General features: G+C 36.0%; 1 protein-coding gene across 1 annotated transcript; it reads right to left on the reverse strand.

The window, feature by feature from the left end:
* Positions 1 to 3,025: 3,025 nt before the first annotated feature.
* Positions 3,026 to 39,900, reverse strand: Ssb-c31a (single stranded-binding protein c31A). The gene is made up of 5 exons (XM_085810515.1): positions 39,820 to 39,900; positions 38,230 to 38,303; positions 25,602 to 25,676; positions 15,535 to 15,640; positions 3,026 to 3,451 (listed from the first exon to the last, which is right to left on the reverse strand). Exons 2-5 carry the CDS (start codon positions 38,293 to 38,295, stop codon positions 3,372 to 3,374), a joined length of 327 nt encoding a protein of 108 aa, XP_085666641.1. The 5' UTR covers positions 38,296 to 38,303; positions 39,820 to 39,900; the 3' UTR covers positions 3,026 to 3,371.
* Between the last annotated feature and the right edge of the window lie 32,189 nt (positions 39,901 to 72,089).

Genomic DNA, 72,089 nt, shown 5'->3' on the forward strand with positions numbered 1-72,089 from the left:
ATATTCAATTAACAATGAGGAGCTAAAATTTTGAGAGCATATTTTTTTAAAACCTACTTGTGCGATTTTTACAAAACTTGGCACTTTGGCATAATTTGAGTCATAGAATCGAAATATGGGAAAAAAATAGGTATGTCATTTCATACAAAGTCAGAATTTGTGCCAAAATACCTGTGTTAGAAAAATGCTATATATAAATCTTAAATATATCCCAAGCTGAGCTTTCAAGACATGAAATTCTTGTTCATGGCTGTCATCGTGATAACATTTGATGGCAACAATTTGAAAAGAAACATTTTGCGATTCTTAAGTCAAAGATTTTTGAATCTAAAACGTTATGTGAATAGAGGATATACTATAAATGATGCAATGTTTTTAAATTAAAGCATGAGAACATATAAATATAATTTTTCATTGAATGGGAGAACAGAATGAAAAAAATGAGTTCATCAGGAAGTTGAATGAACTGCGATTTCAGGGAGACCATTAAAAACTTGAAAAACAGCTTTCTGTTCAATGTTAAAATATAAGCCTTTTCAATTTTTTCAAAAATTTTTGTCTTTGTTTATTGAATGTGATTGTTCGCTTCAGAGGTTTTATCTTTGAGCGTTTAGTTTTTAGTACATATTTTATGCATTATTTGATAACTTCATTTACATACAAATAGTGAAATTTGTCTTTATCATAAAATAATGGATGCTTCAGAACGTATGGAGCTAATTTCTTGTGATTCGGAATCAGAATCCAAACTATCTGCAAATGAGTCTGGAAGTAGTGGAAGTTTTCTAGATGACTGCGACACTAGTGACTCTGATAGTAGTACAGATAGTTTCAACTAAGCAAGGCAATTTTTTAAAACTAATTCTAATAATCCAACTCCTAGATTTGCTTTCATTGGAACGCCAAAAAATAACTTGAATATTGATATAGCTAATGGTAAACTTCGTTTTTAAGAAGCTTTCATGAATGATTATTTGCTAGACCTGACTGTTTTGGAAATAAACAGACATGCTGAGCAGTACATGCAAAATAGTGCATTTAGTAGGCGTTCTAGAAAAAAGAAAGAAAGAAAGAAAGAAAAAAAAAAATGGGAACCAACATCGAAAGGTGAAATACAGTTATTTTTTGCTTTGATTATTCTTCAAGGTATTATAAAAAAGCCAGTAGTTGAGCAGTATTGGAGCAAGAGCCATTCTCCATCACTGTTTCCTCCCCCCCCAAAATAATGGCACATCGTCATTTCCAGTTAATTGATAGTTATTTACATTTTTCAGATAATGAAAAATTTGACATAAATTTTCATAAGTGCCCAAAATTAGTTAAAATCTGGTCCATGCTAAAGCATTTGAAAACTTGCTTCCAAGAAGTCGTTACCCCTGAACGAGATGTCGCCACAGACGTGAGTCTTATGTTATACAAAGGAAGACTAAGTTTAAAACAATATATCCCACTAAAACCCAGGTTTGGAATAAAAACATACATGCTTTGTGAATAAAAGACTGGATATGTATGGTCTATGTTAATTTCACTGAAGAAAGAACTATGTTTGATGACAGTTACAAACATTTGAGCAAATCTTTGCAGGTTGTAATGACACTAATGCAACCACTTTTATATATAGGATACTGTCTGTCATCAGATACCTTTTATTAATCGCCTGAAATAGCAAATGTCCTCATCAGTTGCTGCACAGATATATGTCCTCAACTGTTGCTGTATGGAACATTAAAACTTCAGAGAAAGAAAGTTCCTAAAGCACTGCTGAAAGAAAAACTTCAAAATTGGCAAATAGCTTACCAGAGAGAAAAAGTGTGTATTATGAAATGGATGGACAAAAAAGCTGTCTCGCATATCTACAGTACATAATCCAGAAATGGTTGAAGTATCCACATCCAAGAATGATATAAAACGAAAACCGAGAATAGTTATGGAATACAACACAATGGGTGGTGTAAATCGAATGGACTAGAACCTAAATCCTTATCTTGTGATAAAAAGTTGGGGGGGGGAAAGAAATACTACAATTTTTTTCCCTCCATCTTCTAGTATCTTCTAGACATCAGTTTATGGAAAAAGTATGTGCTGAACAAAAACATGTTGGTAAAGATAAAAATTTACAGTTTCGATTAGATATCGACCAACTAACTGAAAGACATGCAGTGGTAGAAGAAAGAAAAGTTTAACATGGAAATTTACCAACTCCACTAAAACTGAGAGAGAGAGACTTTTTAGGTGATTCTACCTACAGACAAAAAGCTAAGACCCACAAGACAGTGCTATGTGTGTTCACTGAAAAAAACTGAGAATGGCAAAAGAATTAGAAAAGAGACTAGGTATTTTTGTCAGGACTGTAACATTGATCAGATCTCTAATAAACAGAGTAAGTAAATGTACTTGTAGTATTTGCAATCAAAAATAATTATATAGTGATCGTAATCAGAAATAATTGCATAGTAATCGTACTTTTTTATATGCAAAACTGTAATTGTAACTTTCCTGTCAGGCATACATGAGAAAGAAAAGACAACTTCCAGGGAAAAAAACTATTATTTTATGTCCAGAAAAAAAGTTGTTATAAATGCTTTAAATAATTAGAAATATTACTTTTAATACCATTTTTCAACTTATAAAATAAAAAAAAATATGCAGTAAAATGTGTGACTTTTTTTGGATCGAATTTAAAAAAAAAAAAAAAAAAAAAAAAAAAAAAAAAAAAGCTGTTAAGGTGTTAGAGAGCTGATTTCTGCAGTAATTCTAAGAGCTTAAAACAATGTGTAAAACTTTGTATTAAAAGATTATCTAGAACAAATAATTTGTAATGGTAAAGCTTTCTTTTAAGACTGTATGTAAACATAGTTGACAGAATTAGACTGGATGGTTTCAAAACGAGTTATCAACTAAACAGAAGGCAACTGATATCTGCATTTCATATGAATCAATATTATTTTCTATATGGTTCTTTGTTTTGTATGTAGCTTAATATTACAACTATTTGGTTTTCTAATTTTTTTCATATAACTGAAAAGAGAAGTCTCATAAAAGTTTAATATATCAGAATTCTTTATAGTACATATTACTCTGAAAATTACATAATACACATACACCATACTGGTAATTTAAGAAATCTAATGTATAAATGTTTGTAATGAAACACAAATTGAGTTTTGTTTTATAAATTTTCGTTACAACTAATGTCCCCCCTTGTTTACAACAGAAATATTGAATATAAAAGAAGTTCAAGATTTAGTTCAAGATTTTTAAGATTTAGTATTAAACCAGACATTTGAAATTTAACAAATTGAAAAAATACACAATGGCTAAGGGTTACAATATATTCTGAGATATGCCTTTTCTTTTTTTGGCTCCCAAAGTTAAAACTTCTTTACAGCTGCATCAATATCATCAATATGTTCCTTCAGTGCATTCCACTGTTCCATATTTAGGCATATACCTGAAAAAAAATTTTTTTTTTCATGAATAAATAATAAAGTATTAGATTGTAAACTAGCCATGCATTAAAACTTAATTCAAATACGGCAGTCTTAACAGAGGTCCTGCAGGTTTCAGCCGGACAAGCATTAAGTAGTTTAATTCAGAAGACAAAGCTTTAATCATTTCAGCTAAAATGCTGAAAATATCCTTATATTTTTACACTTCTCATAAAAGCATACTAAGTTCCTAAACTTAATCTCCCCCCCCCAATTAAATCTAGTGAAGATGCAGAATAATAATTTATGGCAATGCTAACACACCTTAACTTCTTTTTCTTCTGAGGCACTACAGTTTACTGCTGGCGAATGCCATCTCAATCAGTCTACACTATCTAGACCTATTCATGGCAATACCCCTTCAGTTTCTCTATGAATGTAAATGTCATCCTCAACAGTATTAAGCCACCTAATTGGTGGTTTTCCTCGCTTTCTATCTCCCATAGGTTTAGTAAATGTGAGTTTTTAACTGGATTTGTGTCTTCAGTTTTGTATAAATGACCTAACCATTGAATCCTGTGGCTTTTTATGACCTTGGCAATATAAGGCTGTTTAAATTTTTAGTAAATTTCATGATTATACATTGATCTCCAAACACCATTTTCACAAACAGTGCCAAATATTATTTAGTATTTTACATTCAAAGATCAGTAGTTTACTTTCAATTATTTTAGTCATTGCCCAGCACTCACAGCCACATACTATGATGAGACATAACAGAGTTTTATATATATATTAATTTTATATTACGGCAAATAAATCGAAATTTGAACCGATTTTAAAGACTATGGTAGCATCTATTTGCAATAAGGAGCATGTTATTAATTTCCATAGATAAATCATTATTATTAGAGACAAGATTTCCAAGATATTTGAATTGTGCTACATTTTCAAAAGTGTAGTCGTTCACAGTCAGTGGTGATGGATTAGTTGATTTACGGGCAATTCTAAAAATTTTATCTTTATTTATGGTTAGGCTTAATTTTCTTGCCTTCAGCTTCTAATAGATTGAATGATTTTGTGACTACTTTTTGGATCTACCCACTAAAGCAATGTCGTTGGCAAATGCCAAGATTTGTATCGTCTTGGTCAATGATTCCTCTATTCATATGACCAGAAGCTCTGATAGCCTTCTAAAGGGCGAGGTTAAAAAGTAAACAGGACAAAGCATCACCCTGCCATAGACCTCTGTCAGTATAGAAAACTTCAGATAAAGCATTGCCAAGTTTAACTCTACATTTCACCCTTTTAGTGTAGCTTTTGTCAGTTAGTTGGAATTTCAAATTCCTCCATTGCATCGTATAGTTTCTGCCGATTAATCCTGTCATACAGGGAGTCAGCTTTGAAGTCGATACAAATACGATACGATAGCAGGTGCCAATATTGTACTCTCTTGTTTTCTTCAAAATCTGCTTAAGGAATTTGATCAGTAGTCGACCTTTCTCTAATAAATCCACACTGGTACCATCCAATGACTTTTTCAACGTGTGGTAACAACCTCTTGCAAAGAACATTTGAGAAAGTTTTAAATATAGTATTCAAGAAAGTAATTCTGCGGTAGTTGCAAGTCTTGTCTGTCACTTTTTTTTAAAGACGGGACAGATGGAGCCATCATCCCATTTAATAAGCATCTGCTCTGATGTCCAAAACCCTCCAAACAATAGCATGTATAGCCTTAATCAACCTTCAAACAAATCAGCATTAACCCCATCAGGGCACGCTGATCTGTTTCAATTAAGTTTTTTTGGCTGCAGATTCATTCCAAAAAAGACTTGGTAAATCAAGTTCTTGTCCATCAGTATGAAAAGGAAATATAATTCTACTGCCTAAATCCATAGTGTCTTTACCATGGAATAAATCCTTAAAGTATTGCCTCGATTTTGCTAAGATCTCTTTTCATTCAGTTGCACACCATCTTTTTTTGTACAGCATATTCCATTTGGCATTAAATCTTTCCTAATATTGTTTATCAGCTGATATTATTTTACCGATTCTTTTCGGACCTGAGCTTTTTAATTTCCTTGTACTGCTCCTCTAGAAAACTCTCTTTTTCTTCCTATGTAGAATCTTTTCCTGCCTTCTTAACTCCCTGTATTACTCCTCAGCTCTTCTGGTATAATGCTTTTGAATTATTAATTTGTAGCCAGTATTTTTCTTTGATGTAGCCATTGCACATTCTAAAACAACTTGCTTCCTAAAATTATTGTCCTTTTGTGGAAAAAAATTTTAGTGTAATTCCTTGTTTGATTTTATGCAGCTGACACTTATTGTAATGGATTTTTTGACTGAACAGAGAATACTACAAAGGCTTTCCTAGTATAATGTAATTTTTGGTAAGAAAGTTATTGCTTCCCGATAGTCTAGCCCTGAAAAGGTCTGTTTTTAGAACATAAAAAATTCAGGAATTCCAAGACGTATTATGACAATAATGAGCAAGAGCTCTCCAACTATAACTATAACATAGTTTACGCTCTTCATTTCCAAGGAGATAATCTTTATTAATAATTTAACATTGAACACACATGCACACGTATGTATATTTTAGTATCATTTATATACTCTATTATTTACATAAATATGTGTATATTATGTACACTGCTCAAAAAAAAAAAAAAAAAAAAAAAAAAAAAAAAAAAAAAAAAAAAGGGGGACAGTGCTATATCTCCCGTTCTACTGGGCCGATTGACAAAATTCAAACTGCGTTTTTCATGTCTCGAAAGCGCGACTTAGGATATATATTAGATTTATATATAGCACTATTCTAACATAGGTATTTTGACACAAAATCGGACTTTTTCTGAAATAATATACCAATTTTTTTACATATTTCGATTCTACGACTCAAATTATGCCAGAATACCAAGTTTTGTAAAAATCGTACGAATAGTTTTTAAAATATTAGCTCTCAAAATTTTAGCTCCTCAATGTTAATTGAATTTACCAAATATTTATTAATATCTCTTTTTTTATTAAACTTTTTTGATTTTTTCTCTCACATTTCGAAATTTTGGTTCATTCCAAATAAAATTTACCCCTTTTTTGCGTTTTATTTTTTAAATTTCTATTTTTAAATAATTTCTATAGATTTTTTGAAAAAAATTTTGAATTATAACCTATAAAATTTTTACCATCGTCTTAAAGTAGGTGTATTTTTAAGCATATCTGCAAAAAATTAGACTTTTTTATTCAAAATTTTCTAAGATATACACGAATTTACATAATTTCGCGTTTTGAAATTTGGCACTTTTTTTTTGAGCGATAATAACGCCAAATGTGGTCTATGGATTTTTGTTACACTGAATTGCCACAGCTATTCTTAACCTTAAACTTCAAGTAAAATTTTACGGAGAATTAATTATATGACATTTTTTCCCTCAATGATGCGTAATAAATATTTATTAATACTATATGAAAGGCTATTTTTTAAATTATAGATGATATTATTCAAATTTTTAACTATTTTTTTTTTTAATTTCTCTCGTATCTTTTCTTTTTTTTAAAAAAATTTAAGAGTAAGTTTTTGTAAGAGTAAATTTTTACCTTCGGCGTTTTATCGTCTGCTACTTTACTTCGTTTAAATCGAATTGTCTAAAACTGAGAATTTTCGTTTGATATTTATTTGAATTTTATGACATTAACTGCATAATTTATTTATAAACAAACTGTTGCTTTTGAAGTTACTGAAAGAGCGGCTGATACTATTATCCATATTTTTAAAGCACAATATATTTTTATAGAAACATTATATTTAGAATAATCATTTTTTATAAAAGTCAAATTATGATATAAACATACAACCCTCTAGAGACTGAATTAATGGAAGTTCAATGGTTATGTAGAAATGATCTGCAGCTACTTAATGGCTGGATAAGTCAGCAGATTCTATGGACAACTAAGAATAATTATATAAACGACACCAACATTCTGGATTCAATAAACAACGAGGATACGATGTATACTAAATGAATTTAAGAAGTTTTAAAACATAAAAAATCAACTCATTTTTTTCCCTAAAATGTATTTTTGTGCGTAGCGTATTTTCATTATATCCTTAAAATTCTAATTTGGAATGTAATTGACAAGAACTGAATCCTAATCATCAGTAATATAATAAGTAATTATTACGGTTATTAATAAATCCTTCTTATAAAGTAATTGCAAATATTTCAAAAAACTTTCTGTCTGAATGCAAACATTTTTCTATGCAAATATTTTTAATTTTATATTAATCAAGATTGCACACCATATTACTTATTTCCACTTCAATTCTTACCGTCAGTTCTAGTAGAATTTACAAATCAATTATATTTAATTAAGGATTGGATTATTTAATTATGGCAAAGCACACGAGGGCTATCTGCCTAAAGGGAGGGATGCCTTCGTGGAGGACTTTCTAAGGGAAACTGGCTCGTATACACGTTACACATGGGGAAAACCACGAAACCGCCCATGCGGCCAGCCCGTTCGCGGGATTCGAACCTCGGACTGAACTACCAGTGTTCAGCGTCTTTACCGCTCGGCCGTTGGTGGGCTACTTAATTAAGGAATGACCATCTAAGTTAAGAAACAGCGTACCGTAACAACATTTCAATTATTGGCGCCGTATCTTTCATGTTACTCCCGATTACTACATGATTTTTAATGAGTATTCGGATTTTACTAGTAACTTCACTTGGAAATCGCGCTTAAACTAGGTTAGTTGGTTATTTGAACATAGAAAGAACATGGGAGCTATTTGATTAAGATGCTTTCATAAAGAATCTTTGTAAAGAGAACCTAAAAAACTACGAAAACCAACCATGCAGCCTGGGTTAGACTGAGCAGCAAACAATTAGTATTTAACAATCTTTTCTTTTTCAAATGCTAGGCAACTGATGAGGCTCCAATTTAATATTTTATTTGTAAATATTTAAAATATTGTTGTATTCTTTGACACAAAAAGCAGAATTTAAGTTTTGTTAACTCGTTAGTATACTACAAAGCCGTAGTGCAAATGAATATTCAATTTCTTTGGCAATAATTGTATTCACTTAATATTCTTGGAATATGAACTAAAGAAGGAACGTTCTCGGAAGATTAAAGAAGTGTTTAAATCCAGTGATATTAGGTTTGTCTTACAAGCTCAGGATCAAAACGACTCTGCAATTGCCCGAGTAGTTGACTAGTAAATGGATGTGAATTAAGCAGATGACTTTTAATCTTACGTTATTCAGCCAGAAAACGTATTCCAAATGTTTTGTATTGCATGACAATGCATCTTTTCATTATTCAATAACCAGTCGGAGAATCGCTTGTGTTCGGAAAATAAGTATGTATATTCAATCGTCCTGCATGTTCTTCAAATTTGTCTTCTTGTGATTTTTTTTTTCTTTCTCAAAAACTAAAGTTGCCTCTCAAAGGAAAGTTTTTTGACATTGAAGAGACAAAATTAATATGACATCTACTTTTAGAGGCATGTCAAAAACAGATCTCTACAAACCTTCTCTTCCATTACATGTTGTGCAGTCAGACAAAAAGTTACATCAGCGTAAATTCTATAATCTATTTTTATTACACTCTGATTACTTTATTAACATTCAGTGAATATATACTAAATCTTTTCCTTTAGCTTAAGTAATTCGAAATTTTTGACGGAATTGTTGTCGGAACTAGGACTTAGAAGATAAGTCAAATTAAATATTTCGATAACCCAATAAATTCAAGTTCGAAATTTCAATATTTTATTTTCGGAGGGAGGGGAAATGTTTTCAGTTTTGGTCCATTATACTAAGTATATTTGCTTCGATTTTTTATTTTTTCATAAAAGCGAAAATTTTACGCATGGTATACATATAACACATAGCTTCAAATTAAAATTTAACAATATACAGAGTGGTTATAATTAAAGTTCCACATTGAAACGGTCATAAAATGAAAACTGCTGGATCAAATGCTATCAAACTTGGAAATCGTGAAAAGGAGGTCATGGGAATTTATTTTCCGCGAAAAAAAGGAAGTTCGAAACCTCACCACCAGGGGGGGAATGGCGCTGTATGCAATATTGTTAAACGAAATATGGGTCGGAATCTAACTTAAACTTTTGTTAAACGGGTTTAATATGTTGTATACACTTAAGAAACTTTGAAGTAGGCAAATTACCATTTAAAGACGTTAAATTCGATAAATGTCGAGTGCGCCATCCCTGTAAGTGAGAATTTCGTCCGTGAAAATCACGAATTAGCGATTAGAAAATGTGAGATCGCAAATCACTCTCACAAGTGCATACAATCTGGAAATAGTTTTCTGACAGATCGCTAATTTGTAATGTTTTAAGCCTGAATTCGGCACTAAAACATGAAGATACTGATTCAAAACGCTTTTAATCGATTTGGGCCAAAGAAATCGCTCATGTTATCTATCTAGTTCCATTGCATTCTCCTACTGCATTCGATTGCATAACAGTCATTTCACACCGTTTACTGTTGAATGACAGCTAGTTTTATAACTGAACCATTTTTTTTTCTGAAGAGCAGTCGACAGCTGGACCACTGCGATTGCAGCTCACTTAGAGCCAATATTAAAATGTTTCGTGATACATGAACTGCAGTAACGTGGCATTTTAGATACTACGATTTTTATGCAGGGCTGGGCACCACCTCAAGAGTGTCGCGTAGTTACTTAGGCAACATTTCACGAATGAACGTCTTATAGGCCAACACTTCCCCTCTTCCCATCAGACCTCAACCTCTGTGACTTTTGTCTATGAGGTTATCTCAAAAGCACTGTTTATGGTGATAATCTAAACAATTTGGCAGAAATGAAAAATGTGATACACTGATAACATTCCTCCTGATATGCTATGTGTAACGTGTATACGAGCCAGTTTCCCTTAAAAAGTCCTCCACGAAGGCATCCCTCCCTTAAGGCAGATAGCCCTTGAGTGCTTTGCTGTAATCTAATAAGCCAAACCAAAACCAAACCTGATATGCTAAGAGCTGCTGTTGAGAATGCAGTAACATGATTTAACTTGCTTTCGGAAAATGCTGGACGCTACATTGAACATGCTTTGTAACACGTTTCGGAAAATATTAAACACATTTTAAACAGATGTTTTCGTGTCTTATTTCATTTAACAATATTGTATACAGCGCCATTTTTCCCCTGATGTTGAGTTTTTGAACTCTTTTTTTTTTTTTTCCCGCCGAAAATAAATTCCCATAACCTCCTTTACACGATTCCCAAGTTTGATAACATTTGGTCCGGTAGTTTTCCTTTTATGACCATTTCAAAGTGGAACTTTAATAATAACCACCATGTAAAATAAGCTTTAAAAGTCTGACAGTTTGGTTCAAGTCCCAACTTTAAAAAATATGTATATAAATATAAATTTTTATATTAATTCTCTTAGAAAGCATGTTTTAAGAAGCTAATTTTTCTCTCGCGTTATAGATTGTATAAAAAAACATGATATTTAATATGATTTAGATTGTTTCAGCCGGTATAAGAATCGGGTTACTCTGTGGTACAGAATAAACCCTGCTGGACTGTTTTATTTCTTTGTCATTTAGCAAAAATCTTTTAATTAAAATATTTATCCTTTGGACTTCGCTTTAAACTTTATTTATAGCTAAAATGACTAGAAAATGAAAAGCTGTCTTTAGCTGAAACGCGATTCATATAATTGATGTTTTAAAAATTTGACAAGAATGCAAAATGTATGGAAGTCTAGCAGTCGAAAAATCTTAATTTTCTTGTGTGAGCACTGAAAATAACTGTAGAAGGAAAGAAGAAAATTAGGGAGAAAAGTAAGCAAAAATTTGCAGGGAAATTTGGCTGTCAGACGTACCAAGATGTTCAAAAAGTTGGACGCTTTCGAATATACTATCAGGATACTTCAAAGAATTAAGGTGTTCAAAGAGAAAACAGTTGGACGTGTACACCAGCAAATACCATCAATTGAGCTTGTGTTAAGAGAAAAGACAAAACGATATCATTGCAGATTAAAGTGAAGAGCGACTAGTTTTAAACTATATGGTTGTGTAAATTACGTTATAGAACATCATATCATATCATAAATGATGAATCCCATGATTTTCTCAGACGAATTATTTGAAGATTCAGGAGTTTATCCAGTGATGTATGTGGATGTCACTTAAAGATGTTTTTTTCCCCTTCCTGATGAAACAGCGGCCGAGCGGTAAAGTCGCTGAACACTGGTAGTTCGGACCGAACTACCAGTGTGAATATTAAATATCATGTTTTTTTATACAATCTATAACGCGAGAGAAAAATTAGCTTCTTAAAACATGCTTTCTAAGAGAATTAATATGAAAATTTATATTTACATACATATTTTTTAAAGTTGGGACTTGAACCGAACCCGTGAACGGGCTGGCTGCATGGGCGTTTTCGTGGTTTTCCCTATGTGTAACGTGTATGCGAGCCAGTTTCCCTTAGAAAGTCCTCCAGGAAGGCATCCCTCCCCTTAGGCAGATAGCCGTAGTGTGCTTTGTCATAATAAAATAAACCAAAACCTTTTGATGAAACCAGTCTTTCCTTTCATCTCATAGCTTCAAAATGTTTAGCCTCTAAAGACTGATAAAGGCTCTGACGAAATACTTCGTGAAGAACTTTTTAAAGGAAACCAGCTGAAACCAGCTGTCATACGCGGTACACATGAGAAAACCCACGAAAACGCCCATGCAACCAGCCCGTTTACCGGGGTTCGAACCCCGGAGTGAACTACCAGTGTTCAGCAACTTTACCGCTCGGCCGTTTGTGGGCCTTTATGAAATGGAAGGCGATAACTTTATTTAAAATGATTGTCAGAAATACCAAAATGTTTCGAAAAGTTGGATACTTTTCAATATACTTTCAGAATGCTTAAAGAAACAGAGAAGAAAAATAAATTTTTTTCGTAAAATTTATTATTCGTATTTTTTTAAATTTAAAACTTTTCAATCTTATGATATTTGATTCTTGCGATTTCAAAAATAAAATATTTGACTAAAATATGAATGACATTTTACGAAACCAAATGTAGGATAAAATTGTGTAAAGCAATGGGCACAATGATAAAACTGTTTAAAGCAGTGTATGCAAGTCATCCTAAGTTAAAATATCGGTTATACATCTCTCTTATTTATATATATTTTTTCTGAACGGAACATTGAAAGGCGTGTAAAACTGTGCTTTACTGTATTTTCTCTTTTAATATAGTATGCAGTTTTCAAACGCATCGTAGTCTAGGTTACAAAGTATTCTTCCGAAAAAAACGCAATTCAAATAAATAAAATCAAATTCTGGAAAATTGATATTAATAAATATATTTAAAATGCTCAGTTCGAAGGAATAAATAGAAAATTTTAAAACAATTATATGAAGAGACAATGCAACACAAACAATTAAAATAAAAGTATAAAAATTTAAAAATGGCCTAAAATAATAGCTATGACGAAAAATATATATAAAGAAAACTATTTGGAAAAAAAAAAATAAATAAAATAAACGCTGCACCTTTATTTACGCAGTTCGAATAGGTAAATAGAAATTTTTAAAACAGTTATTCGAAAAAAAAAAAAAAAAAAAAAAAAAAAAGTGCAACTTACACAATTAAAATGAAATTCGAAAAAGAAAAAATTACTTAAAATAATAAATTATAATTAAAAATATAATATAAAGAATATTATTTGGAAAAAAGGAACGATGGTGACTTTTTTTCCTAAGGAAACTAGGTTGCCATATATTAAGAAGTTCGCCAAGTGAAGTATTCTTGGCGCAAACTGACAAAAAAGTGGCAACATAAATTTGTGAATTTCTCCGTAAATTTTGCTCCAAATTTTACAAAATTTCATATTTAGGCGTAATTTGAGTCGTAGAATCGAAATATGTAAAAAAATTGGTATGTTATTTCAGAAAAAATCCGATTTTGTGTCAAAATACCTATGTTAGAATAGTGCTATATATAAATCTAATATATATCCTAAGTCGCGCTTTTGAGACATGAAGAACGCAATTTGAATTTTGTCAATTAGCCCAGTAGATCGGGAGATATAGGACTGTCCCATTTTTTTTTTTGAGCAGTGTACATATAGGTTAAAAAACTTTGACATGGTATTAAGTTAAAAACATGGCCCTTTTACGTGCAGAGATGCGAATCTTGAAATGGTTCTACACACTTAATGTAGTACATATTGAAGGAGTCAAATTGGTAGGGTCATTTCAAAATAATAATAAAGAACCAAACCCTTAGCTGTTTGGATGTATAAAATACAAATACAGTGAGGAATCACTAATTCAGCACAGTTTTTGATAGCTTTAGGGGGAAAAAAAATTCGAGAATTTATTATAAAATTAAAACACATTCTTTATATATTATGAGCAGTTAATAAAAGATGGAAGATGTAGTTTTTAGTATCCAAGGCACTAAAGAACTGGTGGCACGATAAGGTATACTATCACAGATCCTATTTCACATAAGAAAAAGGAGTAAATCACATGGACTTCAAATCTAGAGAATGAAAGATTAAATTGTATGTTTTTGTCTGCTTTTCAATCCTCTACAGTTAATGCCACTGAGTCTTACTTGACTGGATATCTCATGGTGAGTCCAATAAATATGAACAGAGTAAAATGCTGTGGCATATTTCAAATAAAATTTTGCAGAACTGTTAGAATATTCAAAAAAGTACATATCATTTAGGAAAGGAGAGGGAAAAAATATATATTAAGTCAAACATTATTGAAGCAAGCAGGTATAAAGAGCTTTATGGAGAATAGCATTTAATGAAGGTTGTAAAACATTAGAAAAAAGTTAATTCGTGAAATGGTTCATAAATTTTGGGGAATAATGTATTTGAAATGGAAAATACTAAAGGAATCCAATTATCACAAAATTGTACCAGTCTGCAGGTGGTGCACCTAGTGGATTCCCTGGAGCTGGTGCAGGTAGTACGGGTGGTCCAACTATTAAAGTGGACTAAAAACTGTAAAAAACTTTTTTTTTTTTTTTTTTGTCTCTGCATACGTTTTTCTACTTCAGTATAATGACAATTCTTATACAATTAACCATATTTTTACGAACATTTTAAGGGATGATATTCGACTTATCCTTGATTTTCTACTTCACAGCATGCCTTGCATCATCTATCACGACGCTAATTGGCTCCTTTTCTGGACTGGACTGACCCCGCCTCCTCCAGCTTTACCTGTCATTACAAGAATGCAGCTTCTAACGTTGGATTCACATGGCAATGGTGCCAGTACTTTTTTTCCAGAATTATCTACATCCTTCCATGGAGATAAGTCAGGAAAAAATTTTCAATGTAAGGTTCCGCACGAAACTCATTTATGTGGGAAGTATTGCTCAGGTGATAGAACCCCAGAATAAACACCGTATATCACAGTACTAAAGGAAACTACATAGTCCTAATTTAACAAGGTAGTTAATGTTGTATTTTATTTCCCTTATTTATCAGTTGTAACTGAAAATTATTTACAGCATGGTAAAAAATAAGAATAAAATTAAAAATCAGTTAAAGACATTTGACAAAACATTTATTGATAAAAGAAAAATTTTAATATTCATCACCTGCAGATTTTAATGTTTTTGAAGAGAAAATTTAGCAAAATCTGTTAAAAATAATGAATATATACTTCCACTGTTTTTCCTTCTAAGAATACATGCGAGTAGTATAATAAATAATTGGAAATGCAGAAAATACTGTATAAGTTTAAACATTAAAATCTGGTTAAATGTTAAACAGTAAATTAACACATTAAGTGCTAAAATTACAGTTGGAACACCTGTAACACCTGATTGACCTGTAATACCTGATTAACCTGTAACACCTGATTGACAACTTCAACTCTTGAATTCATAGATGATTATCATGAGGTGCTTTACAGGAACTGAAAAAAATATATTACCCAAACAAGGAAACTGAAAAATGTGTACTACTCATATTCTGATACGATTACAGAAAAAGACAGCCATATATTAAAAAAATAAAAAAGGTAACTGATTTATAATTAACTTTATTATTTAAGTATTAATGTATTAATTTACCTTTTTTCCCTGGTTTCAGTTCACCATCAGCATCATAATATTCTCGTATATCCACCATAACTTTCCCTCGGAATTCTCTGACACTGACATATCGCATCTTTGATAACTAGAAAAAATAGAATTACACTAATATTATGAAAAACACAAACTTGTGTCATAGGAAAAATCTTTTTAGGACAGGATTATGTTGTAAGTATTTAGGGTTTAATCCGTAGTTTTTTTCCCCCCTTCCCATTAATTTCTGTGTATTTTTCGTTCACAGACATATTACAAAATCAACAAAATGCAGAAATATTGCATGAAATACTTATTATAAATAAATAACACAACTTTTAACCAAGTATAATACTGTGTTATTTTCCACATTTTCATCAAATAGCTGCAAAAATATATTTATGAGGCAAAGCCATATGTCACCAGAATAGTTATGTAGCACACTTCTATCCTGAATGACGCGTAGTACTGATGCTATACAGATGTCAAGTTTGTGCAACTCTGATTTTTTTAAGTGAAAACAGATCCCTGCACACAGAGGGAGAATGAAAGTACAAAAAAAAAAAAAAAAAAAAAAAAAAAAAAAAAAGAAGGATTTATTGAATAAGATTAAGTGTTTTGTTACCAATGTTATTTGCTTTTTCAATTTTATTGATTGATTGCTCTTGTACAGAATTCTTAGTACTCGACGACTCTGAAAATCACCATTGCCTTTTGTGCTTTTACCTAGAGAAAAATTAATCATTTGCCAATAACTTTTGCAACTTTTCCATGGAGATGCTGATAACCATAAAGTACCCTAAGTAAAGCTATATTATTAACACTTCTCTGGCATATCATCTTCCCAGATAATTCGTTCTGTACTATCTGAGCCATGATACTTATCGTGATAGTATACCTTATCTTGCCAACAGTTCTTTTGTGCCTTGGATACTAAAAACTACATCTTCCATCTTTTATTAACTTCTCATTATATATAGAGAATGTGTTTTAATTTTATAATAAATTCTCAAATTCTTTTTTTTTTTTTTCCCCTAAAGCTATCAAAAACTGTGCTGAATTAGTGATTCCTCACTGTATTTGTATTTTATACATCCAAAGAGCTAAGGGTTTGGTTCTTTATTATTATTCTGAAATCACCATACCACTTTCACTCCTTCAATATGTGTAGAGGAACTTTGACTCCTTCAGATTATGTTGTGTGTATTTTTCTATATTGTTGCAGCATGTCCAGTGACTTACTAATTTTTTCAAGTGTATCCCAGTCCATATTATGTTTTTACAAAATTTCTACATGAAATGTTACATTTGCCGTACGTTTCATGCTATTTGGAAAAAAAAAAAAAAAAAAAAAAAAAAGATGTAATTGAAAGCTTCTTTTAATTGATGAATCAATAAAATATCTGGATTTATTTGAAGAAGAGCTTGTTGATGACATCAACTCAAATAGAAAAAGCAGCTGTAAACTTGGCAACTGTGTTTCAGATTCAAGCACCAAAGATGAAAGAAAAATGTTGAAGAAATTGCAGAGGGATAAGAAGCAAATATAGGGTCACTTCAGCGTGCCTAAGAATTGAATACTGCTACTGACAGAATAGAAAGTAACATCGGTGATTCTCAAACAGCTTCAACATCATTCGAATGGCATTAAATTGGTGCAAAGTACATGCCAACTAATGTTATCATTTTTCAGGTCAGCAGTGCCATAATACATCTGAAATGTCCAGACCTCTGGGCATCTTTGCGATGAATAGATTTTTTTTTTTGTTCGTTTGAAACTAAAAGCAATTATGCAAAAGATTGTATCAGAAAGCAAAAAGGTATCCAGACGCCAAACCAAAAAGTCGCATACATTGTTGGAAAACAACTGACGTGGTTGAAATAGAGCATACTGGCTCTGTTACCAATAGAAAGACCATATTCAGAAATGTATGCATGTAGGTACACTGCGCCAAAAAAAGGGGGGGACAGTTCTATATCTCGTGTTCTACTCGGCCGACTGACAAAATTCAAATTGCGTTTTTCATTTCTCGAAAGTGCAACTTAGGATATGTATTAGATTTATATATAGCATTGTTCTAATATAGGTATTCTGACACAAAATCAGACTTTTTCTGAAATAACATACCAATTTTTTTCCATATTTTGATTCTACGATTAAAAATTATGCCAAACTGCCAAGTTTTGCAAAAATCGCACGAGTAGTTTTTAAAAAATTAGCTCTCAAAATTTTATCTCCTCAATGTTAATTGAATTTGGTATATATTTATTAACACCTCTTTTTTATTAAACTTATTTGATTCTTCCTTTCACATTTCAAAATTTAGGTTCATTCCAAATAAAATTCATCTATTTTTTATGATTTACTTTTAAAATTTGTATTTTAAAATAATTTTTATAAATTTTTCAAAAATATTTTTACCATCATCTTACAGTAGATGTATTTCTAAGCATACCTGCAAAAAATTACAGCTTTTTATTCAAAATTTCCAAAGATATACATGAATTTACATACTGGCACGTTTTCAAATTTGGCATATTTGTTTAAAGAGATAATAACATCAAATGTGGTTTAGGCATTTTGTCAAAATTATTTGAAAGTAGGAACGATGTGACTTTTTTGCCGATCATGCACAATGTAAAAAGGTAGGAGCGATGTGAATTTTTTTTCTGCTTCTGCACAATGGAAGGTAAAGGACAATTAGGTTGCCATATATTAAGAAGTTCGCCAAGTGAATTATTCTTGATGCAAACTGAAAAAAGAAGGGGCCATGATAAATTTTTGAATTTCTCCATAAATTTCGCACCTAATTTAATGTTTAAAGCTAATATTTAGGCATAATTTTTTAGGCATCTATTTGAGTCATAGAATCGAAATATAGGAAAAAAAATTAATGTTATTTTAGAAAAAGTCCAATTTTGTGTCAAAACACCTATGTTAGAACAATGCTATATATAAATGTTATATAGCATAAGCGCACTTTCGAGACATGAAAAACGCAATTTGAATTTTGTCAATCAGCACAGTAAAACGGGAGATATAGAACTGTACCCCCCTTTTTTTTTGTATGCAGTGTACATATGTATGTGCATATACACTGAAGTTACAAAAGTCATGGGATACCTCCTAATATTTTGTCGGTCCTCCTTTTGCCCAGCGAAGTGCAGCAACTCGACGTGGCATGGACTCAACAAGTCGTTGGAAGTCCTCTGCAGGAATATTGAGCCATGCTGCCTCTATAGACGTCCATAATTGTGAAAGTGTTGACGGTGCAGGTTTTGGGCACGAACTGACCTCTCGATGATGTCCCATAAATGTTCGATGGGATTCATGTCAGGCAATCTGGGTGGCCAGATCATTCGCTGGAATTGTCCAGAATGTTCTTCTAACCAATCGCGAACAATTGTGGCCCGGTGACATGGCGCATTGTCATCTATAAAAATCCCATCGTTGTTTGAGTACGTGAAGTCCATGAATGGCTGTAAGTGATCTCCCAAGTAGCTGAAGGTATCCATTTCCAGTCAATGATCGGTTCAGTTGCACCAGAGGACCAAGTCTATGCCATGTAAAAACAGCCCAGACCATTATGGAACCACCACCAATTTGAACAGTGCCTTGTTGACAACTTGGGTCCACCACGACTTCGTGGTGTCTCCGCCACATTCGAACCCTACCATCAGCTCTTATCAACTGAAATCGTGACTAATCTGACCAAACCACAGTTTTCCATTCGTGTAGGGACCAACCGATATGCTCACGAGAGTCGCTGCATGCGATGTCGTGCTGTCAGTAAAGGCACTCGAGTCGGTCTTCTGCTGGCATAGCCCAAGGAAGACAAACTTCGCCGCACTGTCCTATCGGACACGTCCCACATTCATTTCTGCGGTTATTTGACACAGTGTTGCTTGTTTGTGAACATTGACAACTCTACGCAGACGTCGCTGGTCTCGGTCAATAAGTGCAGGTAGTCGGCCACTGCGCTGTCTATGGTGGGATGTTACGCCTGACACTGTGATACGCTCGGCACACTCTTGACACTGTGGATCTCGGAATGTTGAATTCCCTAACAATATCCGAAATGAAATGACCCATGCATCTAGCTTCGACTACCATTCAGCATTCAAAGTCTGTTAATTCTCGTCGTGCAGCCATAATCACGTCAAAGCCTCTTCACATGAATAACTTGAACACAAATGAAAGCCCTGCCAAAGCACTTCGCGTTTATACATTTTCTACGTGATACTACTTCCATCTGTATATTTGCATATTGCTATCCCATGACTTTTGTCACTTCAGTGTATATATACTTACACAAGTGCATGCATGCATTTCGGAATCCGGTCCTGATAACAGAAGAGTATCAAATGAAGAAATCTCGTTTTTAAGATTGTTGAACAGATTCAATATTAGCAGCACTGATTTAGTGACACAATGGCAAAAGACTGGTTCGAACCCTTACACTAAAGTTTTGGCAGTTTAACCAATAGTAGATGCCAATAGGAATAGGTTTAGGTAAATTCTAAACTTGGGCAAAAAATATTTATGATTTTTATTTTATTATTTTTTATGCTTTTACACCATTACAAGGATAATTATTGTTGTAAAAAGAGGCATGTAAAAAGAGGTATTTAATTAAAGTAAAATAAATTTTTAAAGGAATCTACATTTTAACTTTAGTGAAAGAGGGATAACTCACAGCACAAAGAGTAAGATGAAAGCCGTGATGAATGTGTTAACAAAAATATCGTATTTTATACTTTGCTTCTTTGTTGGATTTTGTCTCAACGGAAAATACAATTTTCCTTACCCCCCCCCCCAAAAATCCATGGTCTGCATCACTTCTGCTCTGCACACAGTAAAATGTTTCAATGTTTAAACATAACATTTTTACAAATCTTTGCACAAGGCATCATATGTACAGCTTCAAAACTTTTCCCACATGATATATGTGTATACTGTTAATATAACCTAAAAGTTATTAATGTAATAAAATGATGGTTTGGAGAATTATAGATGCAAGAATAACATTATTCATACAGTATTATATTTGGGATAAAAAAAAACAGTATACAAAAGAACATACATATACAGAAAAATTTGAATACTACTACTGTATTACTGCTGTTATGACAAAATTGTCATCCAAGTTTCAAATTGCTTAAAATGCTATCCATATCTTAAAAAAATTAAAATATTTTGGTTTTAAAATCATAAAAATATAAGTTGTGTTAAATTTTATAACGTCTAACCACACCATTATCTTTTGTTATTTTCCTAATTGACTCATTCTTTCATCCACTAGCTGGATTTCAATCAATACCTGCATCAATTTGAGATATCTCATGCCTTCCTTTTACCCGACTCTTGCATATAATGAAACAAATTAGTGTTGACCTCTTTCTCGATTATTCAGTCAAGAGGTATGTCACAGTTATTAAAATGCTTCATACCAAGTCTTCTAAAATAAGACCATTGAGTTAAAAAGCAACACACTAATAAAACAACATTACAATGACAACACATAGGTTCACTTTCATCTTTTAAAAGATGATTATGGGTAACGCAATAGTGACCAATTCTAAGGCGAGTTAAAATTACCTCCTCACTCCAGTTTCTATCAGCCTTCCAATATTCGACTTTATTCTTGATGCTTTGTAACTTGTTGCTTACTTGAAGGTTCCAAAAGTGCTGCCATTTATCTAAGATCTTGTTCTTGATGGTCATGTTGATATCTCTAACTGGAAGAAACTTAGCGAAAAACCCCACTGCAGATTTTGCAGTAACGTCTGCCAGTTCATTCCCCTTAATGCTTATATGACCAGGGACCCAGCAGTAAAGAATTCGATATTCACAAACAGATAAATTCTACTGCAGTCTTAAAATTTCAACAATTAGAGGATTGTGGGTATCAGAAAATGCCTCTAAAGCTTTAAGTGCACTATATGAGTCAAAGTAAATGATAAACTTTTTCTGAATTTGCTTTGATATTTATAAAAGGGCATAGTAGACAGCAGTCAGCTCTGAAGTAAACACCAAGCAAGCCTCATGCAGCTGCAATCCTTCCTTATGGTTTCCCATTACAAAAGATGCTCCAACATGATTGGCTACTTTTGAGCCATCAGTATATAGGAATGTAAACACTGTATCAAAACTGTGCTCAAGAAAAAGCTGTTTGTAGATGTCACTCGTATTGCTTTTATTCAAATGATGGAAAATATCAAACAGCTGGATTTGTGTATTTTCCCAAGGCGCGATATCAAAGTCACTGTCTGGGTATTCAAGTTAGTTAAAAGATGTTCTTCAAGCAGTGGCTGAAACTCCTAGGAGGAAAGGAGGCCCGCAAGATTGCCGTGCTTCAAACAAGTGAACGAGCAAGACGTTGTTCAAAGTGGTGTTCCCAGGATGCCCCGGTTATGATAGTACATTAAAAGTTGGAAGACACAACTGCTCATGCCTTAAATGGAGAGATGGTTCAAATGCGTCAACATACAAACTTTGCACAGTACGCATCCTAAATGCTCCAGAACATATCCAAAGAGCCTGGTAATGAATAGTTTCAATAATACAGAGGGCTGTGCCGAACCATAAACCACTGAGCCATAGTCTAATTTAGAGCGAATGAGTGCCCTATAAATATGCAGTAGCGATTCTCGATCTGCACCCCAAGAGGTGTTCGCCAAGACGTTGGGAAGATTAAGAGTTTTGGAGCACTTTTTCCTCAAATGCAGGACATGTGGCACAAATGACAGATTTCGGTCGAAAATAACTCCTAAAAATTTCATTTCAGATGCCACTGGTATTAATTAGTGAGCCTTCAAGATAAAGCTCAGGACAGAGATTTTGTTTCCTACAAAAGTGCATACAAACAGTCTTCTGTTTCGGAGGGAAAAAAAAAAAAAAAAAAATTCTTACACCATGTCTGAATCCTGTTCAGAGCGATTTGCACCCGTCTCTCCACATATCTCATATCTGCACTCTGATAGCTTGTTTGCAAGTCATCAACATACAATGAACCTGAGACTGTAGGTGGAAGTTCCTTTAAAACAGAATTTATTTTCAAACTGAACAAGGTAATGCTTAAAACGCACCCTTGAGGCACATCCTCTTCCTGTTCGAAATTGTCTGACAAAACAGAGCCAATCCTTACTTGAAAGGATTGACTTACATTTTTATTTTCCAGTTGGTCGTTCTTAGTTTCTTTATTATTGGGTTTTTTAGCTATTATCCTGATATTATGGACTGGCTGATTATTCTGTCCACGTATTGTCGTTTGTGTCTCTATGGACTTAACAAATTTTACAACATTCGTGTATGACTTTTTGCCCGGCTACAATTCTTCTTGCCTCTGAATATGAAATACAGTCAAAAGTCGTTAATCCGGACTCGTCGGGACTTCGGCGATTCCGGATTATCTCGTAAGATGGCAAGTTTAAATCTCGTAAGATTAAGTTTAAATCTCGTAAGATGGCATGCAGAAATTCTAAAATTAAAAATATGAAACCGTAATTTATGAAATAAAGAACAATTATGATCTAAAGGGTATCAAAATTTGCAAAAAGAAAAAGCTTAATATTTATTTGTTTACTTTATTAAACATTTCTTTCAATGTAAGTTGTTTAAGTTTTGCTTCGTTTCGTGTGATAATACTTTCTCTTTAATTCTATTAAACAGACATAATTTCTTGTTCAGTTACAAAGTTCCGCCATTCAAGTCCTATAATTGCTGTGTCAAGAACACCGACTAATTTGTCAATCGAAATTTTTTTGTTTTCAATAACCTCTGTCACGTTTCTTCGCTATCGGAAGCGAATTATAATGACGAGGAACTTGTTTTAAATCATATCAAAGACGGAGCATATCGAGATGAAATACTACATTTGGTAAGGAATTATAAGCCAAATAAAATAAAAACACCTGCGCTGAAGATAAGGATAGTGCTGACAAATCAACTTCCAATTCATTACGCGCCCGCCGCCGAGCAGCGTGAAATTGATAAACAGATTTCGGATTTCAAAACATACTTTCGCTTTAGATCCTTTACATATTAACAAATATATATCGGAAATTCTATTTGATATAATCGAAAGTTTAAACTTACCTTTATAAAATTGCTCTTACAGTCTGCAAAAAATAATAAGCCGGATGCAATTCGAAAATTAAGGAACAACGCAATCATCAACATTAATTGAAATAGATAATTAGATAATTTTAGCTTATACGTCCATTATACATAAAATGCGCACGCTAAAACGTATTCTGCACTTGCGCACACTCATATGCGCAGTCGTAAAAGGTCTTACGCGCACGCGTGAACGCCTCTGCGCATGTGTCAACGCGGCGCATGCGCAGAAAGTTTTTAGTTTTGATGTCCGGATTATAGATCATTCCGAATTAACGACTTTTGACTGTATTTTTTGTAACCTTGACAATTTGGACGTCTTTTTCAGATTTCCATTTTGGGCAAAGTCATGAGAATACAGTGTGCTCCACTTTACAGTTTGCGCATAGTGGCGAGGCATTGCAGTTTACGCTGTTGTGACCTTCCACAGAGCAGCATGCACATGTGACTTTGCCACGACAGGAGATTTTCGAATGGCCAAATCGTTAGCACTGAAAGCAGCTTAGGGGATTTGGTACGTAAGGTCTTACAGGGCAGGATAAGTACCCAGACTTAATACTTTTAGGCAGATCGGGCCACTTGAAGGACAGGATTATATGTTTTGTATCATCAACTGACCTTTGCGCACCTCGATTCGCCTGGCAGCACACACATTCTGGTTAGAGAACTCGGAGACTATTTCCTCTTCTGAAACGAAAAGAAGGCTGATCTCTGAGATAATGCCTAGAGAAAAATTGAGTGTTTTATAAGGTGACACATTAATATTGGTTTGACCAAGTTTGTTCAATTCAAGAAGTGCAGCAAACTGAGCAGAAGAAACAGTTTGAACTAGAAGATCTCCAGAGCACAGCCACTTGATATTCTTTGGCTCTCTGATGCAAGATTGAACATATTTTTGAATTAAAAATGGAGACAGCTTTTGGAGATTGCCTGTAGAGTTGTTAATGACCAGAAAAGTAGGTAGACTTATTGAATTTACATCAAGATTGGCATTATCACTTGTTTTGACTTTTTAGAGGCATAATTGTGTTCATTTGAAGTATGCAAATTTGATTGAGCAATAGTTGAAAGAAATAAAGATTCGGGTCCAACTGCCCCACCCACCATGGAGCCCAATAAGGGAACACTCCTGAGTTAGGGCTAGCTAGACCTATACGCAAACTGAAGCCTTGCAGCCGGCTTTCCCAAAAACAGGTACTCCTGAGAGCTTATCCCCAAGCCATTGACACAAGGGCTAGTGACCAGCGAATTGACAATGAGGATGACAAGGTGAGACCCATTTAGCTCAAGCGGAGGCCAACGCAGTGTGTTGGGGGCAGTACCTCACCCCTCAACTACCAGGACCCTCCTTTCCAACGACACGAGTCTCTACACACTGCAAACACGTGGCAGTTTTCTCGCCACTCAAAAACTAGAGACAAAGGCTGCTCCAGTCTCTCATGATGAGCCCCAACCTCTGAAGAGGTAAAACCATAAGGGAGAATGGAAGGAAAAAAGCTTCATCTCAGAGGAGACAGAAAAGAAGATAGATCACTGGGGCTCCAGGATCGTGACACCCGTCTCAACAAGAAGATGATCCCGTGAGGGGCTAGGGTACCTCGGAATTGCCACACCCGTACTTACAAAAGTGAGCCCCTGAGAGATATGGAAGTTTTCAAACTTAATGTACCTATAATGACACCCTTTGTCATAAAGGGAGAAAGAGAGATGTAACATTATCTAGGGATAGAATTTGGAATCCACAAAAACTGTTACATTTACACATTGGGTAGAAATACAATAAAGAATTATGCCACTAATTATTGTCGAAATATTTTATGAATACAGAAAAACCTTTCACTAAATTAGTGAATTGGATTTTTCTCAGAAAATAAACGACAATTACTATGCGACAGCATTATAAATATTGCTACAATTTAAATTATATTAGCAACATCAAAATTAACATAATTACTTTGAACATATTTGAATCTTCATTAGAACTGCTCGATGGTTTTTCATTTTTGCTTTTTTTTGGAGGAGGATTCACCTAGAAAAAACAAATGTATTTCATTATTAATTATAACATGCATAAAGTTTGCTAGGCTGTTAAAAAATTTTAATTACCTTTTAATCAAAGTAACTGATCTATACTTGAAATAAGCATATTACTTTCCTGTTGCAACTGTATACGATTACTTACATTGAGGCTTAGTAATATTTTAATGCTGTACTTTGTAAGATATTCAAAGAAATATATACTACCACATCCCCCTTAGCAAATTATTCAGAAACAGTCCCCCAAAAGAGAATACACTCTCCTAACCCTGAGTGCCATGTTCATTTTTATCTGGTCATGAGATTTTTTGTCACTTGGTGTACATTTGTTTATAATTTAAAATATTTCACATTCTTACTTTATCATCTTGATAAATAGAAGTTTGTGAAAAACTAGCATAAAGTAAGTAATTATACAAATTTAGCTAATAAATTGTTTAAATACAGGTCTTTATAAGCAGATTCAGAAAGCCATGCTATTCGGAGAGTTAAATTAACATATTTTTACTACTCTCTTATATTAATGGAAATTTTAAACATTATATTAATGAATTTAAATTGGCGAAACAAGCTTCAAACATAAGAAATGGCAAATTATGAGACGAAAGAAATGCCAAATTATGATTTTTAGGTAATAAAATTAATAATGAGGAAATAAAATTAAAGCAAAACTGTTACACTGAAGAGAATCCTACGCTACTTTTCCATTTTGCTGGAGCAGGTGATAAAGTCGCCAAAATTGGTACAATCAATGCCAAAAGGAATATCCATGGCTAGATGGGAGATTATGGTCCAGTTGCCAAGTGAAGCGAAATTATGCCAAATCTGGTAACCTCTTGGCTTAAATACGAATCAATGCTTTCCGATCATTTATTGCTCATTTACTGCTTATTACAGTTTCTTAAATTTCGTGATGAAATGCTTTACTCCATTTTGCTACTGTCTTAAAAATGGTATATGATATTATAAAAACTTTTAATATTGTTGATCCTATAAAATACATATTATATATAATATGCACCACAATATTAACTTTAAATATTGTGGTGCAGAATTGCCCACTTATTTGTTTGGCGCTTTTTACAAGAGTAAGAAGAATTTGCTTTTTACCAATTTTCTTTGACGTTTTAAGTGAAAATAAGTCGATGTGTACAAGGATAAAGGATAAAGGGAGTGCACACTGTCATTTTTGTGCAATTTTAGGATGCTTTTTAAGTGAAAAGTCGATGTGTACATGGATACCGAGTTAGACCTATTGCCGTATGACCGGGATATTGGTAGTAGATACTCGGTAGCTATTATACTCGATATCCATGTACATGGGCACCTAGTATGTATACATGAATACCGAGTATTATCAAGAGTATATGCAAGTCTTGTACATGGGCACCTAGTATGTATACATGAATACCGAGTATTATCAAGAATATATGCAAGTCTTAAAAAAGCACCAAGCAGTGGATGATTTTGCACTTCCCCCTTTTTCGTTGTTTTACTACTTAAAGTCCTATTTTAGATACTTTTGCATGTTTACAGGTTGCTTAGATATTTTTGCATGTTTACAAAATTAAAATTCACAAGCATCTAATATGGCGATATGATAAGTTAGCGATTTTCTAAAATGTGCGAAAACAACTGATTTGGCGACTTGGCAATTTTTGAAAATGTGCCAAACTGGACCATAATATCCAGTTATACCAATATCCTTGCTGGTAACCTTTTACGCCTCATTTTTATAATAAGTCGCAGCCATTTCTTATCAGATTGATTGTTTCTTTCAAAACTGGCATACAATTACATAGAATTTTTACCAGACAGTTCAATTTTATGCCATAAGGCCATTTGTGGTAATTAAGTCATTTAGGATGCAATCACACCGCTCATCTGAAGGCAAAGTCAAGGGTTAAATTCATCAATTCTAATGAAAATGCACTAGCGAAGTAAAGCACTGCAGTTTTACATAATTTCTGAGTAAGCTATTCACACGAACTGAAATAATTCTTGCATCTTGGTCACGTGAGATGAGATCACTTGGGGCACGTGATATGAGCCGGCAAATCAGGATGTTGTACTACGAAAGCATAGTAAATTCTTAAATTAATGTCTTTTTACAAATTTATTATCTTTATTTATTGGCTTTTTTACAAAATTTTAAATGACATTAAAATGTTTATACCATCAAAATAAATACTTAGAACTAACATTTGTCGACATTTTTCACGTGCATACTGTGTGTTGTCGCCAATAAAGTTTGCTTGGCAAGATTTGCGTCGGTGAACTAGAAAAGTACCAATCCAACTTATATTGTGAACGGTTAGCTATGGAGTATGGTGCTCTTATTCTTCATTGTTTAGTGTACTAGCTATGTAGAGTGAAACTTCTCAAAAGATTTTTTTAAATGAAATACAGTCAAAAGTCTTTAATCCGGACTCGTCGGGACTTCGGCAATTCCGGATCATAGATCATCAGTTTAAATCTGGTAAGATGGCATGCAGAAATTATAAAATTAAAAATATGAAACCGTAATTTATAAAATAATGAGCAATTATGATCTAAAGGGTATCAAAATTTACGGGGAAAAAAAAAAAAAAGCTTAATATTTATTTGTTTACTTTATTAAACATTTCTTTCAACGCGCGCATGCGTAAAGCATACCTTACGCATAGCCGAAATTAGAAAATTGCAACCAGAAAACTATTTGATTTGTATTCGTGATATTTATAATGACGAGGAATTTGATTTAAATCATGTAAAAGACGGAGTACATCAAGATTAGATACTACATTTAGTAAGGAATTATAAGTTGAATAAAATAAAAACATCTGCCCTGAAGATAAGGATAGTGCTGACAGATCAACTTCCAGTTCATTGCGCATCGCGTCCCCCCTCCCCCCGCGCAGAGCAGCGTGAAATTGATAAACAGATTTCGGAACGGTTAGATAAACAAAGGATATGCCTTTATCTATTTTTTGTAGCAATTCGTTTTTTGTTTGATGGACATCGAAACATACTTTCGTTTTCTAGATCCTTTGGGAGCTCCAGCATCGGAAATTCTATTTGACATAATCGAAAGTTCAAGCTTACTTTTATAAAATTGCTCTTACAGTCTGCAAAAAATAATAAGCCGGATCCAATTCGAAGATTAAGGAACAACACAATCATCAACATTAACTGAAATAGATAATTAGATAATTTTAGCTTATACCGTCCGTTATATATTAAACGCGCACACGAAAACGTATTCTGCTGATGCTAAAGCAAAGTTTAAAAAATTAAACATTTAGCAATAGTAGCAATAAAAGCTCCCTGAGATAATATGTTGTGCAGACATTGAAGACAATAAAAGGTTTCGAACTTAACCAATTTATTAACAATATAATAAAGAATAAAAACACAGAAAATAAATTTAAACAATATCAGAGTCTTGGGAAAAATATAATATAACCATCATTCATCAAATAATATTTTTACCTGGTCTCCAAAAACACTGGCATTCAATACAAACAAAAATGTCCTAAGCAGTAATTATGCGGCCTAAAAATGAAGTTGGCTACACATTCAAAAAGTCCATGATCAACGGTCGAGAAAACACCTGAAATTTAAATCAAGTTCTTGAAAGCACTCAAAACCGGCCTAACTCCGTTTGCATCAGTTGAACACGAGGAATCGCTGCTCATGTATTTTAAATGCCGCCTTCATTGAAGAACATGGATGCCGCCCACGGCAGTCACTCATATGGTAGCCTCTGGAACCAAGGAACTTATTATGGAACAATCATCTTGTGGACAGGAACCAAGGAACTTTATTCAGGAACAGTCATCCTGTGGATAGGAACCAAGGAACTTGATTCACCGGACTGCACGCATCCTTCTGAAGGGGCTGGAAACCGCACACCCAAGTGCCAGGAAAGCAGGAACTAGAAGGGTTGAGCCAGAGCGACGCGAGATACTTATAGCAGAAGTAGACATGCCGTCATCTCATGGCAACCAATCAGCTATCGGCACGAATCAGCTTTCCAGATGACGTAACATCACGTTTCGTTTTTGCATCTCAATTAGGCTGAAACAGTCCATTCTCAACGCAAACAGTGGCAGTAAGAAAAAGAAGTAGAAATAACTAATATATTACTTTAAAATAAGAACTAAACTAAAACATTTCAAGGAGGAGAGGTGATGCAGTAAAAGGTTTACAATAAGTTACATTTTCCAACAATATATACACTGCTGGCCACCGTAAATGCAAATAACATGAAATTTACAACGTGCATTAGCGGAAGTGAGATATGCAAATGATTAGAATTTCAGCGCAGACGCACATCCCGTGCACCTATGGAGCCACTTCAAAGCGCTATTTAAGGCTCGGAGTTTTCGACGATTTCAAGTTCGGCAATTGTGATTTTATACACATCCGTACGAGTGCCGTCTGGCCTTGGAACAGGTTTACGAAGCCAAGTTACTTGTCTCAATGTAGATTGAGTGTCAGTGCCAATTGTAGAAGAAGGTACATTGGTATCGGTTCTTTCCTCTATTTCAGGAAAATAGCTAACTGGAGTATCAGTAGATTGGAACTCTACCCTTTCTTCAGATTCCAAATCAGGAAGGGTGCCCAGTGAAACTCCACTGCCACTTTTCTGCATTCCAATTGACTCTTTAAAAGTAGCATTTAGGGTTTCTACTACCTTTTGCTCATTTTCCAACCAAATCTTGTACCCTTTTGTTCGTACACGGTACCCAATCAATCAGCCCTTTGTTGCCTTTGGATCAAGCTTGGAATTTCTTTTAGCCTTTGGAATTCCCACATAGGCAATCGTTCCAAATGCCTTAAGGTGACGTACTGATGGTTTCCGCTTAGTGTACAATTCGAATGGGGTTCTATCTTGGCCCTTATGACAAATTCTATTAAATGAATATGCAAAATACATTACTGCATCTGACCAAAATTCGGAACTCATTCCACTATCATGTAAGATTGCACATACATTGTTGAGAGCTGTTTGATTAAATCTCTCACAAACTCCATGCTGTTCTGGAGTATATACATCTGTAAATTCGTGCTTTACAGCATTTTTATTACAATATGGCCTGAATTATCATTATCATATTCTCGCCCATTGTCAGTCCTAAAGTATTTTAACCTAAGGTTCAAAGATCTTTTCGCACGTGCTATATGCCTTTCAAATACTTCAAACACCTGACTTTTCTCCACAATGGGGTACACTACCACATAAAGAGAATATTCGTCAATAAAGGAAATGAAATAACGTTCACTATTCCTACCTGGAATGTTAATAGGTCCCCATACATCAGAAAAAAACCTTTCAAGTGGCCTCTTTACTTGAATACCTTCTAAGGGTCTATAGGAGATTCGTCTTTGCTTATTGATTTGGCAATGTTCACAAAACAAATTAGGTGAGTGCTTTAACACAGGAAGACCTCGAACTGAATGTCTCTTACTAGTCCTGACAATAGCACCATAATTTATATGACCAAACCGACCATGCCATAATTCACTATTGTTATGCTGAACTGTGGATGCCTCAAATTTTACAGATTTGCCCCCTTTTTCACTATTTTCGGGAATACATGATAGTTACTTCCTATCAACTTAGCCTTGTACAAAGTTTCATTTTCATCATCAGTAACTTTAATTAGCCCATTTTTACCATAAAATCTTGCTCCATTGATATCCACCCTAGGTCCAGATATTAAATTTCGTCTCAGTTCAGGTGAGTATAACACATCTTTAAACAAAATAACCGTATCCCCAAATTTCATTTTAACAGTACTGAATAAACTTATTTTTCTTAAAGGTTATTTTTTATCGACGAACCAGCTTCACTGCTTCGTTTTTAATTATTTTATTTAGAAAAACATCATATACAAATATTTACAGTGAAGCAAATACAATTTAATTGTGAGCTTCGGTTACAAGTAATTGCTCACGTCAGACCGGTTAGATTTCTTCTTTAGCTCTGCTGCCTCAATCGTAGGAGGCAATGATTTGGCGAGATTCGTTGGCGTAAAAATGCGCCAACATCCCGTCCGGCCTTGCTATGTTCACATGCAAGAACTTAACATAAATTTAATTGTGAAATACTAATATTAAAGTTTCAGTTATTCATCTAAACAAGTATAAAATATGTATAGAAAAATATAAAATACGTAAAAAAACATGAAAACTTGTAAACAAGAATACAAAATTATTGAGAAAAATAATTTTCAATATAATTACTAACAACTGAGTAACATACACAACTTGCTAAACTTCAATGGGCAATACAGCTATTTTATTAATTGTCCTTTTAAAGTCCCCTGTTTTGGTACGAACTTTTACAACACGGACATTTCCATCAGAACCGTGGTACAATGATGTTATTCGCCCTAAAGCCAATTGTTAATTGGCAGAAAATCTTCTTTAATCAAAACCATTTGGCCGATCATCAGATAATTTTTTTCAACCATCCATTTTGATCTTGATTGTAAAGTATTCAAGTAATCAGACTTCCATCTTTTCCAAATAAGTTGTATAGCTTTTGTAGTTTTTTGCCGACGACTTGAGCAGTTTTCCTTTAAATCCGTTAAAAACGGCTCAGAAATTGCTGTTATAGGTCGCCCTATCAAGAAATGACCTGGCGTCAGAACTTCGAAACTTTCTGAATCACTAGAAAGAGGAGTAAGTGGTCGCGAATTTAATATTCCTTCTATCTGAATGACAATCGTTTCGAATTCTTCGCAAGTGAAATGAAAATTGCCAATCGTACGTTTAAGATGGTACTTCACCGATTTTATCCCAGCTTCCCAAAGTCCACCGAAGTGAGGCAATTTGGGTGAAATAAAATTCCAATCTATATTTTCTTGCGAAAAATAATTAGCTAATTCTTTGTCTGGGGAATTAATGAGCTTATAAAATTTTTTCAATTTTGAATTCGCTCCAACAAAGTTAGTAGCATTGTCGGTATAAATTTTGAAACATTTGCCATGTCTACTTGTAAAACGTTTAAGTGTTGCAATTAAAGCATTGGAAGTCAAATCTGTTAGTGTCTCAAGATGGATGGCTTTTGTTGCAAAACATATAAAAATACAAATGTACAATTTATTTAGAATACCTTTACGTTGATTTTTAAATTTCACTAAATAAGAGCCACATAAATCAATACCTGTAATAGAAAATGGAGCTAAAACATTAACTCTTTCACAAGGCAAATTACCCATAATTTGTGAAGAAAAAGAGGGCTTACATTTAAAGCACTTTACACACTGATGTACTGTTTTACGTGCGAGACTACGGCCACCTAAAGGCCAAAATTTCAAGCGCACTGCATTCAGCAGACCTTGTGATCCAACATGAAATAATTTCCTGTGTAAACTTTCAAAATAAATTTTACTTAATCTTGAACCCTTAGGTAAAATAGGAGGATGTCTCTGAGAATATGGCACTGAAGCATTCTTCAACCTTCCTCCTACATGTACTATTCCTTTGTCATCAAAAAACGGAAATAAATTCGAAATATTACTTGGCAGTTACTTTCCTTCAAGGAGAACTCGTTGTTCATGTTTAATCAACACTTCTTCGGCTTCTCTTACCTCCTCCACTGACAGTGGTCCTGTGTTTCTTACCTTATTCCTGCAATTGAAAATAAACCTGAAAATATAATACAAAACATGGTTAATTTTATAATAATTGTTTGAAAGTTCTAAGAGGTCGTCCACAATAAAATGTTGAGAGCTGTCATTTAGCAGGGCTGTCTCTTTATAAGTCTCATCTTCAAAAGGAATTTTCCTTTCTCGCCGCAAAGTTTCTTTTTCGACTTGTTCGATGGTTTCAATCTCAGGAATAAATGGTTACAAGTTCTTGAAACTGTCAGGCTGCATCAAGAATTCTGGACTTGTCCACCATCTAGAATCTGTCACCAAGGAATCAGCATTCATTCCACGTGACAGAAGATCGGCAGGATTTTCTTTACCTGCACAGTGATGCCAAGACTTGGGATCTGTCAAGCTGGTGATTTCGTTGACTCGGTTTGCCACAAACTGCTTCCATTGGGTTTTTGCACCCTTTATCCAAAAAAGTACAATCTTGGAATCTGTCCAATGGTATTCAACAGAAGATCTTTTCAGATTCACGATTCTCTTTACCTTAGAACTAAGACGAGCTGCAACTAGAGCACCCAATAGTTCTAATCTTGGTAAGGTTACACCGTTTAATGGAGCCACATGACTTTTTGAAGTTAGGAGTTACCTTCAAATATATGTCAGCGCCATATGCCTTTTTACTTGCATCGCAAAAACTGTGTATTTCAACAGTATCTTTCTTTGATACAGAATCATTAACCAACTTAGGTATTTTCAAATTTTCTAAGTGAAGTTCAGCACACCACTTCTTCCATTCCTTTTCAATTTCTTTTGGTAAAGGTTCATCCCACTGAATTTTTTCACTCTAGAGATTTTGGATGAGGCATTTAACTCGAATGGTGAAAGGCGAAATTAATCCTAAAGGATCAAATATCTTCCCTATTGCTTGAAGTAAGAAGTGTTTCGTATTTTTGTCCATAGAAAGAAATTCCAAAAGATTTTTAGTATCCATAGTTAAATAATCTTCGTGTGTCTTCCAAGAAAGTCCCAAGATTTTAGTTTGGTGTGCGCCCAAGCTGAGAGTAGCGTCTGCAGGATAGGTATCGATTCTTCATTCTTCCATTGCTCCATTAATTCAGCATTATTGCTAATCCACTTCCTGAGGACCATTCCAGCCTCTTCCATAATTTTCTTGGCATTTTTGGATACTTCAAGTGCTTCTTAAAAATCCTCGCTTCCATAAATGAGATCATCTACATAAAAACACTGGTCTAAAATTTCAACAGTTTTGGGAAAATCTTACTTGTATTTTTTAATATGATGTCTAATAGTAGCTGCTAAAAGGAATGGGCTTGAACTGACCCCGAAATTTACTCGATCGAAACGGTAAGTCTGTAAATTGGGCCTTTTTATCAACACTTCAATCATCACTACTCCAAAGAAAACGAACTGCATCCTTATGTTCATCGGAGAGGCAGATCTGCAGAAAAGCTTGCTTAACATCTGAACAAAATGCAATTTTGTTAAATCTGAAATTGATTAGTAAATCCAAAAGATTTGGATTTAAGTTAACCCCTGGCCACAAGCAGTCATTTAAAGAAAGTTCATTATTTTGATGACTACCCACATCAAAGACGATCCTAGTTTTCGACGTTAAACTACTTTCTTTCCGCACAGCCTGATGAGGCAAATAATATATAGGCCTATTTAAAGCATTTTCCTTTGTATCAGGATTTATGATGCTGATTATGCCTTCTTTTAAATAATCACAAATAATTTCACAGTACTGTTGATGTAACTCAGGATCATGACTAAATCTCCTCCACAAATTCTGAAAACGCTGCAGCGCCAAGGAATAATTATCAGATAAGTACTACATAATACATACTTATACTTATAGATACTTATAGCAGAAGTAGACATGACGTCATCTCACGGCAACCAATCAGCTATCAGCACGAATCGGCTTTCCATATGACGTAACATCACGTTTCGTTTTTGCATCTCAATCAGGCAGAAACAGTCAGTTCTCAACGCAAACAGTAGCAGTAAAAAGAAGTAGAAGTAACTAATATATTACTTTAAAATAAGAACTAAACTAAGTAAACATTTCAAGGAGAGATGATGCAGTAAAAGGTTTACAATAAGTTATACAGTGGATGGACAAAAATATGGAAACACCTTGTGAAATGAATGTTTGAAAAGAAAGATTGATTTTAATGAAATATATAGGTGGCACTGGCGTTTTTGACTACTGACACCACCTATACAACTTCGTAAATGTGCTAAACAGTTCAGTTGTTGTCGGAGTACTGTTATGTGAGGTTGTCATTGCATTATGTCAGAGTTAACAGACTTCGAACGTGGGCAAATTGTTGGAGCACGTATGGTAGGTGCTTCCGTAAGCAAGGTAGCCGAGGTGTTTAGTGTTTCAAGAGGTACTGTATCGAAGATTTATTCCACACATCATCTGCTAAATCACAGCGCGGACGAAAGTGTGTCCTGAGTGATCGTGACAGACGATCATTAAGGGCAATTGTGACGAAAAATAAGAAGACCACAGCTGCAAAAGTTACTGCTGAAATGAATGTTGTGTTACCGAACATTGTGAGTACCAAAACAATTAGAAGGGAGCTTCATAAACAGGGAATTGCTGGCCGTGCTGCAATTGAGAAGCCACTCATCAGTGATGCTAATGCCCGTAACAGGAAAAGGTGGTGTTTAAGTCATAAAGCCTGGACTATAGAGCAGTGGAAGCGAGTAATATGGTCTGACGAGTCTTCTTTCACATTGTTTCCCACTTCTGGCCGAGTTTACGTCTGGAGAACGCCATCTCAAGCCTATAATACAGACTGCTTGTTGCCAAGAGTGAAACATGGCGGGGGTTCTGTTATGGTTTGGGCAGCCATATCATGGTTCTCTGCTAGCCCCCATGATAACTGTGTCAGGGCACATGACTGCCAAGACTGACAAGTGAACATTTTGGCCGATCAAGTTCCTCCCACGGTACAAACTTTGTTCCCCGATGGTGATGGCGTCTTCCAAGACAACAAAGCCCCTGTTCACACAGCTCACATTGTCCAGGACTGGTTTTCTGAGCACGAGGATGAGTTGTCCCATCTCCCCTGGCCACCACAGTCACCAGACCTGAATATTATCGAACCTTTGTGGTCTAAATTGGAATGGAAAGTGCGTTCTCGTTATCCCCCGCCAACATTGTTATCTGAACTTGCCACCGTTTTGCAGGAAGAATGGTATAATATTCCCTTGGCAAACATACAGGAACTGTATTTATCCATTCCGAGAAGACTGCAAGCTGTTTTGGATGCCAACGGGTTTCCTACACCATATTAAGCAAAGAAACATGTTTTTTTAAAGGTGTTTCCATATTTTGTTCCAACCCCTGTATTTTCCAACATCTGCGCTTGCGCAGACGCATATGCGCAGTCCTAAATGTCTTGCGCGCACGTAAAAAACGCCTATGCGCATGTGCAGAAAGATTTTAACTTTGAGGTCCGGATTATAGATCATTCCGGATTATGGGTGTCCGAATTAACGACTTTTGACTGTAGTATCGTGAAAAATGGAGGATGGAATGCATGAGGAAGTTTTGTTTCATGATGGGAAATGGCTTTTTCACTTAGCATTTTTAGTTGCTGTTTCGAGCAATTTCAATTCAAATAATGATATTAATTACATTATAATTTGATTAATAAATTCATAATATAACATTTTATTTGCTGCATACTAGCTATTTCTCCAATTCCTATGGAGCTAGAATTGCCTTTTTTACCGCACAACTTCAGCAAATGTGAAAATCTATATGAAATTATGGTTAGAGTAGATTTTAAGGTACCCCTTGTATTATGGCGAAGTTGTTTCATTTATCATCAAGTTGTTGTTTCATGTATGGTAGCCTGAGTAGTTGAATGTTATGGAAATCCTATTGTGACATAATCGGGTGCAAGATTCTGGGAAATTCTGAATCGTGGGATGTCTTGTAAGTGCTTTTGTGGTGTGTGTTAGTTTTTTTTTAGACAATAGAATGGCTGAACGTAGTATGATTAATTTGAAGTTTCTGTACGATTTGGAAAGAAAGGGGAAAAGAGCGTTAATTAACTGGTGTGTAAATGAAGTTTTAATTCGTAGCCATTATAAGTGTCCTGCATGTAGGAAGGATATGCGTCTAGTCGAACATAAAAACCGTTTAGATGGATTTGAAGAAAGAAAGGTTCAGATGTGGCAATTGCATATATATACAGATTCGAGTTCAGATAATTTTAGGAAGTTTTTGGATGCTGTTAAGGAATTTTGTGTGCCACAGATTAAAGACAAGGAACTTCTAAATAGGATAAGTGGATATTTGCTTTTTGAAGTGCTTAAATGTATAACATGTTTTCCTTTTTTTATGTTATTTTATTGTTTGGTTTAAACTGTAGTTTATTGAGATTATGCATTTTTTGTTTGCTTGTATTGTAGAATTGGGTGCTCCTTTGACTTTTTAAGTGAAAATATATCGATGTGCACATGGACAAAGTAAAGGGAGTGTGCAAGTTTGTGCAATTCTTGGAATTTTTGTTTAAGTGAAAATAGGTCAATGTGTACATGGATAAAGTCAAAAGAGTGCACAATGCTGTTTTTGTGCAATTCAAGGATTTTTTTTTTAAAGTGAAAATAGGTCGATGTGTACATGGATACCGAGTTTGTGCAATTCTTTGTCTTTGTGTAGCGGCAATTTTTGGCGCAAAATTCGCCGGCATGCCAAATAACAAGTCAAAGAATTGCACAAACTCGGTATCCATGTACCACCAAGTTTTGACAGGGGGTACCGTAAAATATACTTTTACCGAAATTATCATATACATCCCAGGCTGTGAAAGTTTCAGAAAATTTTGTAATTTATCTTCCAATTAATGGACAAATTCTGCAATAAAATTAATTATCCTACTTGTAAGAAAAAGTCTTTTTACATACGTCATCTGGTCCAGAATCCGAAGAATCACTATCTGCCAACTGTTTGCGGGATTTTTTGCTTGACATTTTAATACCTAAAAAGAAAGAATTATAGAAGAACAAATAACAACACTCTAAAGAATTACAACATTTAGAAGTAATACTAGGAATTGATATTCCAGAAATGAATTTCTTAGAACAGTATAAAAGATAAGAACTATAACAATAAGAAAAAATTTCTGGTATGAAAATTTTTGTCAGTTGCTAAAAATTTTTACTTTTTTTTAGTACTGGACAAGCCACTTTAAGCATAATCACTACTGATCTTTTAATTATGAGTATATTTAAATAAAATGCAAATAATTTACCTTCATCTGAAATTTGCAGCTTACAGATTTCAGGTATTTACTGTAGAATTCTCCTCATTAATGTTTTTCAGACAAATTTTAAAATATTAAAATTGGAATTCAGAAAGGTAAAATAACAGATTCAATTAAAAACATGAAAACTAATCATAAATGAATACAAAATTGAATCTAAGACTTTTGCACATGCAGAAGTCAACATTCGGGAAGTATAAAAATAACCGCTTTAAAAATTTTTTATTGCTATTTTGTAAACCGATTTGGCTCTAGTGTAGATTGGGAGCCCCTTCGATTAGCAACAATTTTTTAAAAATTTTAGCGATGCAAACTCACTTTTTGTTACCTTGATAGTTTTAACTTTGTTTTCGCTTCCTGATTTTATTTAAATGAAAATACATTGATGTGTACATGGACAAATTTAAGGCAATGCGCAATGCCTAGTTTGTGCAATTCTAGGATTTTTTAAATGAAAACAGATTGATGTGTACATGGACACTAAGTTTGTGGAATTCTTTGACTTGTTATTTTGGTTTTGTGTAGCGGCCATCTTGAAATTGTGCCTTCCTGGCGCTGATCTTGGCGTCAAAAAAGAATCGCTAAAAGACAAGGGGCACCCAATTGTAAACTTTTACCGCAGATTTATATCATTTTGACTGCTAACTCTATTTTTTTAAGCAATATTTTCATTTAATTGAAATATGAACATATCTCCTTTAGAATTCAAATAGTTTACAAGCAGAAAATGAAACTCTTCACTAAACAAGGTAGAAAATGGAATTCAAGTTATACGTCCTGTTTAAAGGTATTGATTTGAAAACAGTTTTACAAAAGAAATCGTTGAAAATGATCCTCATTATTAGATTCACGAGACATCTGAAGGAAAATGGAAGCATTTGAAAATGGTATTATAGTACAATCTCCGTACTTTGCTAGAAATTAAATGAAGGTGAGACAAAATATAAAAAATTCTGCAATTTATAATAAAAAAATGTCTCCATATAAAATCCATAAAAGTCTAAAAATGCAAATTTCCTTGTAATGCACTATAAAATCAAAAGAATTCTTAAATTATACTTCGTGAAGAATACAATGTACAGTTTCTAAAAAAATGAACCATGCTGTTAAAAGGCAGAAACACCATTTTTAAACAACTGATTAACACTAAGGAAACTCTTAAGCCATTATATTACCATACTATTAAACATTATAATAAGTAAAAGATTAATGAGTATAAATAAATTCTCACTGGTTCGAAGAATATTCTATACAGCAACAGAAGCAAACCGCTTTTTCTGACAAGCTGGTTACGGTTAAACCAAAGAACTAATCCTTCTGTTCTTTTTACAAGCGGTTTTAACCAAGGAGGTTATAATTCTAAAAGGTCTATTTCTAACCTCCTTGGTTTTAACCAACACCGGGTGTTGTTGGTGCTTTTCCAACTTTGTGAATTATAAATGCTTTACAAAGATATTTTACCTTATATAGATTGAAACAAACGTTTAGATTATCAGCTGTCAAATTTTAAAGATGTTTGGTTTACATACTATGAAAACTAAATAAAACAGTCTGGTTTATATTAATATAAAATGTAATATATACATTATAAATAAATAAATATATTAAAAGAGTTTGAAAGATGCAATTTTCTACGTGTCCGTAATGGAGTTGATAATGCAATTTCGGTTTAGAATTCTCAAGACTTACGGAATGCATACAATGTTCGAGGTGAGTGAAATAGCTAACGCATTTTAATTGCATTTGAGATTTCCTTATTGCTACTATTGTTGTGTTTAAAGTATTAGTAAAATCGAGAATTTAGAATACTTTCAAAATGTCAGATATAGAAAAAAAACGAAAGAAAATTTTGAAAACACAGTAAACTAAATTCATTGAGAGAATAGATTATGATAACTTAGATAATGCTGAAGCTGAATTAATCTTAGAAAAATGTAAAATCTTTAAGGAAGATTTTAAATCTCTATTTAGAGAAATTTATACAAATTGTGATGATGAAAAAATAGACACTTTCGTTGACGAAGAACAGTCGATTTTAGAGAAAATTGAGGAGGTTCACTTAAAAATTATTCGTAAGTTAAAGATTTACAAGGTAGTAAATGCAAATGGCGACAAACCTGTCGTATCTGAATCAATCTCTGAAAGTTTAAAGTTACCGAAATTATCTTTACCCACATTTAGCGGAAATTTAACTGAATGGATAACATTTAAAGATTTATTTAACGCTAGTGTTCGCAACAATTCAAATCTTTCTGGAGCTCAAAAATTACAATATTTAAAGAGTTCTTTGAAAAATGATGCTTATCGCATTATTCAGTCAATTCCCATAGCTGATCAAAATTTCAGTATTGCTTGGAATTTACTAGAAGAGAGATTTTCTAATAAGAGAGAACAGATATTTGCTTTTATTAAAAGAATTCTTAACGTTTCACAATTACAAACGGAATCTGCATCCTCGATATTAAGTTTAGTAGATAACGTAAACGAAATAACTCGCTCATTGGAAATATTAGATCAAAGGATAGATAATTTTAGTGATACTTTGTTGTTGTATATTATTTTGCAAAAACTTGACGTTTCGACAAAGTTATGGTGGGAGCGTCAATTAAAAAAAGATGAAATACCAAAGTTGAATGACTTGATAGAATTTTTGAAGAATTACGCTAGAACATTACAGAACAGTAAACCTTTAGTTAGTAAAACGCATAAATCAGATAAACCAGTGTATAATAGGGTTACTTCTCTGATTACTAATTCTACCTGCTTATTTTGTAAAGAAGATCATTTTTTATACAGGTGTTCTAATTTTTTAAATTTACCAGTGCAAAAACGAATAGAGTTTGTTAAGACTAATAAACTTTGTTTTAATTGCTTGTCTAATGTCCATAAAGTTAAAATGTGTAAGAGTGCAAACACCTGCAAGCATTGTTTTAAGCATCATCATAGCATTTTGCATTTAGAAAATAATTTCAAACCAAAAAATGCATCTAGATTCCCTTCACCGGAAGCACAAGTGTTTGTTCCGAAATCGCAAATTAAACCAGAAAACAACTTGAGTGAGGGTTCTCCAACTGTTTGTGCAAACAACTATGAAAATAAACATTTTGTAGCTCATGCTAATGGTAAATGTAGTCATGTACTTTTGTGTACTGCTTTAATTAAGGTTCAAAACTCAAACCAGGAATTCATAAATTGTAGATGTTTACTAGATTCAGGTAGTGAAAAATCATTCATTCGTCGGAAAACAGCTATCAATTTAGGATTGAGCATAAAGGATTCGAAGATATTAGTGTCATGCTTAGGTACTTTCAATACAACTACTACTGGAGAAGTTGACTTGTTGTTTACACCTCATTTTAATACTAATTACAGAATTTCAACATCCGCTTACATAATAGACAAAATTACAGGAAACATTCCAAGTGTAACTTTACCTTTGAATTTATATGAAAATTTCCAGGATTTAACTTTAGCAGATCCTACATTTCATGAATCGGGAGAAATTGATATTTTACTTGGAGTTAATGTATTCCTTACTTTAATAAATGGCGAGGTAATTAAAAGGGGCAAAAATCTTCCAGTTGCATGTTGTTCTAAGTTAGGATGGATAATTGCTGGAACTACACATTTTGAATTCCCAAACCGTAAGCAGGTTTCAGTCAATACGCTAAACGTAAACACGGAGGAATTAGTTAAATCATTTTGGGATTTGGAACAAATTCCCACATCGAAACCTTTAACTAAAGAGGAAAGATTGTGTGAAAATCATTTCGTGGAAAATCACGTGCGTAGTGAAAAGGGTCGTTACTCAGTAAAACTGCCATTCAATCCTAAAAGAAATGAGTTGGGTAATTTCAGACCATCAGCCTTTCGCAAGTTTCTTAGTCTGGAACAAAAATTAATAAAAACTCCTGAAGTATATCAACAGTATAAAGACTTCATGTCCGAATATTTATCACTTGGACACATGGAAGAATTATCCGATGATAATCCAGATAAAGTAAATTTTCATTATTATATACCTCATCATCACGTGCTAAAAGAATCCAGTCTTACCACAAAATTACGCGTCGTTTTCAATGCTAGTGCCAAAACTACATCAGGGATATCGCTTAATGACACGCTAATGAATGGTCCCAAGGTACAAGACGACTTATTTACTATTCTTTTGAGGTTTAGATGCTATCCCATAGCCATTACTAGTGACTTATTGAAAATGTATCGACAAGTTCAAATTCATGATGAAGATCGCGATTACCAAAAAATATTTTGGAGAGATGATCCATCGAAGCCGATTAAAACTTACAGGTTGTGCACAGTTACGTACGGCACTACTTCCGCTTCATACCTGGCTACTCACGTACTCAAACAACTAACAATTGACGAAGGAACTAAATTCCCAAAGGCAGCTGAAATAATATTACACAATTGTTATATTGATGATGTCCTATTTGGTTCAGACACAGTAGAAGACGCAGTAGAGTTAATTTCACAACTGAGTGAACTTTTACAAAAAAGGGGGCTTTCAATTGCATAAATGGTGTACTAATGATCGCTCGATTTTGGAAACTGCTTTGAGTGCTCGGAACTCAAATTCTTCATGTACAGTAGTTGATACTAAATCAATAAAATTATTGGGTTTGGAGTGGTATCCAACGCAAGACGAGTTTACTTGCCACTTTGGAAATCTCGAAAACAGAGAGTGTTCTACTAAAAGAATAATTTTATCTTCTATTTCGAAAATCTTTGATCCACTTGGTTGGTTAGCACCTTTTATAGTTGCAGCAAAAATCTTGCTTCAAGACATATGGAAATTACAAATCTCGTGGGATGATCCCTTGCCAGATGATATCAATCAAAGATGGAAAATCTATTGTGAAGATATCGCAAATCTTGAATGCATTCATATTCCTAGGAGAGTATTATTGCCCAAATCTACAACTATAGAACTTCATTGTTTCTGTGACGCATCAGAGAAAGCTTACGCCGCAGTAATTTATTTAAAGTCTTCAAATCATTCTTCAATTTCGGTGCAGCTACTAACATCAAAAACTCGCGTAGCTCCCCTGAAAGTAATCTCTATTCCTCGTTTAGAACTCTGCTCTGCAGTTCTATTAGTGCATTTGGTTCAAGCTGTGCAGAATTCATTGGAAATTCATGTTGACAGTATTTACGCATGGAGTGATTCAATGATAGTTTTGTCCTGGATACAATCAGAACCAACACGCTGGCAAACATTTGTAGCCAACCGCGTTTCAGAAATTCAATCAGTCTTACCTTCATCGCATTGGAATCACATAAAAGGAAAGGAGAATCCAGCTGATTGCGCATCAAGAGGTCTTTTGCCTTCAGAGCTTTCTACTCATGACTTGTTGTGGACAGGTCCTCAGTGGCTTAATTCAAATAATATTCCGTTCTCTATCAACTTACCATTTTCAGAAGAGTCTTTAAGGGAACAACGGAAAAATATTTCTTGTTCAGTTGGAACAGTCGCTTCGCAAATTCCAGTCCTTAATGAAGTTTCATCATTTTTGAAACTTAAAAGAATCATCGCATGGTGTTTTCGGTTTGCGAATAATTCAGCTAAATCTACCGCAACAAGACTTAAGGGTTACCTTAAAACCGAAGAATTGCAATACGCTAGAAATGCAATTGTTAGAGTAGTTCAAATAGATGAGTTTTTTAATGAATATAATCTTCTGAAAAAGAATCAACCGTTAAACTAAAATAGTAAGATCCTTTCTTTGAACCCGTTTATCGATAAGAATGGACTTATACGCGTTGGAGGAAGATTAAGACAATCCAACATCGTGCAGGACAGAAAATATCCTATTTTGTTGCCCAAGAAACATCACATAACACAGATTATAGTGAATCATTTTCATATATTCCATCTTCATGCAGGCCCCCTGCTATTGCTATCAGTAATTAGAAGAGAATATTGGATAATCCACGCTAGGTCAGTTGTAAGACAACAGATTTGGAAATGTGTGAAATGTCATCGTGTACGAGCTAAAACATCTACCCAGATAATGTCTGATTTACCATCGTCTAGAGTCGTTCCGTCAAAGGTTTTCTCCAAAGTTGGAATTGACTACGCCGGGCCATTTCAAGTGAAGCCCAGGCAAGGTCGAGGAGTAAAACCAATGAAATGCTACATTTGTGTATTCGTGTGTTTTACTACAAGAGCTATACATATTGAATTAGTAGGTAATCTTACATCAGAATCATTTATTGCCGCTTTGAAGCGCTTTGTATCTCGAAGAGGAAAACCGATAGAAGTGCATAGCGATTGTGGCACAAATTTTATTGCTGCAGATAAGGAATTGAAAAGAGTAATAAACTCCTTGAAGGAAAATGAATTGGTTAATAAATATTGCTCTACTGAAGGTATTAAGTGGATATTTAATCCTCCCGCAGCGCCACATTTTGGAGGATTATGGGAAGCTGCAGTCAAATCTACAAAGTTACATCTCAAGCGAACCATGGGTGAACAACTTCTAACGCAAGAAGAATTTATGACATTGCTAGCTCAAATTGAAGCTTGTTTAAATTCGCGACCGTTGTGTCCACTGTCTGAAGATCCATCAGAATTTTCTGCACTTACGCCAGGCCATTTTTTAATTGGTACCCCGCTAACTGCCTTACCAGAAGAAAGTTTACACGATCAAAAAATTCCTATATTGCAACGTTGGAAGCTTGTTGAGAAAATGTTTCAAAGCTTTTGGAAAAGATGGTCCAATGAATACATTTCTTATTTACAACGACGTTCAAAATGGTTGAAAGTGCAACCTAATTTAAAGGTTAATGATTTAGTTATCATAAAGGAAGACAATTTACCCCCGCTACGATGGAAATTAGGAAGGGTGCTGGAAGATTTTCCTAGCTCAGATAATATTGTGCGTATCGTGAAGATCAAAACCGCTAACGGAGTTTTGAAAAGGCCAATTCACAAACTTAGTGTTTTGCCTATCAATGATTAAGTTTTTTTTCCTAAAGCATTATAACTTTGTACTTTGCTTTAGCTATATAAATTCCTGAATTGTATCAAGGCTTCTGTGCATCTGTTTTGAGAAAAATTTAGTTTCATTGCATAATTACATATTATGTTTTCTTGTGAATATTTTGATGATACATTTTTGCATAATTTAATATTGTTATGATAATTTCATTTTGTAAAAGCTATTTAGTTTGAAACGATGTTTCAACGCCGGGCGGAATGTTTCAGCCACCAGAGCTCTCTGCCTGTCTGTTAGATATTATTTCGCAATGCGCAGATTGTATGCGTAGTTCGCATTTTGTTCTTGCATTCTTAAAAACCGCTAATTGTAACTCTGTCGTTTTACTTTGTGCTGTGTTGTGTTCGAAAGTTCAAACCACGAATAAAGGTTAAATTTTACAGTCCACTCGCAGTGATGTATTCTTAGGTTTATTAATTTAAAGTTAAGATACCGCAAAGCTACAACGCCCGTTTTCAGTATATTCCAATACAAAATTGGCTGTCCACAAAATAAAAAAAAAGACATCATTTCTTTCTTGGATCGAGCTCCACTTGTATTGGAATATACTGAAAACCGACGTGAACACCCGTTTTCAGTATATTCCAATACAAAATTGGCAATCCACAAAATAAAAAAAAAAGACATCATTTTTTTCTTGGATCGAGCTCCACTTGTATTGGAATATACTGAAAACCGACTCAAACACCCGTTTTCAGTATATTCCAATACAAAATTGGCAATCCACAAAATAAAAAAAAGACAAAATTTTTTTCTTGGATCGAGCTCCACTTGTATTGGAATATACTGAAAACCGACTCAAACACCCGTTTTCAGTATATTCCAATACAAATTGGCAGTCCACAAAATAAAAAAAAGACATAATTTCTTTCTTGGATCGAGCTCTATTTGTATTGGAATATACTGAAAACCGACTCAAACACCCGTTTTCAGTATATTCCAATACAAATTGGCAGTCCACAAAATAAAAAAAAGACATCATTTCTTTCTTGGATCGAGCTCCATTTGTATTGAAATATACTGAAAACCGACTCAAACACCCGTTTTCAGTATATTCCAATACAAATTGGCAGTCCACAAAATAAAAAAAAGACATCATTTCTTTCTTGGATCGAGCTCCATTTGTATTGGAATATACTGAAAACCGACGTGAACACCCGTTTTCAGTATATTCCAATACAAATTGGCAGTCCACAAAATAAAAAAAAGACATCATTTCTTTCTTGGATCGAGCTCCATTTGTATTGAAATATACTGAAAACCGACTCAAACACCCGTTTTCAGTATATTCCAATACAAATTGGCAGTCCACAAAATAAAAAAAAGACATCATTTCTTTCTTGGATCGAGCTCCATTTGTATTGGAATATACTGAAAACCGACTCAAACAACCGTTTTCAGTATATTCCAATACAAATTGGCAGTCCACAAAATAAAAAAAAGACATGATTTCTTTCTTGGATCGAGCTCCATTTGTATAGAAATAGCCTAGAAATCAGTTCGAACGCCCGTTTTCAGTATATTGTAATACAAATGAAATGACATGAAAAATGCAAAAAGAGGAAAAGTAGCCTACCTTGACGGAAATTCTATTCCAAAAGGGGAAAACTTGTATCCAGGTGGGCCCACAGCACGGCCCGAACTCAAGCGAAACTCGATAGGTTGAAATCGATCCATTAAATAACATTCTTAAAAAACAGTAAAGTTTTATTCTATTCCAAAAGGAGAAAACTTGTATCCAGGTGGGCCCACAGCACGGCCGGAACTCAAGCGAAACTCGATAGGTTGAAATCGATCCATTAAATAACATTCTTAGCAAAGAGTAAAGTTTTATTCACATCGAGTCGGCTGGGAAAAGTTTCTGAAAAATAAATTACCCCCCTTTTTAGTCTGAAAATTTGAAAATTGATGTCTTCAATTTTTTAAAAATTGAAGACATCAATTTTCAGACTAAAAGGGGGTATATATATATATATATATATTTTTTTTTTTTTCAGCTAGAGAAATTTTTCTCCGGCTCTCAGAAATTTTTCCGCACTCGACTGGATGAATAAAACATCCCCGTTTCTTTAAGAATGGGCTCACTGTTAACTATTTCAGCATTCGACGTTTCGCGTCCAATAATAACTGCCGGGTGTTCAAGAATGCAGATGCACCTACTAGATTTTCTACAGAGAAGCTTGACTGGATGGAGAGTGGATGACGTTTTTCCAAGATTCTCGACTTTGGACCGTCAAGAGGTAAAGGATCTTTTTGTTTTTTTTCTTTTAAGAAAATGTATGGATAGATTCATTTCTTTTTGAATGGACCTAGAAAAATAGGACAAAGTTCTTTTCCAAGATTGGATGAGAGAGGGACCCAAAAAAATTGGGTCTCGGAAGGAATTGAATGCATTTGCACTCATTCCTTCCAAGACCCATTTTTTTGGTCTCCTGATTCGTCTCTCTCTCTCTCTCTCTTCTTAGTCCATTTCCATAAATATAGGGAAAGCGGAGAACCTTTCCCTACTTATTTCTAAAAATCTTTTCTTTATTTTTTCTCCTGAGTTTATGTATATATCAATTCAAATACTTTTGAGAACGGTCATCCCAATTCTCTGTCGTCTTTTCGGTTTCATCGTCCCAACACTCAGTGGACATAGTCTCAGTAGATTTTGGAGCATGGGTCGTCCGTTCATTGTCCCAACATTCAGTGGACATAGTCTCAGTAGATTTTGGAGCATGAGTCGTCTGTTCATTGTCCCAACACTCAGTGGACATAGTCTTAGTGGATTTTGGAGCATGAGTCGTCCGTTCATTGTCCCAACACTCAGTGGATTTTGTCTTTGGATCCTCTGAAGATATTTTGGGGGTCTCATGAGATTCTTTGGAAGGTTCGTCCCAACAGGCTGCTGGATCGTAATGGGGAATATTTTCAGGTATGTCTCCCCAACCCTCCGTCTTCCTCGAGTTATTGGAGGAAGTTGACGACAAAGAAGAAGTAGAAGAGCCCATCAAGTGGAAAGGCGTATGCTCATCCGGATGTTCCATCACTTGGAAACAGGACAGATTATCCCATTTCTGGATGAGGTTATCGTACGCTTTTGGGGACGGATCCTTCTCTAACTGATCGTAGGCCTTATCAAAAGCTTGCAGAGGATTGTCTGCTTCCTCCTGGATCCTCTCCTCTTTCTCCGTTCCGTCTGGATAGACGTGATTGATATGAAAATCTCCTTCCGTAATATGCCATCGATAGTTGCGCACTTTGTTTTCGGCACAATGGAAATATTTCCTCCTTTGATGATGTCGGGCACATTTTTCCCGATACTTCCAAATGATTCCATCTGGCACATAAATTTCCGTCACGGGTTTTTGATAATCCAAGGCTTTAGCAAAGAATTTAGCTTTCTGGCATCCCACCACATAAATCGTGGAGAAGCTGTGAGTGAGCGATTGGAGAATGCGTCCTAAATGGTTGTAGGGAATATGACCCTCGTTCCAACGAAGTCCGTGCTGGTTTCTCGTCAGCCAGGCATTCGTCTTTTGGTTTTTTTCACTCAGTTGGTGGAAGGGGTGAGGAGGAGCAAACGTCAACGATCCCACGGTCAAAAAATCTTTTGTCGCATAGCCCAATTCTTTTAAAACGTAGGTAAATTCAACCTTCTTGTGGTTGTAGGACTGGAAACCCTCTAGATCGAGCACGATAAAGTTTTCTGAACACGCCATGGCGATGAATACGGTGATGTCTCCCACAAACAGGAGCGAAAAAGAGTCGAAAAGGTATATATGTATAACAGGGAAGATCTAGAAAGGGAAAAAAAACAATAAAACGTTTTAGAGTCGTCGTCTTGAAAGAGACATTTTTCTTTTCAAAGGGTTAAGAAGTTTCAAAGTTTCAAAGGTCTTTTTAAATGAAGTTATGATTATTATGATTATTAAAAAAAACAAAGAATCAAATCGAGTTTATAGATAACCATATTCATAGGACCAAAGGGACTTACCAGCTCAGTTCACGTCTTCTTCTGTTCTCTGAAGAAATCTCGCGGAGGACACACACTTTTATACTCGCGCGACATCTGTCGGGATCGCGACCCCATCTAAATGTCAGGGTCATTCCAACCTCTTAAAAGGATCGGAATGAAAGAAACACTTTGATAAAAAAATATATTTATGAAAAGATATCTGAGGGTCGTGAGAACATTTTCTCTCCCCACCCCCCGCCTATTTCAAAAAAAAAATAAAAAGTCTTTCTTGGATCGCGTCAAGATTACAAAACAACTCACAGGACTTGTTTATCTCGATCTCGTCAGGGTCACCGTTTCACATAAGAAGATGGATGGACCCTGAACTTTAGACATGATAAAAATTAACTCTACCCGCCTTTTGTCTGGGAATAGGGTCTCACCGTTTCTAAAAATAGACCAGATCCCATTCTTGGAATTCTATTCTTTAGGAAAGGAGGAGTGATGGTCTATTTTTAGAAAGTGTGAGACAACATTCCCAGACAAAAGGGGGGTAGAGTTAATTTTTATCATGTCTAAGACATGATAAAAATTAACAAAAAGTTTTTTTTTTTTTTTAAGGCTGAAAAAGTTTTCTGAGAGAGCTGAGAAAGATTTTTCCTCCCAATCTTTTTTCGACGATGAAAAGGGAAAAACTACTGATCCGATCTCCCTACGCTTTAGGGAAAAAAAACAAAAAAATAGTTATGAAATATTCACGTGTTGAAATTGGCTATTCAAATAAGTGACATTTTGTTTCTCATTGGAACTGTTCAACGGCGAGTCCACCCGTCTTATTCTTTGGGGTAGGGGATGAAAGTACAGCGGTTTGTTGAAATCGATGATAGTTTCCTCTTTAGTCGGCGGAACTGTAAATCTATCCCGTCCTAACTCTTCTAATCTCTTTGAAAGTCTTTCCACTTGCTCTGCTAAGGTTTCCTCGGTACTCATGATCTCTCTTAGTTTAGGGAAGTCTTGACGTATTGGCTAGAGAACAGAGGGTCGTTTTCTCTCTATACATATATCATGTGGGAGAGTGTGATTTATAAATCCTTGTGAAACAGGCAACCTCTTTCGGACTCCTCACAGACAGAACCTCTTCCAGTATCCTCTTCTTCTTCTTCTCTAACCTGTCCCGACATCGTAGAGGTAGAGTGTCAGACGGGTCCACAAGCTTCAAAAAGTCTCGACATCGTAGAGGTAGAATGTCAGCCGGGTCCACAAGTTCCAACAGGTCCAGAAATCATGGAGGCAGAATCACAGCCGGGTTCACAAGTTCCAACGGGTCCAGAAATCGTAGAAGTAGAATTTCAGCCGGGTAAACAAGTTCCAACGGGTCCAGAAATCATGGAGGTAGAATCGCAGCCGGGTCCAGACATCCTAGATCCCTCCACTCATCCCAAAGAGACTCCAAGTGTTTCAAGACAGCCTTGTGAGGATCCAGCCCTTCCCGTATGGAATGATTATATGGACTTACAAAATTTGGTGCAACAGGAAGGAGAAGAAAATAATCATACGGATGGGTGGGTCAAAGACTGTTTAGATCATTTAACCTCGAATGAAATTGAACTGTTATGGAATTGCATTTCTGAAATCACATCGGAAATGGGATAAAAACCGAAACAAAAAAAAATTTTTTAATAACAAATTGGAGGAGGGTCATGATGTCAATTAAAAAAAATATTATATAGAGTCCAATCTTGGTGGTTCACTTCAGTTTTCCAGCATGAGGTGATCCACGTTTCCCGAAATATGGATCCCATTCCAAGAGAGATTGTGTAGAGCCTTCACTTCAGTTCTTTTTTTTCCTACCAAGAGGAGAGGGTCCCCAAAGGGCTACCCATGTCCAAAGAGAGAAAGTGTAGAGCGTTCATTTCAGTTTTTTTTCAAGTTTAGGGGAGGGAGGTCTCAAAATGACACCCCCCATTTTCAAAGAGAGATGGTGTAGAGCGTTCATTTCTGTTTTTTTCCAAAGTTAGGGAGTTTTCAAATGGCTACACATTTCAGAGAAAGAGAGAGAGAGAGAGGTGTAGAGCGTTCATTTCAGTTTTCCACCATTAGAAGGTCCCAAAATACCTTCTGAATTCAAAGAGAGATCGTGTAGAGCGTTCATTTCCAGTTCTCCAAGATCAGAAGAAGAGGGTCCGCTTTTCCCAAAAGGGCTTTCCGTATTCAGAGACAGCGAAATGCAGACTTCAGTTTTCTCCCTCCCCAAGAATAGAGGGTCCCAAAATGGCTTCCCATTTCAAAGAGAGAGGGAGAGGCGTTCATTTCCATTCTCCAAGATAGGGTCGTCTGCATTTTCCCAAAATGGCTTCCCAATTCAAAGAGAGAGAGAGAGAGAGAAAGGGTGTGTAGAGCGGTCATGTTCATTCTCCAAGATAGGGTCGTCAGCTTTTTCTCAAAATGGCATCTCCCCATTCAAAAAGAGATTGTGACCAATTTTTTCCAGTTTTTTCCAAGATGGGGGGGGGGGGAAGAAAACCTAGGATGGAATAACACGACACACAGAGAGAAAGAAAAAAAAAACGCCATCTTGTCATTTTCTGATAGGGTACCGGTGTTCGAATACTTTTGTGACCGACGGTCTGATTATACTGGGAGAACCATAAAATCGGAAAAGCGATGGGTTTCACAGTTAACGAGGCAATCGAAGACAGACTGGGAAAGAGAGATCCTTTTTTTAGCTGAGAAGCAGATTGCCCTGGAAATCCGTGACTCTGACCATATAGTTTCTCCATAGACTCTTTGAACGGTATTCAGGAGACATCCTCCATGAGGGAAAAAAAATCTCCCTTCCCCCTTCTAAATTGACTGGAAAGAGAATGAGGTGGAAGAGATCCATCCACGAGAGATCATACTCTTGAACGTCAGACAAATATGAAGTCGAATAGCTTAAACAAAAAATGCTTAAAAAGTCATCGAGTCTCGAAAATCTAGGCCTCTCTCTCTCTCTGAAGGAAATGAGAAAATGGGAATCTGCGTTTTTCTTCCTAAACGGCTGACATTCATCTGAAGTGACACTCGAAATGTTTAAATAGATAAACGAGAGTCCATTCTTAAAAAAATTACGCTGTGTCGTCAATTGGAGAATCGAGTCGGCTGGGAAAATATTTTTGAGAGCCAGGAAAAAAATTTTCTAACTTTGAAAAAAAAAAAAAAAAAAAAAAAAAAAAAAAAAACTTTTGGTTAATTTTTATCATGTCTTTAGACATGATAAAAATTAACTACCTTCCCCTTTTGTCTGGGAATGTTGTCTCACCGTTTCTAAAAATAGACCATCACTCATCCTTTCTAAAAAGAATAAAATTCCAAGAATGGGTTCTGGTCTATTTTTAGAAACGGAAAGACAACATTCCCAGACAAAAGGAGGGTAGAGTTAATTTTTATCATGTCTATAAGACATGATAAAAATTAACCAAAAGTTTTTTTTTTTTTTTAGAGTTAGAAATTTTTTTTCCAGGCTCTCAAAATTTTTTCCCAGCCGACTCGATTCTCCATTGACAAGACAGCGCCATTTTTTTAAGAATAAACTCTCGCTTATCTATTTAAGCATTCCCAGTTTGGCTTTAGATGAGTGTCAGCCGTTGAAGAAGAAGCATCCTGTCACTTGGGAGAGACATATTTTGAGGAGTCAACATGTTGTGTGGACCGTTGAGATCGATTTTTCTCTTCCCATTGTGTGGACATTGTTGAGCGTTTTGTGAAGCTTTGAAAGAATGGAGGGGTTTTGATGGAGAATATTTCTTTTTATTGAATTTTTAAAAAAAGATTTAAGATTGACATTTTATAACAGGTTTTACATGGAAAGAAGGTTTTTTTTCTAGTTTGACGATTTCTCTTTCTTGGGAGATGTTTCTATTGGAAAGATGGAAGGAAAGACGATTCCCACATTGAAAAAGGTTCATGAGAAACTCGTACGGATCTTGGTTCTCTTTTCGAGCCGATATATCATACGGAATCCGGGACATGTTTTGCAATCGCTCCAGTTCCTCCTCGTATTTTTGCTTGCTCGCCAATTTCATGCGGGGACGAAACTGGTCCAGAATATACAATCCCTGGGGTTGAGTCACTCGAGAAAAAGCGACATATTGCTGAAATCGATTAAAAGGTCCGTGCATGTAAATTGCGATCGACGGAAAGGTGGCTCCTTGGGCTTTATGAGCCGTAATCGCTTCGGCTAACATCAAAGGAAACTGTTCGCGATAAAATGCGAGTCTTTTCGTCGAACAGGTGTCAATACCAATGGAGACGCGATCGATAGGAGCTAGACTATTGGAAAATTGCAGCCAGACACGCGTCACAACTCCGTCTTCGTCCTGGTCTATTTGGTGTAGTGTTCCAATCGCTCCATTCATCCATCCTTTGGATCTGTCGAGCGTTTTAGTCAATTGATATCGCGATCCTCTTTGTAAATGGAGGACGGATTCGAGATTCGCCATCTGAGATCGATGTAAATGTCGACTCCGTTTCATCATCCTCTTCCGCAATTTTTCGCTCTCGGAATAAATCACGTCTCGAGCCAGACACGAACAGTACGTCCCTCGGGATTGGAGACGTTTCATATTATATTTCTCTGCATCCTTGCTCGAAAAACAGAGAATAATAGCTTCGCGAGGAATTTAGTCGAAACTGCGAACGCGGGACTGGAAAAATGCCACATCGTCCGGTTCTAAAAAGTGATTTCTCGTTAAACGATCGAGTCTCTCCTCGTAATCCAGAGAGAATCGCATACATTCGACTAGTTCATAGTAGAGCGTGGATTGAGGCGTCCACCACCCTTCAGAATAAAAAATGGGCGTGTCGCGAATCGGTTGGAGCTGCTGCAAATCTCCGAATTTAATCATATGCACATTCCCAAACGGCTTATCCGGCACATGACACAATTGTCGAAGTTGCTGGTCGAGGCGCGAAAATAAATTGGATCCGATCGTGGAAACGTCATCCAAAATCACCATCCGTAAAGGAGCATACAGGGGTCTGTAATAGTCTAAAGTCTCTTGGGTCAGAAGTCGAACAAAAGTCCCGTTCATTTGAAGACGCAGGGCATGATGCAAAGTATCTCCCGTAATGTAGACCGCTCCTTGAGCACTGAGTGCGAGTTTGAGAACCGAGCACGCTTCGCTAAAAAGTGAATAAAGCGCAAAAGTGAATAAGCGCAAAAAAATATATAAAAAATCAGAATGATTTATCCGTCGACCTCTGGGCTAAAAGTAAACAAACAAAATTTGAAAAGGTCAAGGTGAACTCACTGAATTCATCTTAGAAATCAGATAGGAAAAAAAATGAGGGTACCCATGTTTCCTCTTCAACAACATAGACTCATCTAAAACGAAACTCGGAATGCTTACACAAATAAACAAGATTCCATTCTTAAATAAAAATGGGGACGTCTTGTCGATCGAGTCGGCTAGAAAAATTTCTGTTACTCAAAAAAAAAAAAAAAAACTTTTGGTTAATTTTTATCATGTCTTCTAGACATGATAAAAATTAATGAACCCCCTTTTTGTCTGGGAAGGATGTCTCACTCTTTCTAAAAATAGACCATCACTCACCCTTTCTAATAGCAACAATTCCAAGAATGAGTCATGGTTTGTTTTTTTCGAATGGGTGAGACATCCTTCCCAGACAAAAAGAGGGAACAGTTAATTTTTATCATGTCTATAAGACATGATAAAAATTAACCAAAAGTTTTTTTTTTAACTCATAAATTTTTTTCAGAGCTCTGAGAATTTTTTTTCTAGCCGACTTGGATGGACAAGACATCTCCGGATTCTTTCTGGAATGGACTCTATGATCTATTTAAACATTTCGAGTTCCGAGTTTCGCTTCAGTTGAGTGTGAGCCGTTCAAGAAGAAGAAACCATCCTGTGAGTGGAGAGAGAGAACTATTCCTTTTTCCATTCACCCGTTGTGTTGAACCGTTCAAATATTTGCTTTTATTAATATTTTTTTTTCCTAACCCACCCGTCTTTAAACATTGGAATAGTTTGAAAGGGTCAACCCATTTTATAGATATCACATCATACCCTCATCTCAACAGGTCTCTAGTGGGAGGAAGGAAGGAGCAGGCGACGAGAACTAAGCATGTCTGTTTATCGAGTAGACGCATCGGGGAAAGAACGATACCCGACCGACCCCCAACATCCTCACTACGAATTATACGTTACGGATCCTGAAGGAAATCCTATCTTGGCTCGAGACGAAAACGGTCATGAGTATTACGCGGTAGATTTAAACGGAAACCAATACATTTTAGCTCCTCGACGGTATGCCCGAACGGCTTTTGGACGAGAATACTACCCGAAATTTCAAAATGGGGACGAGTATTCGCTTTATACGTCTGTTTTATTCCCTTATGCCAAAGACGAATCGGGGCATGAAATGTATCCTAAAAAGGCGGATGGAGTCGAATATTGTTTAACGGCCGGCGATCGAATTCGTTATGCTCGCGATGCTTGGGGAAACGAGTTTTATCCTCGAAGAGCGGATCAGCAAACGGAATACCTCTGTGAAGAAGTGGGGTATGCGAAAAGAGCCGACGGATCCGAAACGTATCTTAAATTTTATATCTACACTTCTGGTTAAGATCTCTCTCTCTATCGAAAGAGAAGAAAATAATAAAGAGTGTGTTACTGCAATGGAGCATTCTGACGCGGAACCTATTTCGTATTCCATTTGGTGTGTGAAATGCCGAGCCAAGACCGATACGGTCGACGTCCACTATCGCATGTCGAAAAATCGACGGCCGATGGTCACGGGAAAATGTCAGGCGTGTGGAACCAAGAAACAACAGTTTATTACAAATGCTTCCGTTCCACCTGGAATTCAGTTCCTGGATGAGGAGGAAGAAAAAGGAAAATGTTCCGAGTAAGAAGAAACAAGTATACAAATCAAAAATTGGAAAAAGATGGATCTTACTATTATATGCTCTCCTAAAGCGGGTGGTTCTCCTTTACAGTTTGGCATACAGACGGATTCGCATAATCCGGTTCCAAGACTCGTGAATTTTCCTCAACCGGCAACTCCACCCTTAGATACTTCTTCTTTGAATGAGTTTTCTAGCATTCTGAAAGAATATCTAAACGTCGTGAGAGAATTGATTCTTCCCCTGCATCGAAATGTTGAAGAAAAGAGCTCTGAATGTGGAAGCAAGGACACGGATCCAAAGCCAAATTCGGAGGGTTGAAAGGGATAGGTGAAAGTTCATTATTAAAAAAAACAATGATCATGTCATGTCTTGTCGATCGAGTGGGCTAGAAAAAATTCTCTAGATGAGATTTAAAAAAAAAACTTTTGGTTAATTTTTATTATGTCTTAAAGAAATGATAAAAATTAACTCTCTGTTCTTTTTGTCTGGGAAGGATGTCTCACCCTTTCTAAAAATAGACCATCACTCACCCTTTCTCAAGGCAATTATTCCAAGAATGAGTCATGATCTATTTTTAGAAACGGTGAGACAACCTTCCTTGACAAAAAGGAGGGACAGTTAATTTTTATCATGTCTAGAAGACATGATAAAAATTAACCAAAAGTTTTTTTTTCACTTAAAAAAAATATTTTCCAGAGCTCTGAGAATTTTTTTTCCCAGTCGACTCGATGATCCAAACAACAAGACATCCAAAATTGTTTCTAGAAGAAACTCTCGCTTCTCTATTTAAACCCCTCGCGTTTCCAACTTCAGATCCGTGTGTGCTGTGCACTCAACGTAGATACGCGCTTCTCCTCCCTCCTGGAAAGAGCCTTTTTTTTCTGAGCTCTTAGCATTTTTTCTCAGCTTCATTTCCATTCTCCAGGTTTCTGTCTCCTCCTTTCCGTTAACACTGCAAAATTTCTAAATTTCTCATCACTCGGAGCTTGGAAATCTGTCATCAAAAAAACATGACATAGCTCTGCTTTCAAGGAGTCGGTTTAGATTCGTCAGGATCATGGCTGATTTTCCATGACGGCTGTCCAACCTCAATATTAGAGTTTGAAAGGAATAAGGTAAAAATGTTCGTCCTAGATATCCAACGAAACGTAAAAAGAGCGACGAGGATCTAAAAAAGCTACGACCCTTTCCAGAAGGGGGAGGGAACAATGGATATTCAGGTGAGTCCACAGCATGGACTGCACGAAAATGAAACGACTTCCGCAGATAACAGAATGTTCGAGATGTCTCTCGTCGATCAAGTCAGCTGGTAAAATTTTTCTAAGAGCTGAGAAAAATGTTCGCATACCTTCACAGAAATTCTTTCCAGGAGGGAGAAGTGTGTATCCAGGTCGAATTCACAGCACAGACTGAACTGAAGTTGGAAACACGAGTGGTTTAAATAGAGAAGGGAGAGTTCCTTCTAGAAACAATTTGGATCTGTCTTGTTTGGATCATCGAGTCGGCTGGGAAAAAATTCTCAGAGCTTTGGAAAAAATTTCTGAGTGATGAAAAAAAAAAAAAGAAAAAAAACCCCTTTCTGTTAATTTTTATCATGTCTTCTAGACATGATAAAAATTAACTCTCTCTTCTTTTTGTCTGGGAAGGATGTCTCACCGTTTCGAAAAACAAACCGTGACTCATTCTTGGAATAATTGCCATGAGAAGGATGAGTTTTGGTTTCGTTTTCGAAACGGTGAGACATCCTTCCTTAACAAAAAGTTTTTTTTTTTTTTTTTTTTTTTTTACTCAGAAATTTTTTCCAGAGCTCTGAGAATTTTTTCTTCCCCAACCAACTCTCAATGGACTAGACGATGAGTTTTTAAGAATGGACGTTTTGTTATTTATGCAGATATTCCGAGGTAAATGCGCGCTCACCTTAGATTGGATTCCTTTCAGACAGGTCTAGAGAGTGGATAACCCATCAAGAATTCTTCGACAGGTTTTTGGAAAAAGAAATCGTCAAGAAGTGAGTATTGATTTTGATATTTTCTTTTCAACCTTGGGTCAGTTTCTAGTACATTCCTATACTAATTCCATTGTATTTAAAAAAAATAATGTCAGCACGGACTGATCTGACCCGAAACGCTTGCCCATCCAGTTGGCTGGATGGAGGGGAAAAAAAAAGAAATTTGTTGTGAAGGATATGTCAGTTTTTTTCTAAAAATAGATTTCTAAGAAAAGAATGAACCTTTGTTGGAAATCTATTTTTAGAAACATGTCTAGACAACATGTTGACAAGAAAAAAATTCTTTTTTTTTCCTGAGAGCGAAATGATTTTTTTCTTTCCACCCACTTTTCTTATTCTTTGGGAGGAAGGAAGAACTTCCCTTCCCCCCGCCTTTTTCCACTAGTATTTATATAGATCCGAGTTTTTCTGCCTACAGGGTTCATTCTCGTTCTTCCTTCTCAACCGAGCAAAACTAAAATGTCGACCGATGCCGTTGCAGTTCTACCTACCCTGGTGGAAATCACGCCCGTCTGTCATCTCGAACGAGCTCATCAATGGGAACCTCTCTCCCGTTTCGAGGAATGGTTTCGGGACCCGGAGCGTATGCAACAAATCGTCCAAGAAACCATGTGCTATTTATCCTGTTAAGATGGAAAAATACTGCATTATTTTTCGTCCATCGAAGCTTTCAAGCATTTTGCTTTCCAATCGATGATGGAGGCAGGAACCTTTCGCTTACACGCTTATCTGCGATGGGAAAATGTGATCGCCGTCGATGCTGGAACCTTTTTAAAACTGTTTTACGTTTCACCCGAGTGGGTTCATATTCTTCGAACCGGAGAAGCTTCTATCCGTCTTTATGGATGCGAAATGGAATCAGAAGCCGACGGGTATCGTATGATTCCCTATCGACTGCGAGCTCGCTCCGTGTACATTATTCACGGACCTCTTTACTACCAACTCCAATTTCATGACAAGACGGTGTTTGCCGTAGACGCCCTCTCCAGGAAGAAAGTGGAGCCTTTACGAGCGTTGCATCCTGAACAGCATTTCCAATTCCCTGCTCGCGAGGAAGAGAGGAGAAGGAAAAGATCCAGAAGGAGGAGACACCTAAAGAGGTACTAAAAAGAAGTCGGAAGGTGGAAGCATATTTTTTTTTCATTAACGGAAAAAAAAACTGTGGATCATTCTTTGTATATTTCTTGGAAAAAAAAAAGAAAAGACTAATAGTCATAATAGAGGGAGTTAGGAGGGACCCTATCTATATATATAGCTCTCTATATAAATCGGAAGCGTCAACAGGACGGTCCACCCAAAACAATCTATCCTATCTTTCTCAGAGCAGAGTGGAAGAAAGGCCAAGATGCGTGGACTCATTGGAAGCAAAATTCGAGTGGTTTAAATAGATAAGTGAGAAAAGATTTTGAGAGGTGTTGTTTTATGGATGGAGCTGGCTGGGAAAAAAATTGGCAAAGCTCAGAGAAAAATTTCCTGAATTGAAAAAAAAAAAACTTTTTGTTAATTTTTATCATGTCTTATAGACATGATAAAAATTAACTCTCTCTTCTTTTTGTCTGGGAATGATGTCTCACCGTTTCGAAAAATAGACCATCACTCATCATCCTTTCTAAAATAATAGAATTTCAAGAATGGGATATGTTCTTTTTTCGAAACGGTGAGACATCATTCCCAGACAAAAAGAAGAGAGAGTTAATTTTTATCATGTCTATAAAACATGATAAAAATTAACCAAAAGTTTTTTTTTTCATAACACGAAATTTTTTTCCAGAGCGCTGAGAAATTTTTCCCAGTCGACTCACTCATCCAAACAAGACATCTAAAATTGTTTCTAGAAGGAGCTGTCATTTTTTTCTATTTAAGGAACTCGAGTTTCGGCTTCCCATCAGTCTGTACTGTGCATTCAACCTGGATACCCATTTTTTGGAGATGGGGGGGGAAACTCTCGCAGTTTTTTTTTCTGAAACTCTCTATGGATGAGAGAATCTCACACATATCCTCCTCCGTGGATCGAAATGGACTGACCGCCACATCTGTTTTAGATAATAGTTTTGAATTTTCCACCTCCTCCCCAAGATTGGACTATCTCAATATTTTTTTAAAGAAAAACAAAATTATTTTTTATGATTATTCTACAATTTTTAGTTTATCTTTCCCCACCCACTCTTTAAGAAGAATAAAAACATAAAGCACATTGAAACAGTTCCGATAAATTTTGAAACTGAAAGTCCATCACCTTGTTCTCCACGGGACTAAAATAAGTTTCCCCGGTCTGAGAATCTTCTTGGATTTGAAGAGGTTCTCTCATCACACTCTGAAGCCAGGTCGAAAAGAGGAGAGCGTCTGGACCCAAATCGTTGAGCAGTCTTTCCAGGGAATCGAAGGTGATAAAAGGAGTATAGCGGAGAATCCGGCTGGGGCGGTCCGACGTATCGATCCAGAGATCCGTCGTTAAGGATCGGTAAGGGCGAAAAGGGGCTCGAGAGATTCATTGCTGAATAGTCCGTTGACCTTTCGGACTCATCCAAGTCCCTTGCTGGGAAAGGCAAGTCACGAGTTCCGATCCTCGAAAATAGAGCGTGCCCGACCCCAAGTAAAACGTGAGGGGGATTGTCTTGGCGAACCGGAAACGAATCGCGAGGGAAAAAGACTCTCGCCGTAACCACTCCATGGCATTTGGTTTTCTCTCTCTCTCTCTCTCTTTCTCCTGAGGACGAGATGGAAAAAAAAAAGAAAAGACAACTTTTCTCTCGGTTTCTTTTATATATAGGAAGAGAGAGGGGAAGGAGTGTTCTCGAAAAGACTCATGGGAAATTTCTTCTTCTTCTTCTTCTTTTTGGGGTAGGTGGGAGGAACTCGTTTTTTTTTGGTGGAGAGAATGCGTCGGATGACATCCCGAGACATTTAAAAAAAGAATAGATAGGATGGATTCTTCAAATGGGAAATGCGGGGTGGCTAAGGGATCTTATTCCATTTTTTTACTTTTCTAAATAACAAATAGAATCGGGTGGATTCCATTTATCTCCTTCTAAAAAATATAGCAACACTTGATCCTTCCCGTCCTTTTTCATTTCCTGTTGACGTGTTAGATACTTTAGAGCCTCTTCGATTTTAATTAAGTAACCCCGATAGACCATCCGATCATCAATACTCCCGATATTGCGTTCGACAGCCATTCTATAAGCAGCTTGAGATTGGAAAGGAGAATAATTATCAAAGTAGGTATTACGGCGTAAATGTTTAGGATGTTCGACTATAAAAAAATATTGTGTATAAATGCATTGATCTAATCCCGTAAATTCTAGTTTGATTAAGGGATACTGAGCGACGTCCGAGGGTTGGTAGGCGAATCGGTAGCCGGACTCTTCTTCAAATTCCTGATACGCGACTCTGAACCATTTGAATCGAGGGTCGTCGTCTTTCTTGAAGCGTCTTTTATCCATTTGTCCATGCGGGAAATCCCATTCATCTTCATAAGCTAATTTAGCCTTGTACCGATCATAATCGTCTTGTAAATTGGGATGGAGAGTTGGATAAATATGGTTTTCAAATTCATCTTGAAGCACCGATATTTTTTCCAAATCGAAGGGTGGTTCGATACGTTTATTTTTTAAAAGCTGAATTAAATAATTTTGAAAACAGTATGGCATTTTTCGATGAATCATCACCACCTGTCCTGATGAGGTCTTTACCACTAAACCATATGAAGTAGAGTATTTGTTTCTCTGGATCATCTGAAAAAAGGAAAAAGATAGAAAAATTCCTTGATTACCTATCCACTCAATGAATACATTTATGAACAGCAAATTTCACTAATTGTTGGAGCGCTAGCATGGCCATAAATCGATGACAAGATTTCGATCGACAAGATGGACATTGCTGTGACCGACGATGTTGAGGTTTGTAAATAACAGTCCATAAAAACTTGAGATGTACCTTTTGATGAATTTTTTCTCGAGTGGGTTCATTCGCCACGTAGAGTTTTTCAATATGAAGTCGTTCCAGATCCGCATTCAATTGCTGAATAAATTCCTTCGTATGTGTTTTCAGGTCTCTGGCTATAAACCGGACGCAGTTCGTAAGAGTATATCCATCAGAGGTGACAGCCAACACACCAACAATTTTTTGGTGGAGCTTGGTCTGTGAGGACTTCTTCTTTCTAGAGCACTGATGAGTGGATAACGAGGGAGGAGAAGACAGTATTTCCAAAGAATGAGTTGGAGAAGGAGAAGACTTTTTCGGTACTCTAAAAACGGGTGAAAATGGTCCATAAAAAGTGGGTTCCGTATCTGGAATATCCTCAAAGGGATCTTCTTCACATGAAATGACTAAGTTATCCGTTGCCATGTGTTCGCTATCTTTTTACGAAACAGAATGAACTCCGATTTCTTTTTCAACCATTTATATACTAAGAGAGGGGGAATAAAATAGGTAGAGGTATCGAGATATCGTTGAAAAATATTTTTAAGAACTAGGAGAAAAAATTCTTCAGTAAAAAAAAAAAAAAAAAAAAAAAAAAAAAAAAAAAAAAAAAAAAACTTTTTCTTAATTTTTATCATGTCTTTTAGACATGATAAAAATTAACTCTACCCTCCTTTTCGTTTTGAATGATGTCAACATGTTGTCTAGACATGTTTGTAAACAATAGACTTCCAAGAAAAACATGATCATTCTTAGAAATCTATTTTTAGGAAAGGTGAGACATCATTCAAAACAAAAAGGAGGGTAGAGTTAATTTTTATCATGTCTAAAGACATGATAAAAATTATCATTATTATCACTAATTATCACTAATTAAAATTATCACTAATTATCACTATTTATCATGTCTAAAGACATGATAAAAATTAACAAAAAGTTTTTTTTTTTTTTTTTTTTTTTAGCCAAGAATTTTTTCTACCCAATTCGATTGACAAAACATCCCAGTTTTTTTTAAGAATGGAATTTCTGTTCTATATATTTCAGCATTTCAACTGTTGCTTCAGATCCCTCTGTGCTGTTGAAAAAGCCTGCACTTCAACTCTCCTGGAAACAGTTTAAGCCATGTCTTCTCTCAAGATTCTCTTTAGATCCAGCAAAGATGTGGATTGAGTCTCGTGAAAACAGTTCATTATTCAAGAAATTCATAGAAGGATGGGGAGGTCTTTTTAAATGTACTATTTCTTTTTATTAACTCTTTTCTTATGTTTACGACCTTGACAACTTGTTGCTTTCTCAACTTCAGGTTTTTTGGTCGGCTGTCTAAAATCAGCTCTTACCTCAGTGGACGATGCATCAAATTCCATTGTACTGAATTCTCCACTTCCCGAAAAGACTTCTTTCAACATGTGGATGGCTTCTTTGGTCAATTCTAATGTTTTATCTATCGTTTTATTCTTTTCATTTTCTCTACGTTGGAGGATAGCGGGAGTTAAAAAAGGATTTTGACAACAGGGTTCAAATTCTTTCGTTTTGTCTTTGCGATCATGACGATGTATTTCTATAATCTTGTCATCCGTATCATCGGGGTTTATCCATATTTCCAAATCTAACTCTTTACCTTCAGAATTTTTGGGAGATAGATGAATAAGTACAGGATCCATCGCCATGGTTAAATTATTGCTTCTTCCTTTTTTATTCCTCTTCTCCCTCTTCATTTTTTTTCAAAGTTTTTTTATATAATCCACTCTTCAAGTCACATATTCAACGAATATATTTCTGACTTTCTTTAAAAGCTTGCAATAGCCACTGAAATCGGTATCGTATCAAGTAGGCCAGAGATCCAAAGTAAAATAATAGAATTAAACAGACGACATAATAATGAATCTTCAATACGTTGCCCAGTAAAGCGAAAAGAATCGTAGTACCCGCCGTTACCAGTAGTAAATGAATGGCGAACGTTTGTCTCTTCGACCATCCTTCCTCTTTGGGGCTTTCGTCTTCCTTTTCAAACCGACTCAATTCTTGGTCCGTTTGAAAGTTTTTCTCGATTCGTTTGAAATGAGATGTCATTCTTGACCTCTCGAAATTTTAGGAACACTTGTTCCATGTACAATGACATAATCGTACGCTGTGTTGCCTCGCAAGACCCGTTTTGTGAACCGCAAAACCGACTGATTCTCTGGACAATAAATCGGTCGGAATTCAACAGATTGGTCGGTCATACATTCTCGTTTTCCCGTTAACCTATGCTTTTCGTCTATGTGTGTATATTCCAAAACACAGGGGGAAAATAGATCGCCCAGGACTCGATGCACGTAGGGTCCACATTCACAGACGTGTTGTTCGGCGCCCCATCCTAGTCCGGGCACGTTCCACAAATCTCGAACGCAGTAATCGACAGAACAGACCCACGGAGATGTTTGAATCATTCGATTACCTCGTCGATCTAAAGAATGGCATTGACATTGGTATGGGAACGATCCATCTTCTAACGTTTCGTAATAATCGGATACTTCTTGAGCGGGTTGTTGGGTTCGACGATCTAATAAAACATTGAGAGAAGGATCACGGGCTTCTGGATGTTGACAGGGATGGGTGAAAGAGGAACGAGGAGCACAGAGCCATCCCGAGGCCGAAAAAATGGGAATTTCCGAGGAAGAAAGACAAGCGGTCCGGATTCCTTGGGGAATACAATAAGTACCCGGTTCGAGATGATTCCATGTTTTATCAGAAAGAGTGAGTTTTTCGTAAAACGTGGGATTTGTTTCACAGAGCTGAGAACAATCGCAATGGCTATCGGGACACTGAAAGATTTGGAAAGGGCAATACGTCTCGGTTGAAATTTCTGGTAAGGCTAATGATGATGAGGGAGGAATAGAAGGCATCCGGAGATCGGGTTTATAAAAAAGATTCAAGAGAGTCACTAGAAATACAATGCATAGAATGATCGCGCTCGGTTGTATCATTTTTCTTTCTTTCCTCCTTTATAAATTAGAACCGGTTCCGATCCCTACGAGTTCTCATTATACTGTGATTCGACACTTTTCCAAGGACAAGTCGCTTCTGCAACTGTTTCCTCAAGACGTTTACGTGTTCGTCGATCAAGGTATTTGTTATTTGTACGAGAAAACCAACGAAGAAAAAAACCTATATTTCAGCTATCCGGCTCGATACGCTGAGACGGCACGATCTTTTACATTATAAATACATGCTAAAATGGCCTCATACGATTGAAATCGTGTCGTATCCGAATCATCTCACCCATCCGATGGATATTTTAAATTACAGAGCTTGAGGTTCGGTTTTGATGAAAGGAGCCGTATTCTTCACGGCAATATCGTTTTTATTCTCCGTAGTATACCAATGAGCATCGACCTCCCAAATATTTTGAATAACCTTGCGTTGTGTTTCATAGACGGGATCGTCGAGCGATTTGAGAGGTAATAACGCGTTCGGTTGTAACCGTTGTTCGGCATTCAAACCTTGGTGAATGATCCGTTTCAACATAAACGTAAGAAACAAGCGACGTTTTCCAAAGAAAACCAGCGACTCTTCTGTATGGGTATCCATAGCCGGATGAAAAAGTGTGAAATGGCGTCCTTTTTGGGGATCCAGCACGTATTGGATGACGATATGATGATACCAATCGCGTTGCCGCATTTGCGAGAGGAAGTGAAGCCGTTGCAATTGACGAAAATAACGTCGGGTTAGACGATACGAATCCATTCTGACTTACTTTTTTATCGCGCCAAGATCTTTCTTTTTTGTTGACAGGATAAACATTCACGATACAGAGCCGGCATTTCATCCAACGCGCGATCTTGTTTTAAAAAATGTCGATAATTCGGTTTGGAACAACACGCTGCTGCGTCCTTTTTCGGAATTTTTTGCTCTTTCCATAATTGGCACATCTAGTTTATGAATAAAGGCTGGATGCTCGCCATACTTTTATTCGTTTTGGGTTTATACTACTGCTACTTGTATTTCTATAATTTTTCGGTCCCGTCCCCGAAAGTTGCTTCTTCTCCTCGGACGACAACGACGCGTTTCCAATATCAGATCGAGACCTCAAACGACAACGAGGTTTCGTTTCACACCTCCACGGGAAAAACATGGACGTTTCCTCTCCCACTCGAATATTATTTCGCGGAAGGACGGATTTGGGAAAAAGATGAATGTTTTGGACAGCCCGATGATACTCAGCTCCCCGCAACGGGGAAAAACCTCTACCTGTTTTTATTACGATCGCAGAGTTTTGTACCCCGCGAAATGTGCATGATGTATTATTATTATCGATGTCGGCACGGTCGTGTTCTAGACGTGCTCATGTGTCAAGAAGAACATTCTCCTTCTACCTGCATTCCTGTCAATCCCTGCATCGATCAGCATGACGGATCGGTTTTACCCGATCCAACCAATCGACGTTTTTATTACGAATGCCAGAACGAACAACCGATTCGAATCGCATGTCCGCCCAAGACATTTTTCTACTACAACGCTTGCACTTCGCGAAAACATTTCGTATCTTACTGTGGAGACGGTCAACATTTTCCGATTGACGAGGTGACGTATATCGAGTGTCGTGGCCATCGACCGAAAATGATTCGATGTTCGCCCGGAGAAAAATATTCGACACATTATCGGCGATGCGTGTCTGATCTCTGCGACGGATTTCCGGATAATACGCAACGACCTCTCCCCATCGTCCAAAAAGGATCTTTTCTGTACTCTCCGGGTTACGCGGTTTGTGAAAACGGAATGGTTCGAGACACTATATCCTGTCCTCTTTCCTGGGACACATGGACCGGCGATGCCTTATTCCATTTACCGATGGTGTACGACGAAACGTCCCAAACATGTCAACCGCCTCTTTTCTGTGAAAATGTTCAACCGAGCTCAAAAGAAACTGTCGTTCCTGCTCACGAGTATACGAAACATCTCCCGTCCTATCCATTTTCAACATCCTTGGATCGAGTTGTAGCTTACACGTGTGATCCAACCCGAAAACGTACGGTTCTAGAACCAGGCTATCGAGTGTCGGATCAATATACGGTTGAATGGGCTTGTGAGGATAAGTCGTCATCGTCAAAACTCGCGATAGGCGATACGAGCGATCAATATTTTGATTGCGCTCGGAGGGGAATTCAAACGTGTCCTCCTCAAACATTTTTTGACGGAAATGAATGTCGACCGCGCATCCCCGGCGCGTTTCAGTATCGGCATCTCGATGTGTTTAAATTCGATCATTTATCGATCGTTGCGAATTGGATTCGGCCCTGGACGACTCTTGATCATGAACCTCGTACCTCTTGTGACGAAACCAACGAAGAAGTTTATATTCCCGGCTATAATATTTGTTCTCATCCCGACTGCACGCCGTACCCATTCCTCAAACAATTGAAAACAGCTATTTATTTACCCACTTCTCCTCACATGTGTCTTTTCGAAAAGGGAAAAATTCGAAAGAAACGCGTTCGACGGCAAGGTTTGAAATTTTGGTCGCAGCGATTCGTGAAACAGGCTTCGACTTATAGTGTTCCCGAAACGTGTCGTGAAGGCCATCGCATACGATCGGGACGATTTATTCCCGATTCCGTATTATACGCCACTTGTAATTGGCGTCAACCTTTTGTCTTTTGTCCTTCTTCCTCCACAGAAGGAATTCGAGCCACTCCGTACGGGTATCACGTATGCATACCCAAAGAAGAAGCCTATGAAGGGATTTTACCGGCTGGATTAACCCTTCGACTTGAAGTTCAAGAGCTGAGTCGTATTATACCGGAACATGGAGCGCGATATAAAATAGATGGACGAGAAGCTGTTTTTGATGCGACGCAGCATCCCGAAGGTATTCCCCTCCTTACCTCAGTCTATGAAATTTGGACCGAGCGCGACATGAAATTGTTTTTTAGAATTCTCGTCACGCATCCTCGTTCAGCTTACTGGGAAGACCGAAAATTAAAAGCCCTCCCCGATCCTGACATGACGTTGTTGTACACGGGTGAAATGACCGAAAAGCCCGTCACGACCGATGACTATCCGGTCTCGGCCGACTCGTTGATTCAAATGGAATAAAGTAGAAAAAAAATGGATCGTTATTTAGGTCAAGGCATATTGTTTTACTCTACGGTTTATATCAGCATCATCCTAGTCGCAGTCACCCTCTTAACGAACCGGCTCATCTTTTTATTTTTATTAGTCCTCACGTTTGGTCTAGCCGCTTACATGGCTTATTTGACCGTTCATAATTCCGAACATCTCAAAACGACGGGCCAATCGATTGAAGACTGGATTCGAAAGATGTATCAAAAGATAACTGGATAATCGGAGGTGACTCATGTAAATATCAAGATCGGTAAAGGAAAAAAAACATGGTTTCGGTTTACACCATAGATGAATTTGGAAAAGAACGATATCCGAAAGATCCTAAAAAACCTAAACAGGAGCTGTATTATTTCGATAATGACAATCGACCTATTTTTGCCAAAGACGAGCATGGAAATGAATATTACGCTGTGGAATATCGGGGTCATGAATATATAGCGCTTCCTCGTCGGTACGCCAAATCCAATTCCGGAGACGAATTTTATCCTAAATTAAACAATGGAGGAGAATACCCGTTAAATTCATTGGATGTAAATGTGAAAACGTATGCTGTCAATGCGAGGGGAGGAGAGATTTATCCTAAATCCAGCATTGGAAAAGAATATTATATACAGGATAGAATTCGGGAAAAGCCAGAGACGAATTACATCCGATATGCACGAGACGAAAATGGAAATGAGTATTACCCGAAAGATCATAAAGACGAGGAATTTCTCTATATCTATCTAAGTTATGCTAAAAAAGCGAATGGTGATGAATTTTATCCGAGAAAGTTGTATTATTGATAGATCTTCAGGAAAACAGTATCCGCAGCACGAACTCATTTGAAACGAAACTTGGAAAGCTTAAATAGGTAATGAGAGTCCATTATTAAAAAATGGTATCTTGTCCATCGAGTCGGCTGGGAAAAAATTTTTCACAGCTGAAAAAAAAAAAAAAACACTTTTGGTTAATTTTTATCATGTCTATAAGACATGATAAAAATTAACTGTCCCCTCTTTTTGTCTGGGAAGGATGTCTCACCCATTCGAAAAAACAAACCATGACTCATTCTTGGAATTCTATTCTTTAGAAAGGAGTGATGGTCTATTTTTAGAAAGTGTGAGACAACATTCCCAGACAAAAGGGGGAGGTAGTTAATTTTTATCATGTCTAAAGACATGATAAAAATAAACCAAAAGTTTTTTTTTTCATCTAGAAATTTTTCTCAGCTCTTACAGTTTTTTCCCAGCCGAGTTGATCCAGAAAACCAGACATGTTAAAATTGTTTCTGGAAGAGACTCTTGATTATCTATTTAAACTCCAAGTTTCACTTCAGATCACTCTGTGCTGTGAAAGAAGAAACATCTTCTTGTAATTTGTAAGTACTAACTGATTTTTAGTTTATTCACTGGTTAGTTACTCCCCCTCCAAGTCATTCGTTTTTTTTCCCCTCCAAAAATCTTCAGCTTTCATTTAGAATGACGATAAAAATAAAACACAAATAGGAAAAAGATGGTCACGCATAAGTAATGCATGTAGGGTTGAAATAGGAAGGTGACTCCTGTTAACAAATAAACAATTATCGTGAAATAAATCCAATTTTTCGGGGTTCTTTCGTCTGTTCGTGATTTTTGGAGAAATGAGATTCGCGTTTGGGGTCGATCGGTCATGGGCACTTTATGGATAGCATCTAAATATTCTTGCACTTTCTCGGCAAAGAAGAGGTATCGATCGCTCGCATCTTCTTCTAACACGTCCCATAGAAGATCGGGTGTGATTTCTAGAACATGGTCCGTTTCCGATTGATAAAACTGAACGTCTAATCGCTAGTCGATATCGTAAAGAGTTCGAGCGGTCAGCACTTTATTGAAATGAAACGGATCCAATATATCGAGTACGGCGGACAGAATACTTATACCCGTCAGCACATTGGAAGTAACCGAGAATCCTGTCGCGGCGATTCTGGAAAGTGTTGCGAGCGTACTTAATTGGGTCCGAACGACGGCTTGAAGGATGGCCGTTTGAATGGGAAGAGACTGCATACTCAATTTGGTTAAGAGTTTAGGCATCCGTTTTTCAAGGATTTTTTGCGCGGCTTCTAATCCGATATCGATCCCTACATCAATCGCCAATTCATGAACCAAGGACCGTTTCACATGTTTCTTGGGCCAGTTTTGTACAAAGTCGGGAAGATGAGGAGGATATGGTGGTAACGTATGATTTTTTTGCAGAGTGGAAATAGATCGATAGATACTGCTTCCCAAGAAAAATTCGCCAATATCTTGCCCCGTCGTCGTCACACAATCAGACCCGTTGAAAACAAGACCGTACGTTTCACAATAAGGCTGGTTGAGTCGTAAATGACCCTCGACGAGATTGAGGCCGGCATGATGACGAGGAAGAGAAGGATGATTCGATTGAAAGAAAACTTGTTCGGGCAAGAGAGCTAATAATTTCTTGGCGAGATTTACGGCTACACATTTTCCATTTCGATATTCCGTGTCCATACTCTGCTGCGTGTTGGAATATAAACGATCGCAGGCGGGTTGGCAAGCTAAACTGAAACCCGTTCCGAGTCGAATCCATCGCGGTTCATCTTCCGGGGAACACGATTCTAAATTTTCTTGAAAAGGGAAGCAGGCAATCATGTCACATCCCGTTTGCGTAAAAACAAATTTTTCGACGACGTGACATTGTTCCGGATCGAGGGTTTTAGGTATGTAGTAATCCCGTTTGGAGTCGGCTTTTCTTATTTGGAAGGTGGTATGTTTAAAAATAAAAGCGTACCGACTTTGAAGAGCTTGTTCGTAAATATAGAGTTGAGTCGCTTCTTGAGCATACCGAATAGCGTGATCGAGATCGTAAGAAGTGACAGTATATTCATTTCTATTTTGAAACGAATCCCATTTCATCTTGAAGGAGGGCTTTGTTCCTATATATTGAAAAAATGTTCGATGTTGTTGCTTTTTTAACAACAAAAATAAAAGGATTCTTTTTTTATATAGTAACAAGTATAAAATGAGATTCAATTCAGTATTTACAGTTGCGTATGGAACATATACAAAAACCAGTTCGAAAAAAAATTTTTTTAATTAAAAAATAAATTGTCTCAACTATAAAATCCTATCAATTTTAGTTTTTACAGTTGCGTATGGAATAGCGATAAAAACCAGTTCTCAAAAAATTTTTTTAATGAACTATCTTATCTATAAAATCTTGTCAAAATCAGTTTTTACAGTTGAGGATGGAACCTGATGAAAAAATATTTTGGAAAGGATGCTATTCGAAAAACATTTTATCATGGTTAGTAGTTCTTCTTGTAAAGGACAAAAACAAGTTCATTTCGTCTAACATTTGTGCATCTAAAGTATTTAAATCTATTCCAAATATATATATATAGTCTCCCACATACCTTCAATGTATTATTGGACTGTTCACTCTTTATATTCCATTAAAGAGCCATGGAAAAAATGTTCCGAGTCTCTAGGGGTTCATTTTGCCTTGTTCACTACTTGTAGTTTCTACATTTTCGTCTTCACACTCTAGTCTTTCGAAGGAAGCTTCTACAGGATCTTCTCCTCCCCTTTCCGATGGAGGTGGACTCTCGGGAGAAATA

Source organism: Stegodyphus dumicola, chromosome 2 (assembly GCF_044657685.1).
Source record: "Stegodyphus dumicola isolate Sdum_Otavi_A_Nest chromosome 2, ASM4465768v1".
NCBI classification, from domain to species: domain Eukaryota; kingdom Metazoa; phylum Arthropoda; class Arachnida; order Araneae; family Eresidae; genus Stegodyphus; species Stegodyphus dumicola.

Coding starts and splice junctions, on each gene's coding strand:
- Ssb-c31a (XM_085810515.1), bottom strand. CDS start 38,295: ATGTCAAGCAAAAAATCCCGCAAACAGTTGGCAGATAGTGATTCTTCG. Junction 15,641..25,601: donor AAGATTCAAATATGTTCAAA/GTAATTATGTTA, acceptor TATTTTTTCTAG/TTATCAAAGATGCGATATGT. Junction 3,452..15,534: donor ACTGAAACCAGGGAAAAAAG/GTAAATTAATAC, acceptor ATTTTTTTTCAG/GTATATGCCTAAATATGGAA.